Genomic DNA, 72,089 nt, shown 5'->3' on the forward strand with positions numbered 1-72,089 from the left:
CAGCAGCGACAAGCATGCATCTGTCTGTTAAAGGGTGGTGACACCCTCAAAGTGTGCTACACAAAGAATAAAAATATTCTTCTTCTTTTTTCTGTCTTTGTGAATTGTGTGGGCTGTAGCCGCACTTGCATCCTCAAAGCAGCAGCAACAAGCGTGCGTCTGTCTGTTAAAGGGTGGTGTAACCCTCAAAGTGCGCTCCACAAACAATAAAAATATTCTTCTTTTTTTTTCTGTCTTTGTGAATTGTGTGGGCTGTAGCCGCACTTGCATCCCCAAAGCAGCAGCGACAAGCGTGCGTCTGTCTGTTAAAGGATTACATCTGTGACAGCATCCAAGTAGGCATGTCAGACAGTCCGTACCTGTACTGGCAGGAAAAAGAAGCAATTTGGAGGTCCCTGTACAAACTGGCTCTATTTTACCTGAGTTGCCCCCCCTCCAGTGTGTACTCCGAAAGAGTGTTTAGTGCAGCCGGGAACCTTGTCAGCGAAAGGCGTAGGAGGTTGCTTCCACAAAATGTGGAGAAGATGATTTTCATAAAATTAATTATCAACTCTTCCAGGGAGACCAGCCTCCAGAACGTACAGAGGGACCTGTGGTTGTGGATTCCAGCGGGGACAAATTAATACTCTGTGAGGATGAGGATGTACACAACACTGAAGAGGGTGAGGAATCGGTGGATGAGGAGGATGAGGACGACATCTTGCCTCCGTAGAGCCAGTTTGTGCAGGGACAGATTAATTGCCAGCTTGTTTTGTGGGGGCCCAAACGAACCAATCATTTCAGCCACAGTCGCGTGGTAGACCCTGGCGCTGAAATGTTTGGTTTGTTAAAGTGTGCATGTCCTGTTTATACAACATAAGGGTAGGTGGGAGGGCCCAAGGACAATTCCATCTTGCACCTCTTTTTTTTCTTTGCATTATGTATAGTTTGGGGCCTAGTTTTTCAAACTGCCATCCTGTCTGCCACTGCAGTGTCACTCCTAGATGGACCACGTGTTTGTGCCGCCCACTCGTATCTCTTAGCATAGTCATCCAGCTACCTCGGTGCAACCTTTTGGACATAAAAACACTATTGTGAGGTGTGAGGTGTTCAGAATAGACTGGAAATGAGTGGAAATTAAGGTTATTGAGGTTAATAATAGCATAGGAGCAGAAAAACCCACAAATTCTGTGATTTTAGCTGTTTTTATGCTTTTTTTCAAAAAAATACAGATCCAAAACACAAAACCCAGAACCCAAAACACGGAAGGGTGGTTTTGGCAAAACCAATCCAGATCCAAAACACGAAGAAAGATCCAGATCCAAAACCAAAACACAAAACACGAAAAGTGGCCGGTGCACACCCCTAGTTTATATAGGCACTTTCTTTGAATGTTTGCCCACTGTTTTTAGTCTGACATAGAAACAGAAAAGATTATGAGAACACATCTGGCTTCAGTCTCGTTGTGGATGTGGTACAAACACATAGAGGCAGATTCAATTAGCCATGGGGTTTTGCCCGCGGCTAATTGCCGTGCCAGACCAATTCAATTGCCGGGGATTCCTTGCGCAAGAGCCCCCGAGACCCTGCGCTTGAGTCCCCGCAGTCAGATTTTACGTTGCAGCTCATGGAGGTGCGAGGTAAAATCCACGTTAAAACAACCAAATTGGCCTCGCGTGCAGGGAAAAAACACATTGATTCCACAGTTTACGTGGAATCAAAGTGTTTACGCGTGTGAGTCACGATTTTACGGTGCAGGAAAAAGGCTATTTGATTGAATATCTTTTTCCCGCGCCACAGGGATTTTGGATGGCAATTAGTCCCATTGAGAACCCTGCAGCTAATTGAATCTGCCCCATAAATATGTTTAAACTATTTACATAATTTACTTCAATTGTGTCCCAAGACAGTGAATCCCATTCACCTTTTTTTTTTTGTTATGTGATATTGGCCGAAATGTTTTTCTTACTGCATGTAATTTAACCCAAGCTGCTTAAAAAAAATATATAATTACATTATCATCATTGATTTGATATTGGTTTGTTATTAATGAAAAAAAAACTTTAATCAAAATTTTATATAATTTGTTATGAGTAAGTGGGTGGGTGGGGGGGGCACTGAAATAAATGTATGTAACCAAGGGGACGGTGGCCTGTAACAGATTGGGAATCACTGCTCTAAAGGAAGAAAGACCATGCTTAGGGAGGAAGAAAATAGAGTTATAAACATGAATGGCCTGGTATAACCCACCAAAAAAAAGCAAATTTCACTACAAAAAGATGTAAAAACAAACTACAATGTTCACAAGAGCTTTAATCATAGAAAAGAGCTTATAGTACTTTTCATGCCACCTCAGAATACAGAACAAGAACTACCATAGGACCACTTAGCTCCCTGATAATTATACACATAATGAATATCATTTATGTTGCACAATGTAAGAGCAGCTTTGGCATTGCCATGCACCTCACTTTGTGGGAGCAGGGCCGTAAGTAGCTATGGGCCACTAGTACCGCCCCATGGCCTTTGATTCTGGCTGGCAGGGTGCCTGAAACCCTGCAGCCAGGATTGCTGCTGCAGAACCCACATGGGCACCCTGCACAGTATATGCAGCCTGTTGAGCTCACTGGAGCTGTCAATCAAGGCCCATCTGCGTGACGTGATGACGTAATGTGCTCAATATCATGACATGGTGTGCTCAGGGGACAGGGGCTGGGACAAGGTGCAATTATGCCCTGTTATGTCTTTGTTTGAGAGTGCACCTAGATTTCCATCAAGGTTTAACTTTATCAAGCAAGGTGGCTGCATCTGCAGAGGAGCAGAAGAATATAAAGGCAAAGGGGAGGAGTTAGGAGGAGTGAAGGGGTATCTGTAGCTGCCTAGCCTAATATGTATGGTGTTGGCACATCACAGCTCCATGTCATACAGAGCAGAACTGGAACAAAATCTTGCACAGTGCACATCTGGAGATTGTTCTCTAGGTTGCAGAGGTGTTCCCTTAGAGCAGATAGCAGGCATACACCCAGACGTGCTCTGAGTGGACTATCTGTGCTCACTGGTCCAAACCCAAAGCATTTAGCATAGTGCTATTTTAGTAACCTTTGTGATTCTGTGGGTTCTCTCTGGGTGCTCTGATTTCCTCCAAAATCATATTGGCAGGTGAATTGGCAGCTGGCCAAAAAATGGACCCCTGTATGCAGGGGTGGCCATTTTCCAGTTGTTTTTACAGCGCCGGACCCCCACGCTGATGTGGGACTCCAGAGAGGTAAGTAATACTATGGGTAGAGGGTATGCGGTGTGGGGCCCCCACACCCTGCACCCATTATAGATACGCCCCTGCCTGAATGGGAGTGTGTGTATGTGTTCTAGAGAATTTTAATTGTAAGCTGCAATGGGCCAGGGACTGATGTGAATGACAAATATTCTCTCTGTAGAGTAGACAGTGATGACTAGTGGTAAAGCATGAACACTGCAACAAGACCGTAATTAACAATATTCACCTATTTGCAGGGCCGTATTTATAATGGGTGCAAGGTGTGCGGTGCACACGGGCCCACACTGCACACCCTGCACCAATATTTAGTTAATGCTTACCTTTCTGTAGTCTTTAGAGTATTGCAAAAATCACAGGGAAAATGGCGGTGACCATTTTCCCGGTAACTCGTGAATGTGCAGAAAAGATGTCCCTGGGAATAAGGCATGGGCGCCATTTTCCCGGAGACCAGCGCATGCGCAGTAGAGAGGAGGGGGTCCAAAACTGAGGCTGTACATGGGCCCCCTCCTCTCTTAAAATGCCCCTACCTCTTTGGCATTGCAAGGAGAAATACATATGATAATGATATGTAAAACACAATTGATACCTGGCATGCTCGCTCTGATCCTGCCAGGTCTACCATGTAAAGCTTGCTGGTGCACACTCCATCACTGCTCGTCTGCTTTACGGTGACTTGTAACACAGCATGGGAGTGGGATGAGTTCTTATTGACAGCTGTGGCTGCCTTAGAGCGGTGCTTGTTCCCTTTCATCAGTAAAGCTATGGCCTGAAAAAGAGAGAGTAATATAGATGCACCAACACTCTTGTGGTTATACAAAACAACTCATAAAGTTACACCCATGTGTTATGTGCTACAGCAGGGTCACTATACTAGCGATCACATAATCATGGGCCCTCTTATTAATTCACACATTAATCGGTTCTTTGCAGACAGCAAACCTGTTTGTATTAGTCTGTACTTATATAACATTGTTATTTGTACCCTGCTTGTTCAGTGCTGCAAAACCCTTAGGGTAACTTATAAATAAAATGTGGTAGTAATAATAATAATAATATAGACAGGGATGACTAGTGGTGATACATGGACGCTGCAGAAGGGTAGCACAGACTAATTATAGTCACCTCTTCAGGGCTGTTGGGGAAGAACTCAGCAATCCCTTCTATCCTGGTGTTGCCGTAGGGATCCTCTCTGAGGGTCAAACATACAGAAAACGGTCTTAGCAGATCCCGAATGGTTTCATTGTAGACCTGAAAATGTAATGAAGGAATAATCACTCTCTGCAATACAAGCACAAGTGTGTAATCCACATACGAGGCAGGGGCCCATCTAAGCTTTCAGTTCTGCACCAGTCCCCTTGAATTCTCAAAAAAACAGAGTAGTGGTCTCCCTGAAAATTTGCAAGGGGCCTGGTGAATGCTAGTTATGTTCCTGATTGCATATGTAGAGGGGTCATTTACATCATGTATAGTTGAATCCGGTCTTAGAGCACCGACAATAGACACACATCCCAAAACCTACCTATGCATCATGTATACATGTGCTGCAATATACTTGGCCTACGCATGTTTGCTGCTGCCTGTGCATGTGCAGTATATAAATGCATATCTTATGCAGAGTTCCATCCAACTCCAAATAAGACATAGAGAATATAAACCAAGCACATATTCCTCACATATTTACCTCAGCATAGGACAATGATACAGAGAATTTATTTGGCCCTCTCCGCTCCTCGATAGTCTTATATAGATCTTTCGAAGTGTTGAATATTAATGATAAATTGTTCTCATGCGCTATTTTACTCCCTTACAAGATGCAGCATGAGCAGCACTACCATATGTATAATGGGTGTAGGGTATGTGGTGCATGTGGGCACCTGAGTCCAGGGGGGCCCACACCGCACTCCATACACCTATTAAATGTACTTTCCATGCACCCACCTCAAAAGAAATCTACCTTGTGGCAGTATTTTCCTGGAGATATATGCATGCACAATAGGCTCTGGCACAGTACCAGAGACTACACCTTGCATACAATGGTTTGGGGGGGACCTTTTCAGAGACTGCACACAGGAACCCTCCTCTCATAAGATGTCCCTGAGTACTGTATTATATATACTATTAACTTTTTTTATTCATTGTAAATATCTCAGGTAGTGGTGTCCCTCCCCACGGTGTCACCCGGGGTGGGAAGGAATACTGTGCATGTGTTGCCAAAAAGAGGGCGTGGCCATAATGACAGAAGCATTGCCTTGTTGGCAGGGAGCATGGCCACCTGGACAGGGGGCATGGCCTAGCAGCCCGAACCCCCATGCCTATTACTTGGGGGGGGGAGTGGGGGGTGCAGGAGGTATCTGTGTGCAGTGCTGGCCTGCTCCTTCAGTGTTAGGAGCCGATTGCTGCACTTAATGCTACAGTGCAGCACCCGGCTCCTGTCAGTGAGGGGGAGTCTGCACCTTGGTGTCACCCCTCAGTGGGTGACACCTGGGTGCGGACCGCGCCCCCATTGTGATTCCACGGATCTCAGGATTACAATTACCTGGGTAGCTGCTTGATTAAACACCTCATTAAAGGTAAATGTCCTCTCTCTGGTTCTGCAGCAATGCAGGATATCATCAGGATCCTCGCCAGGGGCCTTCAGTATTACTGTCTGTAAGGAAAGAGAAGACACATGTTCAGTAGATGTCACCAGGTTCTACAAGCACTACTGCGGCTGGAGCAGAACATCTTAAGTCTAGTTTGTATTAATGGATGACGGCGAAGTCACACATAGGAATGTAATCCGGGAGTATAAAGTGATATTTGTCAGCATTTCAGCACAGTTTCCAGAAACATTTTGCTGATATCTATAAAAGCTCTATTAGTCACTGATTCTTAGGCCCTTAAGACACAGGATGGTCTACCTCATAAGCCTGGGGGTCGTTCCAATTGTAAGTGAGATATATTATAATAAATTATTGGATTGTGGCTCAAGTGTTTTGCTACCTATTGTGGAACTACAAGTCTCAGCATACCCTCCTTATTGGAGGGAAAAGCCATATATTACTGTCCATAAAATATATGCATGACAACTTTTTTCCCTACTGAACCGAGAGCCCTGGATTGGGCAGATGGAAGACGTTGTCTGGCCTCTCTGGAGTATAAACATAGATACATCTGCTATCACTAACTTCATAGGATATATCAATAGCTGGTGTGGTGCTGCATGTGCAGCCTAGGGGTGTGTGATCATGTAGACCAATAGGAAGCCACAAGCAGAGAGCACACCAATTCCTTCTAGTCTATGAGGAGCCCTGCAATGGTGTTTTGCAACAGGCCCAACATTTGCATAGTACAGCAATGGTCCATGATTTCCCCATTTCTTGTGCATAAAGAGACAAAACCTGGCACTATCTGAGCAGTAGGTCATTACTCTAATTTGCTTATGGGTATATGGGGACCTTGGATAGCGATCCACCTCTGATACACAAAGCAAAATATTTAGTTTATATCATACTTATTTATTTATAAACACAAATATATATACAATGTGAAAAATTAAACTAAATGTGCTATAACATAAAATAATGTCCTTTAAACAACAAATAAATCTAATAATAGTGTATTGATAAGAAAACTACAGTATTTTAAAATGAACTGTGTTAAATATTAAACTAATTCAATTATTTAAACTAAAATAATGTTGTTAGCATTTTCTTACCTGCTGCCCGAGCTGGTGTATAATGCATCGAGCGCTGCTCTTAGCCTCTGTCCTATTAAATGGACGGATGCGTAGAGCGACCTGTAAAATAATGAAACAGACTTAAGCACAATAAAGGATTTTTAATGCCAAGGTAATCTCCCAACCTAGCCAATTCTGTTAAAGGACAATTGTCTTGGTCTGACTTGTTTATTATGTGTAATAAATAAAGGACTATTTTACAGTTGGAGCCAGTTTTAATACCCCAATCAGCGAGATGAGTTAGTATCTCAGGAACATGGCAGCATCGGAAATCAGCAGAAATGATAACTGGCTGCAGGAATAAAGACATAGGGAGGAATACAATTACAGGCGATAAAACGTTAATGTGTATTAACTTAACGGGCTCATTGCCCTTTAATGTATATTGAATTGGCCAATTTTATTTTTAACACTCCAATTCAAATTGAAGCCCCACTATAGTGGCAAAAACAAAAAACACTAATATAAAGCAAACCAAACAGTGATATAGATGCACTCCCCTTGTATAACAGCATTTCACAATATTTTTGCTTTTATTTTAAATATTTTCACAACCTCAACATAATTATTAGAAAGTCTGGAAAGCTATTAAGCAAAACACAAAGACTCCATAGTAAATAGTATAAATATAGAGAAATGAGAGTATCTACAACTATTGTATCTAACTTTACCCTGAACTTATATGAAATCATATAACAGTGACCTATTATCATTAGCCATCAATAATACAATGAGTCCATGGCGGCTCTATAAGAGATACTTACAGTCATTTGATGGTTATTAGGTTGGTTATTTCCTGTCTTCTTCATCGTAAAATTATTTTATCCACTCAGAAATGAGAAGAAAAATATCTGTACTGTCACTAGTCCTGCAATATCAGATATGACACAGGAAACATCCAGCTGCCTTATTATACCTATCACACCTCCAATAGTGGCATCATCAGCTGCCACTATGACATCACTAGGTGCCCTGGCAGGGGGGCACTGCCATGTTTCTCAGGCAGGGCATTTGGGGTTAATAGTAAATACAATGTGATGACTACATGTCAGTAAATAAAACACCTAATTGGGATTAGCAGAAATGTAATCATGATTCATTACACACAGCAGTGATGTGTATTATCTGTGCACTGTGTGTGTCTGTGATATGTTTAGGCCCATACTATGCATCAGTGGAAACATACACAGAGGGGGGCTCATGTCATGTTGGACGTACATCTACATGAGTCAGTTATGCATTTTCATACTGCATCTACATACCATAAACAGTGCATAGACCTCCATATTCAAATATTGGTGCCTCCTACACTTACGATTTCTTTGGCCATGGGGCAGTGGCATGAGGAAAGGAAGGACAGGGGGCATGTTCTCATAATTATGACTGAATCAGACCTGAAGGCAGATACACCTGCCTGGAGATGTATCTCTTGTGATCGCTGGAGTGTTGGTGCAACCATACACAATGATGGTGACAACCAGCAGCACCAGCTGGTCACTTCTGATTGACTGATTGTGTACTAAGCTTTCCAGCTGATAGAGCTTTAGGGGTCTATTGTACTAAGCCTTGGATGGAGATAAAGTACCAACCAACCAGCTCCTAACTGTCATTTTTCAAACATAGCCTGTGACATGGCAGTTAGGAGCTGATTGGCTGGCACTTTATATCCGTTCACTTTATCTCCATCCAAGGCCTAGTAAATAGACCCCTTACTCATTAGCATTTCAGCTATGATTAGGTCATCAATTCGCAATACTTATGCTGGGCATACACTATGCAAACCTCCCAACATGACCCTCTCCAGGAGGGACACGATGCTCTGGTCCTGGACTTCCATGGTAAGAGGTGGGGCTGCAGGATAGTTCAAAATTCAAATAGGGGAGCCACACTAACTGTCATTTCACACACTGCCAAACATCACTGGCTGGGACTCACTGGCAGTTGGTGCGACTCCCCTATTCGAATTTGGACTGTACTGCAGCCTCACTTCTAGAGCCACCACCTATAATCATAAATTACCAGGGAAGTCCAGGCCCAGAAAAAGTCCAGGGCCAGAGCATTGTGTCCCTCCTGGAGAGGGTTATGTTGGGAGGTATGACTATGACTATATAATTATCTGTCAGATATTTGTCCAATCTGGCTGGTTGGAATGCAAATCAGGTAATGTATGGGAGAAAACATCAATCGACCATTGCTCACAAACACTGGAAAACAGACTAAAATGGTCATTCAGTCAAATTGGTTAAATCAAATTAATTTAACCAATTTGAACAATCGTTTGGTTTTTTTCCAGTGTTTGAGGCCATATGGTTGATTGTCATTTAATTCTGTGATAGGCATCCACATAGCAATACCGCTGCTGGCTAAATTATTGGCTGTGATCCATTTATGCTTATCATATCTGGGTTTATAATGTGGTTTGGCATGTGCAGAATGCGCTATATGGGATTGCAAACCTCAATACTTGGTATCCTGTTTCAGTTTTCGGCCTCCAAACTGCAGGATAGTAAATATTTTGGTTTAAGTCTTAAAACCTCATCTAATTTATACTGGTTGTCAAACCATACAATAAACTTCCGCTTAGTAAAATAATCCCTTGGTCTACTAAAATGCCATTTTCAGGGCCTTGACCAGCACTCTGTGTACATCATGACATTGCCATGTGTACAGGGATGTAGCCAAGGACATAACTAGGTATTTAAAGGCCCCATAGCAAAAGTTTGTAAGGACCCTTATGTACCACCCAATAATGAAAATGTATATAACACATGTAACTTTTACAAGGAAGATAGGCCCCATAGCAGCTGCACCCCTTGCACCTATGGTAGTTATGCCCATGGATGTAGCCAAAACTTTGAGGGCCCCATAGCAACATTGCGTGTCCCCGCCCGAATGCTCCAAGAGAGACACCTTTTTCTATATCAGGTAGTGCCCTATTTCATTTTATGCCTCGTAGTGCCCTAGAAAACTTATTATTATATTATAAAATTTTATATCCCATCCTATTGTCTATTATTATGAATAGTAATGCCCTAGTTCAATTTATGCCCCATAGTAGTGCCCAAGTTCACATTACACCTAAAGTACCTTCAATTCATGTTATGCAACATTGTACTGTCACCATTTAAAATATGCCACATCGTAGTGCTGCCAGTACAAATTATGCCAAATAATGCACCCAGTTCATATTATACCACACAGTGTCCCCAGTACATGTTATGGCATATTGAAGTGCTCCCAGTTTATGTTATGCCACATTGAAGTGTCCCCAGTTCATATTATAGCACACAGTGCCCCCAGTATATGTTATGGCATATTGAAGTGCTCCCAGTTTATGTTATGCCACATTGTATTGCCCAGTTCACATTATGCCACATTGAAGTGCCCCCAGTTCATCATTGTACTGCCTGCAGTTCATATTATGCCACATTGCTCACTACAGCCCCAGCTCACTCTACAAAGGCAGTATTCAAGAAGAAGCCTATAATCTAACAATGTTGAGCTCAATGATTAGCTCAGCTGCACCTGTGAGGGTAAAATGAGAGCATGAGAGATGGATCATATCAGTGTGGAGCTTTACTGAGAGGGAGAGACAGCGATCACCACCTATTTGAGCTCTGATGAGTTCCTATTATCAGGCTGGGCAACTGGTCAATTGCTTAGAGGGCAATTCCAGGAACTTGGTTAACAACTAAATTACTTATATCCAGGGCCACCCTAAGACTCTGGGCCCCATAACAATGGCACCCCCTGGACCCACTATAGCTACACCCATGGGTGCTTATAAAGGAAGAGCTGGAGAGAAAATATTTACCAATAGAAGAAAGAAAGAGAATTAGGAATCATGTTATCCAACAATATCGCTCCTCTAAGTACAACATAAAATGATGTATAAATGCTAGTGATAGATGCGCTAACTGTGCCACCCTGTCTGCTGAGTGAAGGTGGTTTTACTGAATGCTCTGGAGGTTCCCCTTACCATAAGTAACCTGCTATTATGGACCACTCCTACTGGTGTTCAGCAGCAATAATAGTAATACTCAAAACAGTTATTCATTAGTGAAAAAAGAACATACACATACACACACACACACACACACACGTGTATATATATGTATCTGACAGAATACATTTTTATGCCAGGTACTTAGATGATCTTTTTGTAATCTGGACGGGCACTGTCGATGAATTTGAATTATTTATTAAAAAACACAATGAGACTGAGTGTCCAATTAAGTTCACCTACAGTGCCAGTCCGGAGAAAGTCAGTTTTTTGCATGTCATGGTAACTATTTCAGGGGGTAAATTAGCAACAGCGCTATTTAGTAAACCTACAGATAGGAATACTATCTTACATGCATCCAGTTTTCATCTTAAGCCACTTAAATTTGGTCTACCGTACTCACAGTTTATACGCGCCTTGCGGATTTGCAGTGACCGGATGGATGCTATTGAACATATTGATCGGATGATCATTACATTTTTGCAACATGGGTACGAAAGACCTCTATTGGAAAATGCGAAGATCAAAGCATTACAAAAAACAAGAGATCAGTTATTGACCCCAGTTGTGAGAGAGCAGGCAGATATGAGAATGCCATGGGTCACCCACTTTAACGTTGAAAGCGGTAATATCCGCAGGATTTCTTAAAAATTGTGGCCTATTATTAGTTCGAATGATGATTTGAATTTAAAGGACACTTCAATTATGCCCTGTTTTTCTAGAGGGCCTAATATACTGGACTGGGTAGTAAAAACAGACATCAGTACCCATTATAGGGCTAAGGAGGATAATTTTTTTAAGAAGAAAATACGGGTGCTTTAAGTGCTTGAACTGCACCACTTGCAGCTATTTGATAACAGGTGATCATTTCTGTCACCCGTATAGTGGCAGGAGATTTTTCATTAACCACAGGTTGGGCTGTATGTCTAAATTTATAGTCTATTTAATTAAATGCCCGTGTGTATTGTATTATATTGGGAAGACCGAAAGGACACTGCGTAAACAGATAGCTTTACATCATTCTGCTATTAGGGCAGCCATTCAATCAGGACATAGTGACCAACCTGTGGCAACCCACTTTGCTCAAGCAGGCCATAGTCTTGCAACATTGAGGTGTATGGCCATTGACCATATACCTTTATCGATTAGAGGAGGTACTGTAATAGACAGAAGAGGCTTTTGTAATGTGAGTCCCGATGGATTCATAGACTGGGGTCTCTTGTGCCCAAGTGGCTCAATGATGGATTGGGCTTACATTGCTTTTTATAATCTGATATACTGTACGCCATCTGGCTTGAAACACTATCAATTTCAAAATTATATACCCGTATTGGTCTTTACAAATGGATTAGTTGATGGTAGTATAATTTTATATATTTGCATTTTTCAATTATGTGTTATATGTTTATGGAATGCTTTTGTCATGATGGATTCTATATCATAGGTTTGGCTTCTTATTGGAATTGCATCTGTATTTTTTTAGCACTTGAACACTTATTGGGAAACAAGGTACATTCAATTCAGGGGCATTTCTAGAGAGGAGGGGGCCCGTATGCAGTTTCTGCCACGGACCCCCTCCTCTCTGCCCGGTGGCCGGCAGCGCACTGAACTAGAGTGCATCCAGAGTCTATAGAGTATGCACAGGTCACCGTGGTGGCCATTTTCCCTGTACTGTGCATGCGCAAATGACGGGAAAATGGGAGTTGCGGCCATTTTCCAGTCGTTTTTACAGCGCCAGACCTCCAGGCCGACGTGGGACTCCGGAGAGGTAAGTAATACTATGGGTGCAGGGTGTGCGGTGCAGGGCCCCCCTGGACCCAGGGGCCCGTGTGCCCCGCACACCCTGCACCCATTATAGATACGCCCCTGATTCGATTATGTATAGTAACTTTTGATATCTATGACTTGCTGTAATTACATTGTTTGTTATCTTTGATAGTCGCGGCAATGGACGCACGATGTGGACGTCATCCATAGGATCTACATGCCTGCCGCCGTGGGTGTAGAAGGTGATGGTGACGGTATATAGGTAGGCTTAATTTTAGTTGTCTGTTATTACCCTGATGATGATGCAATAAAGTGGGGCATCAAAACATTGGTGATTTACCCTGCCTCCGTGACATTTATTGTGATCTGAGTGCTGCCGTAAAGAAGTTGTATATGGCCCCTTAAGAGGAGACCAACAGAGGGCACCGGTAATTAAAATTTCTATATATTGAAGTGCCGTCCACATGGCTTTTTATATATATAACAAAAGTATTGCATAACTGTCCACATTTCAGCCAAAGGCTGGCCTTCTCAGGACAATGTGCACACCAAACAGGGATCAGTTAAACCGCTCCCCAGTGTTTTACCCTCCTTTTAAACCTGTGCTTGCCAAAAGAGCTGTAGCTAGATTTTGTGGTATCCTGGGCCAGAGTGAGTATTGGTGCCACCCCACCATTTTTCAAATAGGGACATAAGATGCGTACCCAAAAAAGGGATATGGCCTCACGGGGAAGGGGCATGACAAATCCGAATTGTCCCGTACTATGATGAAGGGGTAAAATACAGTGTGAATCCAATGACTGCAGTGATGATACATAATAATATGTAGAATTCATTATGCAGTGTAACTTACCAGCTCTAAATGTATGAGAGTGCTGGTGAAGCTGCACCTGCAGCAAGATTTTTCCATCGGAACAGCCATGCACAAGCCTGGAGCCAGCAGTGTAGATCATCAACTGAAAGCATAGAAAGAATGCTGCTTGTAGTATATATGCAGCAAATATCAGCAGTGGGGTGATCTGTGTATGCATCCTGCACCGGTAGCTGAACTCACTGGTAAGGGTACTCGAGGTGTGCTGGTAACATCTGGGTCTGAAATAGATGGCTGTGTTCAGGGCTGCCATCAGAAATTGTGGGGCAGATAGCCCCATGTGTAAAGTGTCTGACTACCATGTGCGAGGTGATAGGTGTGAGTCCTAGGTATGGCAGTCATTTGAAATGTGTGTGTTAAATAAAAGAGGATATGACTAAAGGTGCTTCGCCTACCATTACCATTGCCCATGGGCTAAATTTCGTCTTTAGTCCTCTATAGTATAGGAGGCTTTAACAAGTAATTGTCCTTCGTCACTCAAGTAATGACTTGTAATACCACAATGAGACCCTGCAATCTGCATAGACCACACATGCTAACAATGCTGATGTTTGCATGCCACATATAGCCTTATTCTTGCATCATTTCTGGTCAGAGCATGCACTATTTACTACTCTGTAGTGTAGAACAAGGGGAACATGACATTGTGAGTGGAACAGGAGAGTAAGCTGCTTCATATAGTATAGCTCCATTATATATTCTCATGTGCTAGCAATGCTGATGTTAGCATATCACCTGTATCCCTATTCGGGCGTCACTTCCAGTTTGCGTTCCAACCTGGAGTTCAAAATCGGAGCGTTCGCTGGTCTAAGCATTAGTTGTTCACTACTCTGTAAAACAAGAGAGCCAAGTCATTGTGAGTGGAACAAGCAAGCAAACTGCTCCATTGAGTAGGGCCTCATTAGGAATAACATGATTGATGTCACTGCATGTGAGTCAGTTCCGGTCACGAACCAGAAGTAGATGTTGCTGACGTTACTTCTTTCGGTGGGTCATGCGATTTTTCCCAGATTGTTTGGCAGGCACTTGTACAAAAGGAGGTACACTGGGTAGATGTTTAACCGATCCCTGTTAGGTGTGTCTTGAGGAAGACCAGCCTTTGTCAACTGCATTGTGATGTAAACTATTGTGAGTAATAAATTATGTTTGGAAAAGACCCTGGTGAGTGCACTCTAACAGTCTTTTGTGGAATATAATTGTTAAATCATTTGGGGTTTCACTGGGTTTGCACCCTAGGCAGCTGAATACAAGTATAATTATTATTATTAATATCCTTTATTTATATGGCTCCACAAAGGATCCGCAGCGCCTTACACAGTACATAAATGAGCACATAGGAAAAACAGTTATTGGCAGTAAAAAACAATGTAGGACAACAACATGGTTTATAAACATTGCTGCAAAACATAAGCATCTGCAACCAAGAGCCGTATTCAATTTGAGCGGACCCGCTATACTTTTCCGCCTCCCGGACTTTTCGCCTACTTCGCCTGTTTTGGAGGCGGAAAAGTATCACGTGCGTGCCTGCGTATCCCCGTATTCAATTTGAAAGTACGTGAAAACGGAACCCGGCGAAACTTAAACAACTGGAAAGTAAAGTCAGATTTGGGGAAGTCAGCCTGACACCCCCCAAAACATGCCCTGACATGGGGGTTAGCTATGGTTACCCCCGATTTGGCTTGCTGGAAGGTATTTGGTGTTTTTAAACGGGCTCAATAGCTGCTAAATAGCGTTTTTGTACAAGTGGAGAAGAATAGTATTCAGGTGTTTTTTTTTGCAGAAAATAACATCTCAGTACATTTGGGGTACTTGAAAATGGGGCCAGCATAGTTTAAAGTTGCAAAAGTTAAGTTTAAAAAATCGTAAAAAATTCACCTACCGCAAGCACCTGCAATGAAAAAAAAAACACCTGGGGCATACTTGGGGACCCCCCTAAAGTGTAGTTCGCTAGTTTTTAACTTTGTACCCCAACTTTATTTTTTTTGCCCCCAAAATGGAAGAGATTTTTTGGGGTGTTCTTAAGTGTTTTTTTTTATTTTTTGACGCAGTTTACCTTTGGGGGACTGTGTGAAGGCTGCACGCGGTTTCCCGCAACGTAGCACCCCAAAACCCCAATTCTCCACATTTTTCCGCCTGCTATTCATAGGCAAAACTTTTTTGCCTATTACATTGCATTGACTTTCCGCCTAGGCGGAAAGTCTTTCAAATTGAATATGGCGATACTTTTCCGCCTGGCGAAATTACGTCATCGGCGAAACTTTTTCGCTGATTCCGGCTTTTCGCTCCAAATTGAATAAGGGCCCAAGTGTTAGGTGCCAATTGGGGAGTTAGGACTCCATGATAGTATAAATAGGGTAAGGAGAAGCACGTGAGGGACGAGGACTGTGCTCACGAGAGCTTACATTCTAAAGGGGAGGGGCAGACAGACAGGGGCGACACAGATGGGGCAGATAGTGAGGAAGGAGCATGGAGCAGTGGGTTAGGATAAAATGCTGCGGGATGTGTGTGTTTTAAGATTACCTTATGTTATGTCAAACTTAAGTTATTCGTTCACCTATCTCTAAAAACAAAAAATAGATTTTATTTATGTGATATTTACATGAGAAATGTACAAAATAATGTAGTTGCATTTACATTTTTGTCTGTTACATTGTAGCATCTAAATACTGTAAATCCAGCTAAATATGCAGATATTATGGGACTGTCCCACTATCCTAATAGTGAATACGATTGTCCCAGCTGTTGGGTGCTATACAAATTACTTTGTGTGTGCCAACCCACCATACAAACAAATTTTCATACTTGCATCATACTTGCCAACTTTAAGTATCTCCTCTCCAGGACAAGTCCTGAGAGGAGATGCAGATGACAGCATCGAGAGCAGGGCCGAGCTCTCCACATCATTAGGCGTTGCATCCGTCACGGCAACATCCCACGATTTGTGGGTCCCTGGGAAGGGGGATGGGCCAAATTAAGGAATTTGTATAATTTTAGCCCCACCTTTCTGTATGGACCCGAAAAATTGGGAGTCCCCTGCAACTTTCGGGAAAAGTAGGCAACTATTGCTTGCGTATGCCTGTGCTCTCCTTGTGGGCATGCACAGTGCAGATTTGCATATTTTATGCAAATTAATGCCATAGGGGTTGTAAAATTATTTTATATAACTATACAGTACATGTGTGACATTTGTTGATCCTTGATAACTGACTTCTTTACGCTCCATGAGCTTGTTGACAGGGCCGGATTAAGGTATGTGGGGGCCCCAGGGCAACAAACTTGTGGGGGCCCCAGTCTATAAAATCAAAGTGATTATATGGGCGATGTTATAAAAAAGTATAATGTATCAACCAGCATTGTTACACATACATATATATATATATGTATGTATGTGTGTGTATATATGTAAATAAATAAATATATATATATATATAAATATATATACATACATACACACACGGTATATATGTATATATAGATATATGACATCACACACATATAAAAGTACAAAATCCACTCACCTCAAAAATCAGATCAAAGTGTCTTGAAAAAGGTCTCCAGGAACCGAAACGTCAACATGACAATGTACAGTGTGGCTTCTTTGTGCAATAAACCTTGGTGTTGGTGATTGCCTTCTTCTTGCATTTATATATAAAGGACTTACAGTCTATATGGAAGCGCCCCATGGATGGATACTGTTTGGACCAAGTGTGCGGTCTATTGTATATATATGTATATATATATATATATATATATATACACACATACACACACACATTCAGACAGTATATGCGTGCGTATACAGTATATATATATTTACACACACATATATATATATAGACAGTTTATGTGTGTATGTATGTATGTATATATATATATATTAGGGGTGAGCGGGTTCGGATTTCTGAAATCCGAACCCCTCCGAGCCCCCCCGATCCGAGTCCGATCCGAGTCAGGCTCGACTTTTCCCGCCTGACTCGGATCTGAAATCGAGGCAAAACGTCATCATCCCGCCTTCCGAGTCTCGCGGGTTTTGGATCCTATATAAGGTACCCGCATCGGCGCCATTTTCTCACTCGGCTGTGGACAGTGAAGAGGGAGGGTGGGAGTTAGGGCTGGCTGGGCTGTGTAGTGTAGTGTAGTGTAGTGTAGTGCTGCTGTTGTCCACTACTTCTAAGTCCATAGGGGCTGGCTGTGTTGTGCTGTGCAGTCAGTTCTCCATAGGGGCTGTGTCCACTCCAAAGTCCTGTGCAGTGTCCCAGTCCTAAAGGGGTGCTGTAGTGCTGTCCAGGGGGTGCTCTGTCCATCAGGGGTGCTCCCCCCAAGTGCTAAAAAAATAATATATTTTCAGTGTTTGTGAATTGTGTGCGCAGTAGCCGCACGTGCATCAACAAAGTAGTGCCAATCGTGCGCCTGTGTCATAAGTAAAGGGCCGGCTGGCTTGACCGTTAAAGGGTGCCATAACCCCCAAAGTACACTCCAGTCCAAACCAAAAAAATAATTATTTTCTGTGTTTGTGAATTGTGTGCACAGTAGCCGCACGTGCATCAACAAAGTAGTGCCAAGCGTGCGCCTGTGTCAAGAGTAAAGGGCCGGCTGGCTTGACCGTTAAAGGGTGCTGTAACCCCCAAAGTACACTCCAGTCCAAACCAAAAAAAAAATTATTTTCTGTGTTTGTGAATTGTGTGCGCAGTAGCCGCATGTGCATCAACAAAGTAGTGCTAAGCGTGCGCCTGTGTCACAAGTAAAGGGCCGGCTGGCTTGACCGTTAAAGGGTGCTGTAACCCCCAAAGTACACTCCAGTCCAAACCAAAAAAAAAATTATTTTCTGTGTTTGTGAATTGTGTGCGCAGTAGCCGCACGTGCATCAACAAAGTAGTGCCAAGCGTGCGCCTGTGTCATAAGTAAAGAGCCGGCTTGCTTGACCGTTAAAGGGTGCTGTAACCCCCAAAGTACACTCCTGTCCAAACCCAAAAAAAATTATTTTCTGTGTTTGTGAATTGTGTGCGCAGTAGCCGCACGTGCATCAACAAAGTAGTGCCAAGCGTGCGCCTGTGTCATAAGTAAAGGGCCGGCTGGTTTGACCGTTAAAGGGTGCTGTAACCCCCAAAGTACACTCCAGTCCAAACCAAAAAAAAAATTATTTTCTGTGTTTGTGAATTGTGTGCGCAGTAGCCGCACGTGCATCAACAAAGTAGTGCCAAGCGTGCGCCTGTGTCATAAGTAAAGGGCCGGCTGGCTTGACTGTTAAAGGGTGCTGTAACCCCCAAAGTACACTCCAGTCCAAACCAAAAAAAAAATTATTTTCTGTGTTTGTGAATTGAGTGCGCGGTAGCCGCACGTGCATCAACAAAGTAGTGCCAAGCGTGCGCCTGTGTCATAAGTAAAGGGCCGGCTGGCTTGACCATTAAAGGGTGCTGTAACCCCCAAAGTACACTCCAGTCCAAACCAAAAAAAAAATTATTTTCTGTGTTTGTGAATTGTGTGCGCAGTAGCCGCACGTGCATCAACAAAGTAGTGCCAAGCGTGCGCCTGTGTCATAAGTAAAGGGCCGGCTGGCTTGACTGTTAAAGGGTGCTGTAACCCCCAAAGTACACTCCAGTCCAAACCAAAAAAAAAATTATTTTCTGTGTTTGTGAATTGAGTGCGCGGTAGCCGCACGTGCATCAACAAAGTAGTGCCAAGCGTGCGCCTGTGTCATAAGTAAAGGGCCGGCTGGCTTGACCATTAAAGGGTGCTGTAACCCCCAAAGTACACTCCAGTCCAAACCAAAAAAATATATATTTTCTCTGTTTGTGACTTGTGTGCACTGTGGCTGCACGTGCATCAACAAAGGAGCAGCGCCAAGCGTGCGCCTGTGTCCCATAAGTAAAGAGCCGGCTGGCTCATTTTTTAAAGGGTGTTGTAACCCACAAAGTGCACTACTCTCCAGCAAAAATAAATAAATATTTTCTGTGTTTGTGTGCGCTTTAGCCGCACGTATATATCAATATAACATAAATGGAGGACCAAACTTTCTCCGATAAAAATAAAATAGGGAAAGATCAAGAACCACTTCCTCCTAGTGCTGTTACTGCTGCTGGGAGTTGTTCATCATCCCAGAGAGGAAGTAGGAACATCACTACTTTTACTAAACAATTGACCCTCCAACAGTCCCTAGCGAAGAGGATGAAGTACGACAGCAGTCATCCTGAAGCAAAACGTATAACTGAGGCCTTGACTGCTAGGTTGGTGTTAGACGTGCGTCCGGTATCCGCCATTAGTGCAGTGGGATTTAGACAATTGATGGAGGTAGTGTGTCCCCGGTTCCAAATCCCGTCTAGATTCCACCTGCATCCACAAAGCAGCAGCGGCAAGCGTGCGTCTGTCCGTTAAAGGGTGGTGACACCCTCAAAGTGTGCTACACAAACAATAAAAATATTGTTCTTTTTTCTTCGGTCTTTGTGAAATGTGTGGGCTGTAGCCGCACCTGCATCCTTAAAGCAGCAGCGACAAGCGTGCGTCTGTCTGTTAAAGGGTGGTGACACCCTCAAAGTGTGCTACACAAACAATAAAAATATTGTTCTTTTTTTTTCGGTCTTTGTGAAATGTGTGGGCTGTAGCCGCACCTGCATCCTTAAAGCAGCAGCGACAAGCGTGCGTCTGTCTGTTAAAGGGTGGTGACACCCTCAAAGTGTGCTACACAAACAATAAAAATATTGTTCTTTTTTTTTCGGTCTTTGTGAATTGTGTGGGCTGTAGCCGCACTTGCATCCTCAAAGCAGCAGCGACAAGCGTGCGTCTGTCTGTTAAAGGGTGGTGACACCCTCAAAGTGTGCTACACAAACAATAAAAATATTCTTCTTTTTTCTGTCTTTGTGAATTGTGTGGGCTGTAGCTGCACTTGCATCCTCAAAGCAGCAGCGACAAGCTTGCATCTGTCTGTTAAAGGGTGGTGTAACCCTCAAAGTGCTCCAAAAAATAAAAAACTATTTTTTTAATGTGTTTGTGACTTGTGTGCGATGTAGCCGCACGTGCATCAACATAGTAGCAGCGCCAAGCGTGCGCCTGTGTCATAAGTCAAGGGCTGGTTTGGACATCTGGTCCGGACTGAAGGACGTGCCAACAATTTCTGACAAGTCTACTGTCACTGCATAAGATACTGTCCTCAAAGCAGCAGCGACAAGCGTGCGTCTGTCTGTTAAAGGGTGGTGACACTCTCAAAGTGTGCTACACAAACAATAAAAATATTGTTCTTTTTTTTCTGTCTTTGTGAATTGTGTGGGCTGTAGCCGCACTTGCATCCTCAAAGCAGCAGCGACAAGCGTGCGTCTGTCTGTTAAAGGGTGGTGTAACCCTCAGAGTGCGCTCCACAAACAATAAAAATATTCTTCTTTTTTTTTCTGTCTTTGTGAATTGTGTTGGCTGTAGCCGCATTTGCATCCTCAAAGCAGCAGCGACAAGCGTGCGTCTGTCTGTTAAAGGATTACATCGGTGACAGCATCCAAGTAGGCATGTCAGACAGTCCGTACCTGTACTGGCAGGAAAAAGAAGCAATTTGGAGGTCCCTGTACAAACTGGCTCTATTTTACCTGAGTTGTCCCCCCTCCAGTGTGTACTCCGAAAGAGTGTTTAGTGCAGCCGGGAACCTTGTCAGCGAAAGGCGTAGGAGGGTGCTTCCACAAAATGTGTAGAAGATGATGTTCATAAAATTAATTATCAACTCTTCCAGGGAGACCAGCCTCCAGAACGTACAGAGGGACCTGTGGTTGTGGATTCCAGCAGGGATGAATTAATACTCTGTGAGGATGAGGATGTACACACTGAAGAGGGTGAGGAATCGGTGGATGAGGAGGATGAGGATGACATCTTGCCTCCGTAGAGCCAGTTTCTGCAGGGACAGATTAATTGCCAGCTTATTTTGTGGGGGCCCAAACGAACCAATCATTTCAGCCACAGTTGTGTGGCATACCCTGGCGCTGAAATGATTGGTTTGTTAAAGTGTGCATATCCTGTTTATACAACATAAGGGTGGGTGGGAGGGCCCAAGGACAATTCCATCTTTGCATTATGTACAGTTTGGGGCCTAGTTTTTCAAACTGCCATCCTGTCTGCCACTGCAGTTTCACGCCTAGATGGGTCACGTGTTTGTGCCGCCCACTCGTGTCGCTTAGCATAGTCATCCAGCTACCTCGGTGCAACCTTTTGGACATAAAAACACTATTGTGAGGTGTGAGGTGTTCAGAATAGACTGGAAATGAGTGGAAATTAAGGTTATTGAGGTTAATAATAGCATAGGAGCAGAAAAACCTACAAATTCTGTGATTTTAGCTGTTTTTATGCTTTTTTTTTCAAAAAAATACAGATCCAAAACACAAAACCCAGAACCCAACACACGGAAGGGTGGTTTTGGCAAAACCAATCCAGATCCAAAACACGAAGAAAGATCCAGATCCAAAACCAAAACACGAAAAGTGGCCGGTGCACACCCCTAATATATATATATATATATATATATATATATATACACATGCACAGTATAAATCTATGTGTGTATATACAGTATATATATATATATATACATACACACATATTTATATACATACAGACAGTATATGTATGCATACAGTGTGTCTGTGTGTATATATATATATATATATATATATATATACATATACACATGCATACATACACTCATTTAATATATTTATAATAATGTGTCCGGTGGTGGGACAGCGGGCTACCTTTCCTTCAGCCCTCAGCTCCACGGCCCGCCGCCTGGGGAAACGCTGAAGCAGGGTGAATTGTTCCCTAAGTGCCCTACTAAGTTGCTATGCCCCGTACGCCACGCACTGCAGGGCAGGCAGTCCGGGCTCTTCCTTCTGAGACTGGTCAGCCACAGTCTTGCGAGATTTTACATAATAATCTCACGAGACTGTCACAGTGTAGAAAGTCTCCTCGGCAGCCGCAGCTGAGCTGCCGAGGACAGCAGCGGGGACAGTTAAATGTAAGTAGTAGCGGCCGGGGATTGGGAACAGTGTGTGGGGGCCCCCAATGTGTGGGGGCCCCCAATGTGTGGGGGCCCCAATGTGTGGGGGCCCCCAATTTGTGGGGGCCCCAGGACGACCGCCCCTGTTGCCCTGCCCTTAATCCGGCCCTGCTTGTTGATGCATTGATTCTCCAGAGCTATATTCTAATTCAGTCTGTGTATCACAAATGGAAAATAAAGGTAAAATTCTTTCCCCTAATAAATATCAACTTACAGTATACAGCCAAGAAAAAAAGGATAGCAACAATCACATCTAAAAGACAAGAAGGTAGCAATACTTTTATGCAGTCGGTTAATATTGAAAAATTGGGCTATTTCCACAGTAAAAAATTCCATGGAAATTAGGGTCACTTGGCAACTATAACATAGGACCACTCGCACACATGTACACACAGACACAAAAAAGTACTGTACGTATATTATTTTATATTACCTGCACCTTTAATTTATTCATGTCTGCATTTAATACATGACATTTACATAGTTCAAAGAAAGATGAGCTGATTTTAATTTAGTGAGGATGTATTTTTTTGATATGTCAAAAACAGCTACTGTATATGACTTATTTGAATTTTGTAACCTTTTCAAGTAGGTATTTTAGCTGACCCAAAGGTGACCCTCATAGGTTACTGTTTGGTTTAGTGCACAATTCCCTTGTGCTGTCTTTTCAGCTATTTCTATACTACTGTCATGCATCAATGCACAATTAAAGTGTCCATGCTGCCTTGTATTAATAATCTTATAAATGGCCTTTTTGATTATTTTTTTTTATTATTCTTGATTTAGATTTTTCCAACATATAACACACATGATATAACTAGAGATGAGCGGGTCCGGTAGAAAGAGCCGGGTGCTGGTTTTTGAAGATACGGGGGGACCCCTGTGTCTTTTGTCCCCCATATTTCTAAAACCAGGACCGGCTCATTGAGTCCAGTGCTGGTTGTGCAAAATACGTCTTTTGTCCCCCGTATTTGCACAATGGATCTCACTGGTCTGTGTATATGCGTCTGTGCAATTCATACCTGCTCATGCTAAAATCGTCAGCATGAAGCAGGGCTATTATTTTGGGGATTTGAAGTTCGATATTGAGTTCGATTTGGTGTTCGTTTTCAAATCAAATATTAGTAAATGTGGCATTTGTATGTTGTTCTATGTAAAAGTACAGATGTTTTGCAATGTTTGATTTTGAGGGGGATTTGAGTGGGATTTGGTTTTATGTTCGAGTTGACATACAGTTTTGCCTTAAGTAAATCTCCAAAGGCAAAATCGAATTAAAACCAAATGCAAATTGAATGTAATATCACACAAAATTCAAAATCGAACATCAGTAAATACAGTATACCCCTTAGTGTGGTCTGATATTATATGGGAAATCTGATTGGCACTTAAGGGCCATGTGGGGGTATTCTGATGGCATGGGGGAGGTTTGGTGCCACTTAATGGGCATATAATTATTTTTTTGGGGAGAGGTTTATTCTTGATGAAGGAATTATATTATGTGGACACAAAAATACTCTGTATTATATGACTGATTCTCTTTGAATTATAAGATAGTCATAACTACTCTCTGTATTAAGCCTTGGACACATTGCAAGGAAGCCATTGTTTGGGAGTGTTGTGGAAGTGCAGCCAGAATGTTTGCACTAATCCAAGTCATGTACATGGCAAGGGGACGCCGGTTCCAGACTGATCTCTTGCAGCCAGTATGGGCTAAATGTAAGTGTTGATTCTAATGATGACGACTGCTGCTGCAGACAAAAAAAAAGTGGGTGGTGCAGCAAAATGCATGAAGTTGCAGGATAGCCTCATTAGCATATGGTACATATGGTAGCATATATGTATCAAACCTTAGAGAGAGATAAAGTGGACAAGTTGCCTAAAGCAACCAATTAGTTTCTAATTGGTATTTATCAGTCACAGTCTATGAAATGACAGTTAAAAACTGATTGGTTGCTTTGAATTACTTCTCCACTTTATCTCACTCCAAGGCTTGATACATTCCTCCTCTGTATTTTATCTTTGTATAATAAGACACAGTGGCGTAACTATAAATTGTGCTCCCCCCTGCCAAAACGGTTTCAGGTGTCCTACACCCCCCCTGCCCGAGAAACAATCATACTTAAAGACGATGTTTAAGGTGTGTGGTTTTATGATACAGTAATGTCCCTTACACATTATGACACACTAAGTAGTGCCCCTTATAACACATTATGCCACACCGTAATACCCTTATAGCAAATTATGCCACACCTTAATGCCCCTGTATCACATTAATCCACACCATAATGCCCCTTACAACACATTATGCCACACAGTAATGCCCCTTACACATTATGCCACACAATAATGCCACATATAAAATAATGACACATGGTAATGCCCTTATAACAAATTATGCCACGCCATAATACCCCTATAACACATTATTCCACACTGTAATGCCCCTTACAACACATTATTCCACACAGTAATGTCCCTTACACATTATGCCCCTTATAACACATAATGCCACACAGTAATTTTATAACACATTATGCCACTTTAAGTGAGACCCCTATTAGTACATTGTGCCACACAGTAATACCCCTTACACATTATGCCACACAGAAATGCCCATTACATCCCACCCTGACAGATCTACTCCTGCCAGTCTGCACCTCAGCTCAAGACATGTTGCACAGTTTCTATGTTCATGTAGAACCAGATTATTGGGAACATAGCTTATAACCTGTAAACTGCATGTATCAAGTTAGTGCACCTTATACAGTGCCCTTTATAGTAGTCCCCCTGTAGTTGTGCCCCTTATGCAATGCCCCCTGTACTAGTGCCCCTATGCAATGCCCCCACATCACAACATACCTTGGAGTAGTGCAAGCAGGCTTGTTTTGTTTATAATTCTAGTCAAGGGACTGGCCTTTTTCCAGCCATGGATAGTGTATCCCCTGATGGTCTTGCTGAACTTGTGGTGCAACATGGGTGTTTCGGGAGATCTGGAGTTGGGGACTGTCGTGTCCTGGGCAGCTAAGCTTTTTGCCACGGTTACCACTGTTATCACTGCCACTAGCCGGGAAGTGGAGTCCTGTGCCCAGCTGCAGAAGAAATGCTGGGGGAGCAGTGGGGGCATCTGGAATATGCTGAGGTCAGTGACTGGGAATCAGAGTTTGAGGGGAGGCTCCGGCAGCCCAGACAACAAGTAAGTCCTTAGTTGACTCCCTGAAATCAGGTGCCCTGAGTGGTGTGGAAAAGGATGTGCACAACTATTGCCACGGATATGATTACAGACAGAGCAGTGGCGGTGAGCGGTGGAGGTATGGGAGATGCCTCTGGGCGACTGGCTTGGGGAGGAGTTGTTGTTAAAAAAGGGAAGTTCCTGCAGGGAGAGATGACAAAAGTGTGGAAAGAGAGCTGTTGTGGGGGTGAGACTCAAACTGTGCCCTTTGAACCAACCACTGCCAAGTTTGTTTCTGGCTAATGTACAGTCTCTTCCAAATAAGATGGATGCCATACAGGGGGAAGTGGCAAATAAACATAATTTGAGAAATTGTTCTATTTTTGTATTCATGGAGTCCTGGCTGAATAGCTTCATCCCAGACGCTGCTGTTGGGTTTGGTAATATGACTTTATTTAGGGCAGATAGGTGTGGTAGTGTTTGTATTTATGTGAATAACGTGGTATTTAGACGCCCCTGTCATTGAGTAATTTTGTTCCAAGGCTGTGGGATATGTATTGATTAAATGTAGACCCATTTATCTGCCCATAGAGTGTATGGCAGTAATAATGGCTGTGTTTATTCCCCCACAGGAATATGGGGGCTCTGCTCTGGATTTATTAAATGATGCCCTGGTTAAGCTGCAATCTGCCTACTTTGAAGGGTTAATTATTGTGGCTGGTGATTTTAGCGGAGTGGATTTAAAATTGTTCCTACCAAAATGTAATAAGAACATTGCGGTTCCAACTAAAGGAGGAAACATTTTGGATCAAGTGTATACAAATTGTAAAATGGGTTATGAGACTGTTGTACAGGTATGTGCCCATGTAGGGAAATCAGATCATGTTTCACTATTTATGTACCTTTAGTTAAGCAGACCAAACCTTAAAAGGAAATGTGTACAGGGGGGAGCAATAGAACAACTGCAAGATAGATTGGAATTTACTAACTGGGACTTGCTTATTGAGGAATCTGTGGGAAATGGATCCATAGATGTAGACCTCCTTACTCTTATGGTCCTAAGTTACAGTAATTGTTATGTGGCGAGTGATAAGGATGGTTATCGAGTAGCTAGGACTGAATTCAGGAGAGGAATTAGGTGGGCTAAAGCCAATCTTGAAAATGATTCGCCATTTTACAGGCAGCCAGTGGAGGGATTAGAGAATGAGTGTCAAGTGTCTGGAATGGGGCTGGTTGGTTAATAGCCTGGCAGCTGCATTTTGTACCATTTGCAAACGGTGCAATTCTTTTGCTGGGAGACCAAGGTAGAGTGCATTGCTGTAGTCTAGGCGTGATGATATATAAATGCATGTATGATTTTAGGCAGATCTTCTGAGGGAATTAAGTGCTTGCTGCTGGCTACTGTTTGTTCCTCAGTTGAAAGAATGAGGATTTGATAGTGGCCGATACCTGATGTTTATGTGTCAAGCCACTATCCAGGACAACACCAAGATTCCGCACATGTTCAGTATTTTATAGTTCTGAACCCGCAAGTGTAAGTCCTGATGGTTGGCTATGCTGCAGTGTTGTCCTGTGACTTATCATAAGGACTTCTGTTTTATCAGGGTTCAGTCGCAGCCAACTGGCACTCATCCACTCCTGGGTCGCAGATAGACAGCCATTTAGGGCTGTTATTGGGTTCTCAGTACCTGGAGTAAAGGACAGGTACAGTTGTGTATCATCTGCATACACAACTGTACCTGTCCTAGACCAGACCATGACATTTGATTTTTTTACCCACTGGTAGCATGTATACTGCAAAAAGCATTGGGAAATAGTATAGAACCCTGTGGGACACCACATTGAAGTGGCACTGGTGACAAAGAGTTTACTTCCAAAGAGACTCTCTGTGACCTGCCTCTGATAAATGATTTGAACCAGCTAAGGACTGTGCCATCGAATACACAAAAAATTTTCAGCCGCTCAAATAGAATCCCGTGGTCCATTGTTTCAAATGCTGCAGGTAGATGCAGAAGGATTAAGATTAAACAGTCACCTCTGTCTCTTGCCATCAGAAGATCATTAAGCATACATACCAGAGCTGTTTGAGTGCTATGTATCTTCTGAATCCTGACTGGAAAGGGGCATAAATATCATGGGTTGACAGGTGGGTTTCTAGTTGAGTTGTAACTTTTTCAATAACCTTTCCTAGGAAAAAGAAAGTTAGATACTAGTCTGTAGTGGGGCATGCAGTCAGGGTCTAAATTAGGTTTTTAGTTTTTTTTTCGATTTTAGTTCTACTTTCAACACTATTGTTACCAGTTGATTGAATAAGTGATTTTTTTGGGGGTTAAATAGTTTTATGTGTAGGCGGCTGTTGCACTACTTATCAGACATGCCCCAGGTGGTCAAGCTGGGTGGGACAGTTTAGAAGAAGTCAGTTTTAAATGTAGGGGTTCTGCAGAGGTGCGTTCTTAGCCAATACTGTATTCGCTGTTTTCCTGTGTTTGCGACTCAACTTCACAATACATTAAGATTAAATTTGCGCATGATACTGCTATTGTTGGCTTAATAAGCAACAAGGATGAGTGTGAATACATAAGTGAGAGTAGTAGATTGTTTGAGTGGAGCAAGGAGAACTGCTTACTTTTGAACACATCCAAAACTAAGGAGATGGTTATTTATTTTAGGAAGCGGAATACTGCTCCTATTGGGACCTGTTTAGATGGGTTGACCATTGAGTAGGTGGTATCTTTAAAATATATATTTTTTATTTCTAACATTTTAACTTGGACTGGGACCTTGCTAAACTTTTATTGCAGTATTGTGGAGAGTGTCCTGACTTACGGGATTTCCGCATGGTTTGGGAATTGCACTATTGCAGAACGTAAAGCTTTGGATCGCGTGGTTAGGACGGCTGGTAGATGTTGTGTTACCATGTTCTCAGGACCTCTAAGATAGGAGGGACCTGAAGAAATAGAAACAGGGGTGTATTTATAATGGGTGCAGGGTGTGCGGTGCACACAGGCCCAGGGGGGCCCACACCGCACACCCTGTACCCACATGTTTTAAAACTTTAAAACTTACCCCTCTGAAATCCCACGTTGGGCTGTAGCGCTAGACAAAACACCAGAAAAGTGTCCGCTGCTGCCATTTTTCCGGCATTGTGCGCATACACACTAGGGAAATTGCCAGGAAAATGGTGGCCGTGCCATTTTCTTGATGACCTGGGCATGCGCAGTAGACTCTGGGCACACTCTAGTGCCCAGAGTTTACTGCTGTGGTGACAAGGCCGGCCGGCGGGGAGATGCCTCTGAATAGAAATATATCTTAGAAGATTCCAGCCATCCAAACCACACAATCTTTGAAAGGCTACCGTCAAATAGACGTTTTAGAGCTGTTTGTTCGCGCACAAAACAGTTGCATAATAGCTTATTCCCTAATGCTGTGCGCATGTAAATTGATCATAATATTTCTGTTTGAATTTTATTGAGATGTCTTGCTGATTTTTATTGAAAAGTAACTGCTGCCTGCTCTGTTCTTTTGTAACGTTTAACATGGTTTTTGGTTGACATCACTTGCTTGTTGTTAATGACAATAAAGGTATTCGTACTGTATATACTTAGCTGCCAAATCTAAAGGATAGCGTCACACTGGAAACAGTTGAAACCAGCCCCTATCTCAGCGGTCAAGAACCACATCTGCCACATCACACGCATGGAAAAGATTACCTATTACTTACATGACAGACCTGACCTCTTCACCACAGTGTAGGCTCTCTGGCTTTTCAGAGAAACCCGCTCTCCCTTCCTCCATTCATAATGGTTCCTTACCCTTTCCTTACCCTTTCTTACCCTTTCAGTGAGATTAGCATCCCTCCCCTATCATTTACTACCTGTGATATGATTTCTACCTGCTTCTTTCCCCCACCTCCCTTACTCCAACTCCCGATATCACAAGGTTATTGGTTTTCCTGTTTGTATGTTTATACATTTTCGTTATGAAAACAGACTGTTCTCTTGATGTATTTTTTGTGTTTTGCTTGTATCTTTGCAAAATAAACAGTACAAAAAAAAATAAAATTCTTTGTCCCAGGAACCAGCATGGAGCAGTTAACAAATTGGGTGATACTTCAATCTGCCTTAAGCTTCCATTTCCACATGTTTTAAGGCCAGAATTACTTTGAAAAATAGGCCCCTTTGTCCTGTAATTTACACTTCATTACATTATTATGATGTGTACAAATAGGGTAATGCAATTAATATTTCTGCTAACACTGTTAAGTCACCCATTTGTTTTATTATTCCCTTTTGTTAACTTAACTTAAACCTAGAAATAACACACTGACACATGTATATGGAATTAAAAGAGGTCACAGCCAGAATTTATTGATCAAATTGAAATTTTAGATTAGGTGGCAAGAAGAAAGCAGTGCTCCGAGGCCACTGCCCAAAGGATACCAATACTAATAAAAGGGGCGGATCCCCGCCCTGCACAGACTGACCTGGGGCAGTACCATCCTCCCCTAATTGGCGCAGCATTGGTCTCTCCCTTGGAACAATGACTGTGTCCCCCCTTTAGGCGGTGACAAACTGGCCGCTCTCAAAGGAAGAATGCTACCACAGGCACTCCTGCGCTAATAATAGGCCGCCCATGAGCACTGCTTCCCGCCAAAGTCCGGTCGCAGAACCAGGCCCGCCACCAAAAACTGTGACCTTCTTCATTAAAGTGAAAACTGCAGATGTCACTGGTCAACCGATCTAGACGCGTACCCGTGAGGTGTACCCCATCGGGCCTATGAAAAACTCTCCACCCCGTAACATAAACTTTGGTATTCTATGACGTGTCCGCCAAACGCTAAATGACAAGCGTGCAAAGGCCATATCCGTTCACTACCCACGACACGCCCAAAACATTGCCTCCCAAGTCTGGCCCCAAAATTCTCCTCTGCTGCCCATGGGGCATCTAGCAGGCACTTTCGGTGCATTTCTCATAATCCTAAGCAATGCAACTTACCCACTCACAACAAAAAATTGGGCCTGTAACTCCAAAGGGTGCTGGCTAGCCCAGTAAAAATAGGAATTATCCCACACCTGGACAACCCTGTCCGAAAGTTCACCTAGACAGAATTGGCATTTATAACAGACAGATATTGGTATTTAATACAGACAGAAATTGGTACGGTATGTATAAAATCAACAACAATCTAACGCCAAGGAAAGGGAAACAAATAGTTGAAGATGAAAAACAGCAAAACCTCTTTGAGGGCAAAAAGCTGAAAATCCTTTCAGAATCCCTAGCGGCAGTAGGCATAAGGCCCCTGGGTTTCCCAACAAACTCGCAAGGAGCGCAACTACTTAAAGTCACTTGTTTTAAATACGACTTCCACCGCCCTAGCTATAATATAATTCTGAAACACCCTCGTAAACTACGATCTGGACAAAGGGGGTTAGATTAACATGGATAACCACTGCCTGCCACCTGGAGGGCGAACCTTATTAAAGTATCCCAAAGAGCTACTGGCCAAAATCACGGGATCTGCATGCATCTGAATAGAAATCCATCGCTCTCTGGCCAGTTAGTCTGTCTAAGACCCATGTATTCAGCATAAGATCAATACCGGCTTAATAACCACCTTATTTGAACATTAAACCTGATAGCGCAGAAATCTTAGTAGCAGCAACTAGCTCGCCCATTCTAAAAGCACTTAAGTAAGCTAATGAAAATGCTAATAAAGGGGGGGCGCCTCCCACTTGACCAAGGCAAACCCCTTTACTATCCCAATTAAATCTTGTAATATGCTGGGTTGATTGGGCTCCGCGCAATGCCTGTGCTAGGATGCTCCCTTGCCCACCCTATTAATACCTTGGTTAATACTCTCTTGCCCACCCTATTAAATGAATTGGTTAATACAAATAATTTGTCAGAATCCGCCAAACGTGCAACTTGGAAAATTATACTGGGTAACGCTGGAGACAAAGCCGCCTTGGAATGACCCCTGTCATAGCAGCTACAGACAAACTCTGCCATACAATCATCAACCGTCTGAAAACTCCCGCTCTTGGAAGCTAAAAACCTTGCCAATCGCACAAAACTAGCGTGTAGGTCTTAATGTACTTGGAGCCAATGACTTCAGTGTGAGGCCCTTGATGCCGGCGCGACGACCCGCCAGGCATGGAAGGGGAAGGATAAACCATGTAAATTAGCAGGAGGCGCGAGCGAATGAAACCTGTCCCACTGAACGATATAAGACGTCCGCTATCTCGTTAGCAATGCCCGAAACATGCCGTGCCCTAAACTCAATATTCCTTAAACACATAGCCGTGTAAATGCCTAACAACCGAGAGGCCGGATCTAAGTTCGTCCTTGATTAGTGCCTGCCTATACCGCTCCTAAGTTAACACCAAAGCAGGATTTGCCTATTGCCAAGTTTGCTGTACCGCAGTTCGACTGATACTACAATTGAAAAAATTCTCAATAAGGATGTTCCTGTCTAGGCCTTGAACCCCACAAGAAACCGGCCAAGGCTCCGCGCCACACTCCCCTTCAAATGCACCACTTAAGGAACAGGACGCATCTGTAACAGCCTAAATTCGAACTTGGCTACAGGTGACGCGTGCAGAATTGTACTCCGTTGAATTTGCGCATAACAACCAAACAAATGCGCAGCATCTCCACTCCGCTGCAGAGGGACGCATATGAGGTGACGAGGCTTCCTAACCCCTGCTGCGGCTCCTTCTAGCCATCTACTGAAAAACCGACCCCTATGTATGACTCTAAATGCCAAACTGAGGGGGCCCAACAGCGACTGCAACTGTACTAGCTAAACCTTTTTCCGCCAAAATTAAATGCTTCTAGCAACTCCCCAAAAATGCCATCTTTCGCCATAGGCAAGCGGCATAATCCTATCAAGGTATCGATTTCTATCCCCAATTAAGATATGCGCATAACTGAACCCTCCATCTTGCCATGAGCTACCGGGGCTCCCATAACGACGCAACACGTAAGGAAAGTAAATAAATACTCGCAAACTCGGGTATCTTCTTGCCCCTTAACATGAAAAAACTCCAGGTACCGGGACACAACAGTATATCCTATACCCACCTGGACACACCACTGCAAATAGTAACTAAAAACACTCAAAGAAAGTACACGAAATGGAAAGGCCCATCGGCCGGCATGTAAAACAGTCATCTTAACTACAAGGCCATAAGGGCTTTCTATCTGTCTAACGTAAATTGAGCCCTGCAACTCCAAACCCCATATATTTAAAGGACTCGGGGTGACATGGGCAGCAGTTGAATAGCAGATTTGATATTTGCCTTAGCTAGTAGAGCCCTCCCCCCGAAACCTCACACCATTTCCAGTGCATGTCTGCAAGACTGGAAAACGACGCAGTGATCTGACGGATATTTTGCATGGTTGCCCAACCCTTTCATTTGGGTAAGAGAGACCCTGTGTCAACCCAAATTTACCTAATTCCTTCCACGACGCCTCCTAGAAGGCGACGCCCCTAAACCCTCTAAAAAAGGGGGGGAGCAAAAGGGGGCGCACATGCGCCCCCACCTGACTTCCACCTCCACTTCACTCCTAACGACTTCTGGATGGTTATGTGCCGCTTTCAGATTCCACTTAGAAACCCCGGATAACTCCCGTGTCAAAGGTAAATGCAAACTCATGCCAAAAAACCCCCAAATTAATCAGTGACGGTGCTTTCTTGAATACCTCCGCGCTGCTCGTTTCAATATTCCCCTTGACCTGCCCCTGTGCCGCAGACCAGCGCGCACACCTTGGCTGGATGATCGCTGTACCTTCAGATGACGCATGCCTGTTCCATGTGTTTGTATTTTAGCACATTCATAATAATCCCCATGTCTGGGCTCAAGGTAGGGCTCTGCAAAACGTACCTACCTGCCGCTTAATTCAGGTACGAACTACGGGCATCCTCCGCAACTATCCCAGCTAGTAGCCTGATCTAAACCCTATTAACATCGGCCGAAATCGCCAACATATCCACAATTTTACCCTTCCTGATCCTCTCTAATTTAGATCTTAAGTCCCTAAGGATAGCCGTAATCACGCAGTGAACCATACCTCCCCCTGCATACGGCACCTTTAGTTGCCGAAACTACGATAGACCTCTTAGTGCTCCCCCGCTTCCCTTTAATTTTGCGTGCTAAGTAATGTATGCGCTTGCGCGGCCTTTCGGATGAGCTGGAAGCATCGTTAGAAACAGTGTATGCGGGAAGCGCACTGCATGATGGAGTAAGACCATGCTCACCGGATCCTGACATAGAAGAACCAGCCACATCCTCCTGTGTGTTCGCCAACAGCCCCTCGCTGCGCGGTGCGCCCACCACGACTTGAGTCGACGTCATCACCATACCATTCAACCACGGGACATCGACAATAAGCCTGGAATGCTCCGAAACTGTGACCTGGGGGCTCGAGACAATAACCGGTGAGTCCAATGCAACAGCAACACCTGCTGCAAGAGGAGGGGCCGGGGTTGCGGCGGGCGGCAGGGGTACGGGGGCAGGGGCTGGCGGGGGGGAGCAAGGCGGGGGAGAGGGTGTTGTGGCATGTGGGCGGTGTGGGAATATGCAGCTGTGGGGGCATGCGGCCGAGGAAGGGGCAGCCGCTGTGCCTGGTAGTGAGGCAAAAACCCCAGGCAAAGGGGGTCAGGGCTCGGGGGCTGCGGCGGGGGGGTGTAATGGACCATAGTGGGGGAGGGGGCAGGGGATGGTGGGGGGGGGAAAGGAGATTGTAACGGCAGTGTGTGCGGGGGCCTGATGGCAGGAAATTAAGGGGGCAACTGAGTGCTGCGCAATTAAAAGATAGTGCGGGCAAGAGTTATATGCTGCATGCCAGATGCCCCCCAAAGGCAAGGGGGGTGTAACCCCCCTCAATGGGGGCGGGTGAAATGGGGGGGCAAAAAGCTGGGTGGTGCACTTGGGGCCCCGGTGATGTGGAATCCCCAGCGAGTGCTGCACCAAGGAGGGGGGGCTCTGGGACTGTGGAGCAGCAGTGAGGTTATGCAGGGAGGGACCCCCCGGCTGCCAAAGCAGCGGGGTCGCAGGGGGCTGGGCAGGATGCCGTGCTGAGGCTGGTGCTACTTAAAATGGCCGCCGCGTCCCTGTGGGCGGGGCCAACAGCCGCTGCAGGGCGCGAGCTGGCCGCTTGCTGAGGAAGGGGGGCCGGGGAGTGGGAGCCACCTGGGCTGCTCGCGGCGCTGCTGCAGAGCCAGGCAGTCAGGACAGGAGGGAAACTGCAGAGGTTCCTGGTGCACTGGTGCTGGAAGCGGGGCCGCGAGGGGGTGTGGCATTGCGGCCTGCATCGGGCCACGGCCCCCGCGGCTGGGGGTGAATGCGCAGTGTTGCAGGCCTGTCGGCCTAATGAAGTAACGGGGGAGGGTGTCGGCGCCGGGGTCGGGGCATTCTGTCACTAGCTGGGAGGAAAAGGGGGGGGGAGATAACGGGGAATGGTGATGGCAGAAACATGGGGGGTGGGGGAGGAAAAAGGGGGAACAGGTGCCGAGAGGAAGGGGAGAGAGGGAAACATGGAAACAATGAAGGCAGGAAAGCAGGCTTAAAGGAGACAGAGAGGATGGAAGGAAAGATGGAATGATATGGGAATGAAACAAGATAAATACAGAGAGAGAAAAAACAAACAAACAAACAAAAAAAAAAAAAAAAAACTGTAATGTCTATGAACACTTAGCCAGCCTGGTTGAAATAAAACTGGAGAGGAAGATAGCTCCCTTCACCAGGCTATTTATATGGGACCTCTAAGCCCTCCCCTAAATCCTACCATAGGCTTATACTCCTCAAATGACCAATAACTAACCGCACCCCCCTCCAGCTTTTAACCCTTAACTTACCTAACAAAATTACATATCAAACAGGGTGCTTATCTATCCTCAAACTTATTCAAGTATTCGGATGCATTAAGTCACCCATTTGTTTTATTATTCCCTTTTGTTAACTTAACTTAAACCTAGAAATAACACACTGACACATGTATATGGAATTAAAAGAGGTCACAGCCAGAATTTATTGATCAAATTGAAATTTTAGAATAGGTGGCAAGAAGAAAGCAGTGCTCCGAGGCCACAGCCCAAAGGATACCAATACTTATCTATCATCAAACTTATTCAAGTATTCGGATGCATTAAACCGCATCTCTACAATGTCGCTCTTATTTTCTCACCTGGAGTTTTCAGTATGTACAGTATACAGTACAAGATTGCATACTTAAGGCAAATGCTACTTTATTCGAAATGGACAAATCCTGAAATGTTTATGATTTTTAAATTTTTTACATGCACCTTTTTATTATGCATGGTATAAGGAACATTGGGTTGATTCTGAGTCGCACGCAACGCTGATATTCACGCAAATGGTATTTTTTTTGTCTCCTTCACATGCACCTGAGTTGCATCGTGCATGTGTCCGGATTTAGTTACACATAGTCACAGAGCAAAATATGTGTGTGTGTGGGGAAGGCTGCAGGTGACAAGGAGGATGAGTAGGGAGAAGTCAACCATCAATTAAGCTGTCAGTAATTCATATTAGAGATGTCCGCAGATCTCCATGTTTTGTTTAGGTTTTGGCAAAGAAACACCCTCAAATGTTCTGGTTCGGTATCAGTTTTGGATTTCTTTAAAACAGGTAAAAACAGCTAAAATCATGTAATTTAGACATGTTTATATGCAATCCACAACAAAGATTCAGTTTTTAAATCCAAGTTCTGAACCTACAACAGACCAGAGCCAGTCTTGGTTCTACTCGGCCCCCCAAAGTGATCCAAACAGGGACTCAATTCGGCTCAGGACCTCTAAGTTTAGGTGTGTTCATTTTTCAGGAAGACTACACATCTCTAGTTCATATACTGTATCTCTTTTTTGAGGGTTTTGGTGGAGTTAATAGTGTAATGGTTTGATTAAGGTTGGTAAAGTGCAGAGTGTACATTACTATAAGTGGAATATTTGGGAGCAGTGTTTTGTTCTACGTGGTCATGTTGAAGGATCTTTGTCACTTTCCAACTACAGTACTTCTAAATGCCTAATATTCCCAGTTGCCAACATGTGAGAATGGTCTTCAGGCACACTTTACTGATCAGTAAATCTCATGTCACATGCAATGCACTCTAAGCAGACCTAGAACACTGCACAGTAACATCATTATAAGATCAATACAATTATTAATCACTGTTGTAAGTAGGATGGTATAGCCAGGGCCGTAGCTAGGGTAGTGCGGCCGGTGCCATTGCACAGGGCACCTCAGGTTAGGGGGCGCTGTTTGGGCCTGTCAAATTTCTATTTATTATCATTCTTGCTTGTAGCTTCTTCTTATTTCATCCCCAGCATCTCCTGGCCTCTCCTATCTCTTCCCTGGCCCTTCCCCATGAAGCAATGGCCCTTTTTTGGGTGTATTATGTCCCTTTAAAAAATGAGGGGGTGCCAATGCTCTTTCTGGCACAGGGCACCAAAAAGTCTAGTTACAGCTCTGGGTACAGCCTGTGCGCTCGCACAGAGCGCACAAGCCCTGTGGCCAAAACCGTCCACCTCCACCTGTGTGTGCGCCGCCGCCAACATCACTGACTGCACGATGACTGCAGCAATGTATAATAGTTGCGGTGCACCTGGCTCCTTCTCTGCCGGATGCACTGCTGCTAATACACAGGGGGCTCTATAAGTGTGGAAGCACACTTAGAAAATGGAAATGAGTAAGGAAATATTAATCCAGTGTCTACACATATGATATGGGAGTGGGGGAAAACTTTTTACGGTATGTCACCAGTATGGTGGCCATTTTGAAGTTGGTCATCTTGGATGCAACTCTATTCTTTTAATTGGGAAGATAGTCATGTGACATATCAAACAGATGCAGAATTTCATAAGAAAATCAATGGTATTCTTCGTTTTAATGTATCTTTTTTCATTCTTAAGTTTTAACATAAAGTTTATAGAATATGTTTGAAGCACTGCCCACCATGTTGCAGTGTTAAGGCTATTCTCTTTTCCCATTCCTGATGAACCTCGACCAACATGTCTAGCTGAATCTGGGCACAAGCATCAATTCATTGTACCAGATGATAATGATCTTGTATCCACAGCTGAATCTGGTGACATACCCTAAAAAGTTTTTCTCCATTCCCACTGGATTCATACTTCCTTACTCATTTCATTTTTCTAAGGGTGTTTCTACACTTATGGACCACCATGTACATACAGCGGGCAGTGCTGCAGTTGCCTGCACCATGTGCTCTGATCCCCCCTCCCCATCTCTTGCAGTGACCACAGGGACTGGACTTCCGCCAGACACAGTCAAGATCCTTTCTAAGGCAGCTGTTGGGAGGGGAGGAGGAGGAATGATCAGGATGTGGAATGATGAGAAGAAGGAATGATGAGGAGGAATGATGCAAAGGAGGAATGAGGAGGAGGAATGATGAGAAGAAGAAATTAGGAAGATGAATGATGAGAAGGATGAAGAGGAGAAGAAATGAGGTGGAGGGGCTCTACCATGGTATATGTATATAAAGGTCTCTACTATGGCATAAGAGTATAAGGGGCTCTATCATGGCATAATGTGTATAAGCAGCTCTACTGTGGTAAAAATGAAAAAACAACCTTTTACTTAACATGGTCCAGGAAAGATGATTCTTTACAACTGGCTTCTTGGTTTGGTGCTGGTGACAAGATGTGGTGTCATGACCTTGAAAAAAAGGGATTAGTTTAGTGGACATCACTTCTCATCCAAATCTCATCCAACCCTTGTTCAGCATATTTGTATTGTATTGTGTTATATATCGATTTAGGTATGTATATATGTATGCATGCATGTTATGTCTATTGTGCAATTCTTAAATATTACCTGGTGGTGTCTACTATTGTTTTTTATTTGTGTACTGTAATATGCATCCTGGCCATTGTCTGTATATGCATGCAACTGGGTCCCATTAAGTTGCATCTTACTTTCGCAGACGTGATGGAGCCACACATCACAAGGTATCTATAAGTATAAGTACTGAGGGTAATCCATGGGCAGTTCTTGGCAAGTGAGAAAATGGGAGTGTTTAAAAATATGCAGACACAGGGTAGAAGTTGTTTGTGGACAGGAATGGGTGCAGAGTGGTGGGGTTTTGACTGCGAGTGGATCATGAAAACTCAGTGGACTTTGCTACTGTGTGTCGCTGCAAAAGTTGGAGTGGAAATCATGGCTAAAGTGACTGGGTCAAAGATGTCAGTGAGGTATAGGTGTAAATATCAGTGTGACAAACCCACTGTTAGCTTCACATTTTTTATTTTACTATGTGGTTGCCTAGATCAGTGGTTGTCAAATTGGGTACTCGGGGCACTTGCATGAGTGCCACGGGTTGATAATCCAGGACCAAAAAAATGTATTTATGTTCAATGTGATAGGAAAAACCAGTGCTGTTTGCTGCCAATTATAAAATATGTAGACAAACAGACTGACCTATGGGCAGGACAGAGTTGGCTGGCTGGGCTAAAGCAGCTAAACATTTAAAGGTGTGCAATTGCAGCAATCTGCAGAAATGCTCCATCATCATAGGGCCTGATTCAGAGGTGTACATAAATGCCATCGCAGCTACAAATCTGTATGCTGTGACTATTCAAAGACATGCAAATATCGCAGCAGCCGGGATTTGTATTGAGATGCCCACTGGCAGCTTTGCAAATCCTAGCGCCGATGTACAAAGTTGCAGCATCGGTCGCAGATCAGTCGATTTTCAGACATCTGCATAAGCCTTTGGTAGAGTAGAATGGCTGCCAAAACTGAGATGCCAGAGCCATTTTGACTGTGTACTGGATTGCAGTCATATGCAGAGACACCCTAAAAATGTTTGCAACACACCTGAGTTTGAGTCACCAATCCCCTTTGTCACCCACGAACGGTCCCTGCCTGTCAATCACTTTGCAAATAAATCCTCCAAGCTGCTATATGCTGGGCTGCAGTAGGAGACTACTCTCAGTCTTAGCCTGTGGGGGGGAGCGATCACACTGATTGCACACCCCCCCATGGATTTTCGCCGGGCTGGGGAGCTCACAGCGCCGCCCACCCCAGCGTGCAGCAACTAGGATTTTTTCATGTTTTTTTTCTGAGGGAACGTGGCCACGCCTCCCGTGATTAGGCCACGCCCCTTCACCCGGGTCCGGCTCTGCTCTTAACGGCCCTGGCTAGGTGTAAAAGGTGTAAGTGTTGGATTCCTGGGTCAAGTGACCCGGAAATCAAACCCAGGTAACTTGCAGGGTTTAACACATAAAACGATCCGACCCGGGTCCCGTTTATAGCATAGGGACTTCCGGATTTCTTGGCATATGGAGATGATGTCATCTTCAAGCGCTGGGAGATGTGTTCCATTGCACCCATGTGCAGTGTGAATGGCGCAAATCTGGAAATAACCCGGATCGGCGCCGGAGTGGAAAAGAAGTCTGTCTTGGGTCTGATCCATTTTGGAACTGTGGGCTCGATTCAGACCCGTCCGCTAGATGTGTTTGCACACAAAGAAAGTATGCAAATCCGAGACCGCACGGCAAGGCATTAGCACGATCACTTGGAAGTACTTTTCATGAAAAAGATGCAGTTTGCAAATTTACTAAGATTCGAGATTTCAATCTCGGGTGAGATTAGAGTAAGCTCGCAGAGAAATTTCAAATACTCACCCTCCTGAGCTGCAAGTTTGCCAGAAACATACACAGATCAGTGTAATTTGTGTATGTTTCTGCATGTGTACTTAGGGCCTGATTCAGAGCTGCTCATAAGCGGCCGCTCGTTCGCTCTGAGCGATGTTCGCACAACTGCGCATACGTATGGGTCGTAATGTGCATGCGCAAACCAGTCATTGCGGTCAGAAATCGTGCGCTCGCAAAACAGCGAGGGACTGCTAATTTGAATGACAGAATGTACCGTTTGTGGATGGTAACAGGGGAAGGTGCTTGAAAATGCGGGAGTGGAGATCCGAACGCAGGAGTGCCTAACGGTAAAAAGGGCGTTTAATGGGAGTGCATAATTAGTAAAGGAGCGCCATCGACCACGTCACTTGGTTGTCTTTTAGCCTGAACTGCTGCAGTGATTGCGGTAGGAAAAACCTACCACAAGCACTGCGAGCAGTTCAGGTGCCTTTCGATGTACCTGATTAATCATATAAATGCCGGAGATGATGTGTGATGCGAACGGCAAAGGGGCGTCTTTACAAAATAGCGAGCGCATTTTTCGTTCGCCCGCTCAGACATAGAGGCGTCAACAAACCGCAATGAGCGAGCGCTCAATTTAAATAGCCGGCCCCTTTTTTGGAATGACCGTCCGCAAATAGCGTCCGGCTCTGAATCAGGCCCTTAATGTATAGTGTCTTTATTAAAAAAAAATTACGCTAACTGTAGAGCGGCCACTGATTGGCTCCGGTTCCTGACAGTTCTCACGTGGGCTGGTCAGTGAGTCAGGAGCTAGAGCCAATCAGTGGCCGCTCTACAGTTAGTGGCCGCTGACTGGATGGCAGCTCCTGACAGTTCACACTGATCAGTCAGGAGCCGGTTAGCGGTGTATGTGGTCACACACATACACCGCTAATGTAAGTATATGGATCGGGTGCTGGTATGTTTTTTTGCCAAGACCCCTGGATGCTACAAAGACCAGCGCGAGGATGGAGATCCTCGCGCTGTATAAGATCTTTTTTTTCAGGTACTCCAAACGGAATCTACGGGGACAAGTGGATGTGAACATCTGGCAGTAGGTAAGTATGTGTGAGGGAGGTAGGTATGTGATAAAGCTCTACTAAATATGGTGTCTGTGTTCTGTCTTTTTTTAACTATTTATTTTACAGTGGGGGTACGGGTTTTTGGAGGGGGACCCTAAGTAATTTTTTATAAGATTTAACCCTTTTTTAACAGGTATAAGAAACAAGCACCCTTCACATATCTCACTGATATGTGTAGGCTGCGAACTCGAGAGTTTTGCAGAGGGAAAACACTGCAATCTCGGGTGAGTAATCTCTTCTAAACTTGCAACTCGGGGAAGATATCTCGATCTGCATCACCATCGGAAAACTCACTTTCAGCTAAACTCACGTAGATTTGCGAGATGAAAAACTGGAAAATCACCCGAGATTCGGCGATGAAAATCCAGATTAAAAAAAAAATTGACCAATCTCGAATTAGTAAATTTACCTCCTGGAGTCTTTTATTAGCAGCAAAAAACAGTTAATGAGCTCATTAAGATGGACACTGATTTCTGCACTTAACCAAATGCCTGAATTAAAAAGTCAAATTACATATGGAATGACTTATGGGTCCCATCCATCTGCGATGGATTGCCGCGATCCCGCGATGCTGCAACCCTGCATCGCGGGATCGCAGAAATCCATCATGTTGGATTTTGACGATTTGACGATTGCAATCAAAAAATTAACGCGATCGCGATCGTCAAATCGCCGACATTTAACATGGCAAATGTCTGCGAACCGGCAACGGATCGCAGAACATCGATGGTGGGCAATTGAAAGTTTCTGATGGGCGATTGGAAATCTCCGATCGCATCCCTGCATCATGACGATCCGTCGCAGATGTATGACCACCTTTACTCTTTTGCAATCTATTAAAATACCAGTGTTTTGTAGGCATTGATAGATAAAAGGGAGCCCACTCTCACCTGTAAATCACTTCCACATGTGTTTCTTATGAGAAAGCTGTCACTGACATGTTGTATGATGTTTGACACGAAGCACATTTTCCACTCTTTAATTGTATGAAGTTAATGAAAGCCTTACATTTCTTTTAATTTTGACATATTTTATTATGTGAATAACTTAATAAATGGGAAGGCGGTTAACATTTACTGGTATTTATTTTTTACTGGTTATTTTTGTTATTTTGATAGGCCAAAGATTAGGTTAAAAAAAAAATCAGGAACAAGCTCAAAACAGTAATATTAACCCTTTCGTTGTCAAGGAATAGTTCTTTCTGTGCATGCATAAGCAAATACTGGCAACTAAAGTCTTTGATGTATCAATGCTCTATCATCAGTCACTTGATTAACGAAGAGTATTGGATATAACTATTCATATTAACACATTATAAAACTAAATCAGGAATGGGCAATAAGCAGCCCTCCAGCTGCTGTGGGACTACACATCCCAGCATGTCCTGCCACAGTTTTGCTATTAGGGCATGCTGGAATGTGTAGTTCAACAGCAGCTGGAGGGATGCTCTTTGCCCACCCCAGATCTAAATGCATTAGGGCAGAGGTTCCCAAACTTTGAGGACTACGTTTGGGAACTTCTGCATTAAGTGACTAAAATTAATTGTGAAGAGCAAGATTAATACAATATACAGAATCTATATACAATGATGAATTGCAATTCAGGTTGACACCACGGAGCGTAGCTGCAAAGGAGGCCTAAAGCCGTTGTCTGTGATCATCTGCATCCTTTCTGCTTGCCCCTTGGCCATGTGGTTGAGGTTTGCCTGAGGTTAAGCCAGAAGCCAGACAAGCAGTGTAATAACCTATGCATAAATTCTGAACCAGTAATCATAATGTTTGTTCCCTGGGATAGGAACTGTGGGCCCGATTCAGACCCGCTCGCTAGGAAGCGCTCGCACGCAGCCACCCATTTTTTGCATTGTGTGCATGCGTACACATGGCAATGCACGTGCGCGAACCAGTGCGTGCGATCGGGAAGTGTACGCTCGCCACTCATAGACTGCCCAGTACAATGAGTGACAGGAGAAACCGTTTGTGGGTGGTGACAGGGGCAGGCCACTAGAAATGGGGGAGTGCAGGTGCGAACCCAGTCGTGCCTGAGGGTCTTAACGCCATTTCAGAGGAGTGCATAATTAACAGGCAGCGTCATAGTGCACGTCACTTTGTTGAATTTCACACTGAAGTGCTCGTAGTGCTTGCGGTAGGGTATAGTCAACCACAAGCGCTGCATTTGCTTCTGATGGTACTCGATGTACCGATGGTTGCATACACATCCTGGAGATGATGTGCGCAAGTGGGGGTCTTAAGACAGGCTTGTGGTCGTCTGCATACACAAAGCGATTGGACGCCATGACATAGTAGCCATGCTTATGTCTTGCTGTGTGATCGCCTGCCTTGCTGGGTGTGTTAGGGATTTGCATACGTATGGTGCGTGCAATCGCATCTAGCGAGCGGGTCTGAATCGAGCCCTATGTGACCTATGAATGATATTTATGATGACCTATGCATAGAAGAGATAGAAAGTGTTCACCAGTGAGACTGCAAGGCAGGGACAGGACAGTCTTCCTATGCCAGTGATTGTTGATATACAGTATGTTGTATTTATGAATAAGCCTGTCTCTAAAATCATTCATTTAGGGCCTAATTCAGAGATGTACACAAATCCAATGGGTTACATACATCTCCGATGCTTGTGGATGTGCGCATGCACAGTATCAGTACTGCACATGGGCAGATTTCTGTCTGCGACGACGGTCACAGTGCCCCATTATGGGGAGAGGAAGGGGAAGGGACAACGACAGCCAGCATCCAGGTCAGCCCCGTTTCGTGAACGTGCTAAGGCCATGAAAACACCAGCCATTCTGAGTAACCCCTTTCATATGGTTTACCTTTAATACCAGAACTTTTAATTAATACACAATATATATTAACTAAATACATGCATGAATTAAGATTAAAATAAGGATAAATGTTAATGTATATAGCGACACCAAACATTATATTGCTTGTATGTTTATATAACAATACTGTATTGTCAGAAGGTACTTAATGTATTGTGGGGCTGTGCTGGACACATATAAACTATAAATGTGGCCCCTGAGTAAGGTGCAAGAAACTTCTGGACTCTGCTCGCTGCTAGGAGACACAAGGAGATGCGACCCAGTGGTTGGAAAGATATAAATAACTGTCAGTCTGGGCGGGAAAGGGTTTTACCTGTGAGGAGAGCCCAGTCTGGGAGGTTGCGAAAGAGTGTGCCTGAGAGGAAAGGTCCGACGGCACTGATCCAGGAAGTGTGATCGGCAGATAAGGCTGAGTGTCAGAGCCACCGGTTGGAGCTCCCAGGGAGGTCAGTAAAGCAGTAGGCAGTGAGAGGCAGCTGTACAGGGTCCCGAATTAAAGCAGGCGCCAGAGAGGTTTGTGACACTAGCCCTCAGAGATGCAGCACAGTATATCAATGAGGGTAATAGCTATAAAGCTTATTTAGGGCTACTTTTACCTCATTAAGGGGCCTATTCATTATGATAATTATCAAGGCCCGAACAGACCAGATATTTAACATTCCATCTCACTGCGAGCGCCGGAACATTTCATCATTGCTCTGGTGCGGAGACAACTAATCGGAAAATCAGCTGGCTCCCCGAAATGTTTCACTGTTCTGAAAAGACCCTAAAGGTCACGCATGCGCACAAGAGCCCCGACGTCCGGCGGAAGGAGCTGGACAGGGGCGGAGGGAACTAAAAGGATCCCTCTTCGTAACCCGGACCTCCTTACAATAAAGAAGGAGCAGGTTGCTATACACAAACGGGAGCAGATGCCATCTGATGATGGCGAATGCTCCTGCAGTCATGCTCCGAAAGTATTGTATATTGAATTTTGTCCCCTTACTAGTGTATGGGGACAGCAGGCCATTCTGCAAAAGGAAGGTAAGCATAACTACAGTACCTTCTTGATGAATGGCCTGATAACATAATTTCTACAATTGAAGGTGAAAATGTTCATTTTCACCTGGTTTTGTAGAAATTAAGTGATGATGACTAAGGGGGTCATTCAGACCCGCTCGCAAGCAGCAGTACGCTCGCAAGCGGGTCGATGTTCCCCACTGCACATGCGCACGACGGAGGGAGCTCCGTCGTGCGCATGCGCGAGACCCGGGGAGCGACGGGCTCTCCATCGCTCCGGGTCTCGCACCAAAGGGGGCGTGCTGTCGATGTTGATTGACAGCACGCCCCCTTTGGTGGGCGTGCCGGGGGCGTGCCTGCCAGATGGAGGCGTTCCCATGGGAACGCCTACCGTCTGAAGCCGGCCCCACTGACATCACTAGTGATGTCAATGGGAGTGATTTTGGCTCTGATAGAGCCAAAATCACTCCAGGGCTTGTGGCAGGGAGACCCTACCGCAGGGTCTCCGTCGCAAGTCTGATGGTCGCGATGGTCAAGACCATCGCGACCATCTTTTTGTCCGCTCGCATATGCTGTGGGTGGTCACCCACAGCTATACGAGCGGCCAGGAGGCCACTCCATTTTCATGGAGGAGGGCCCTGATTCAGAGCGAGCGCTCTGGTCAGAGCGTTCAGCTCTGAATCAGGCCCTAAGCCCCTAAGGGCTATATTTATCACAATCCGCATCTCAGATGCGGATGGGTTGTGATAATATAGCCCAAATTCACATTTTCGCAATATTTTATTAAACTGCCATCCTGTCTGCCACTGCTGTGTGACAATTTTTCATAGATGTGCTATATTCTTTTAAACTGTTGTGTTTGGTCCACTGCTCTGTCGCTGAGTTTAGCTAGCCAGCACGATGCAGTCTTTGGCCTACCGTATATTGGTGAAAAGTGAAAACAATATTGTGAGCAGTGAGGTGGTCAAAATTGACTGGAAATGACTGGAAATTAATGTTATAGAGAAATTAAAATTATAGAGAATAATAATACTGTAGGAACAAAAACAGGGCAAAATGATGTGATTTCAGCAGTTTTTATAATTTAAAAAAAAAATACAGATCCAAAACACAAACACGACAATGAATTAGAAGTGAACTAGAGATAGATCTCTGAGAACCGGACCCACCCAAACTTTCAGATCCGAGATGAGAACTGAGCTAGGCTCTAGGTTTCCCACGTGACTTGGACCTCAAAACGAGGCAAAACGTCATCCTCCCACTGTCGGTTTCTCGAGAGTTTTGGATTATATAAAGGTACACCCCGATCGGCACCATTATCACTCCTGCTGTAGAGAGAGAAGCTAGCACACGTAGTCAGTCACTGTCAGTCACTCGGTGTGTATGTCCAGTTGGGGTCTTGGCCTGAAGGCTGCTGCTGTGTTGTCCATAAAGGAGCTTAGGCTGCAGTATATAAAGGGGGCTTCCTTCAGTGGGTGCTGCAGCTGCTGTGTCACTTGTCCTGTCAATTAACTGTGGCTGCTGCTGTATTTTTGTCCTGTCCATCAGGCTAGGGCTGCAGTCCATAAAGGGGTGCCGTGTTTTCTGGGGGTGGGGGGGGGTGTTCTGTCAATTAGTGGTGCTCTGCCCCAGTTTAAAAGAAAATAAAAGTACTTTTTTTGTGTTTGTGTGTGTGTGTGTGTGTGTGTGTGTTTGCGTTAGCAACTTAGCTGCGCTATTATTGTTCGGTGACACTGCCGCAGTTTATCATCAACGTATGTGTGACTCTGCAGGTGGTCTGTACACACTCAGCAGGGGTGCTTTGTTGTCCATCAAAAAGGGGTGCGGTCTGTGTTGTTCATCAAGGGGCTGCTGCCTCATTCAGGGGTGCTCTTCCCCAGTGTAAAAAAAATAAAAGTGAAATTACATTTTTTATATCAATATCAATCCACGAAAAAAAAAAGGATTTTTTTTGTGTATGCGCATTAGCAACTTAGCTGCGCTATTATTGTTTGATGACACTGCCGGCCAGACCGCAGTTTATCATCCACGTATTGTGATACTATAAGTTGTAGCACAGTGTGTTATCTTATTCATAAATAATTAATTTTGTGACACTAAGCAGGAGGCAATAGTTCTGAGGATTATTATAGTGATGGATAGTGATGGGATCAAGCTAAGGATAGTGAAGTTGTAACCCAAGGCCGTAGATGCTAGACAAAGGTGGAGGTCTGGCAGTCACAGAGCAGCCTTGAGGGCTGGAGATACTTGGCAAAGGTGGTGACCTGATGATCGCAGAGCAGCCTTGGGGGCTGGAGATTCTTGGCAAGATGATGACCTGATGGTCACGGAGCTGCCTGAATGGCTGGAGATGTTCCGAGATACAGAGCAGCGGCGATCACCTTGGTGTACAATAAAGTCCACTCAGATGCTGCACTGCTGTTAATGCCACCATAATGGTGTGGCAATTGTGAAGAAGCAGAGCAACAGAGATTGCCGTGATGTTTAGGCTTAGTCCACTCAGATGCTGCAGTGGGCTTAATTCCACCGGGAAGTGATGTGGCAACTGGGAGATGATGTGTACACACACTGCAGAGGTAGTTGCGGTGTAAAGCTGGAGACCCTCGGATGCTACAGTGCACACTGTGCCACCGGAATATGACACAGCACTTGGAACACTGGAAGCACTTGGCAGTGGAGATTGCTGCAATGTTATGCTTAAACCTCAGATGCTACAGTGTGGTTAATGCCACCAGGAAGTGATGTGGCAACTGGGAGATGATCTGTACACCGACTGCGGAGGTAGTTGCGGTGTAAGGCTGGAGACCCTTGGATACAGCAGTGCGCACTGTGCTGCCAGAATATGACACAGCAATGGAAGGTTGGAGGCACTCTGCAGCAGAGATAGCCGCGATGTTATGCTGGAACCTCAGATGCTGCAGTGTGGTTAATGCCGCTGGGATGTTATACAACAGGAGACACGACAGACACAGGACTGGAGATGCTGACAATCACAATGAGAGATACCAACTCTATGGAACTGGAAACATGTGTAAGACGCTATCAGCGGCATCCGAGCAATGCACCAGCAGGGCAGAAAAAAGGAGGAAGAACCAATCCAGTCCCAGCAGGGATAACGTACAGCCGGATGGGAGGGCTTCATGAGTTGACAGCGTGGCATCTCCGTCTCCCGACAACAGGCCTAAGAGAATTGCCAGGAGCACTGTTGTCCAACAAGATACAGCCGCGACTTGTGACAGTAGCGCAGTGTGTTATTCTTATTCATAAATAATCTTGTGACACTGTAAGTGGCAGTGCTGCGTGTTATTCTTTTCTTCATAAAAAATCTTGTGACACTGTAGGTCATTGATACCACAGTGTTTGCTGTACCCCACTTTATTCGTGTTTGTTGATATGGAGAACGATCAGTTGAGACTTGAGACTTGAGAGGAGAGCAGGAACCACATACTAGTGCTGGAGCTGCTGCCAGTGCCACCAGTCATGATGATACTAGTCCATCTACAATATCTACTAAAGCCAATGCCCAAGGGCATACGGGGCTTAAGTCAGGGCATCTAAAATAGAGAAACCAATCTTTTAGAGTGGTAAAGAAGAAAACATCAAAGGGAAAGTTAACTGCAGAAAGATATACAATTGGCATTATGCCAGTTTCACCACATGAAGTGACATGGAAAGGCTAAGGCCTTGGCCTTTATTTATGACTGGTGGTTCTGCCTCTTAATATGATGTAAGCACAAGTGAACATGCTGACATAGAAATTGAGGATGCTTCTGTGGAAGTGCACCAGGATGAGCTGGATATTTGTATAGCTGACGCTAATAAGGATGTTGATGATGAGGATGTTGATGAGGAGGATGTTGATTGGGATGCTGTTTGTGTAAATTAGGCACCAGTGGATGAAACAGTTGTTGCCCAAGATAAGGAAAAACCCATTGTCATGCCTGGGCACATTTAGTTTTTTCTCAGCAGATGCACTTGCTGGAGAAACTGAAGGTGAAACCACCACTGCATCTCGTGCCACTTGACCGGACAATTTGCTTACCAACAGGTCTGGGATAAAAAGCCACTCCCAGCAGCAGCAGGCATAGTGCTCAAGGATTCTCAAGAAAGACACAACGTAAGACTTAAACCTTAAATCTTGTATTTGCTCTGTTTGGCTTGTCCACATATTTGTGGTTAAGTGGACAGTGGGTACAATGGCATTTTGGAGGCCACTAATTACGTATTTTTTAATGGCCTTGTACATGTTGGGAAATGTTTTTCTAGTGAAGTGGAATCTTTGCAAAGGATTGTTTAACAGTCAATTGTTTTTTAAAGCACTACTAGTAGTCTTCCTGGTCCCCTTCTTGGATGAAAATCCACTCCCAGCAGTGGCAGGCATAGCGCTCAAGGATTCTTCTGGGGAAAGGACTGATGTGAATGAGATAAATATTTTTTGTAAATGCCTCTCCTCCTCCCCTCCCCTCCTCCCTCATAAATTTATTTCAGATTTAAAAAATTCTATTAAATTTACTATTTAATCAACCCTTCCTGTCCCTTCCTGCAACTACATGCATACTCCAACTCAGGCCTCTTGAATAATAAAAACATTTGTTTCCTAATGTGCCATGTTGGAAGTTGAACTGCCACATGTTTGTGCCACCCATGGCTGCCACTTAGATTAGTCAGCCAGAAAAAAACACAGCAGCGCTTGGTATTCAAGTTTTATACAATATTGGAGGTTAATAGGTAATAACTGAACTAATAACCACAGGTGTATAGAGAAAATTAAATCAAGCATCGTTTAATAATTACACATACAAAAACACATATAAAAACATATATAAAAGACACATATAAAGATTGCATATAAAAACTGAATAAATTCAACCAGCGGTGTCAATGGTTAGACTTGGTACATATTAGACTGTATATAGATACAATTGTTCCTCATATATGGACTGCCTGTGATAATAGATCAAACTGTGTGATGGTATAAGGATTTTTTATTCCCACAATGAGAGTAATGAGTCCTGCAATGTGCAACAATGTTTGCTGATGTAAAAATGATACAAGTATCTTCAGATTAGTTGCAGCTTATTTGTATCTTTATAGAACTCTATTTAAAACAGCACCTGTTATCTCATGTACAGAGGCCACCTATACAGAGAAAAAATGTGGACCATTATCAGAATTATCCACCATTTGCACCTGCCCACTGATCCCTACAAATAATAGGCCTTATTCCCAGCGTGCTTCTGTTTGCAATTCCTCTGAGTATCATAGCCCCTGCTCTGCTTTTCTCAGTTCATGAAAGCCCAAACACAATATGTAGAGATTTTCTAAAATTGTAAATGTAAAATCTTTTAAGAAAACACAGCTTACCATTACAAATAAGCAGTAGAACATTAATCTACAAAACCATAAATGTGCTTGAAAAATGAATGGAAGAAATACTACTGTATGCACAGTGGTATGGATCAATTTATGTTTACTAATAAGGAGCTATATCAAAGAGCTATCATGTAACAAACAACTCATTACAATATGAAACATATTTAGTGAAACAACAAGAAGCAAAGTATAGATTTTCTCACTTCAGAAGAAAAAGAACAGTACATCATATGTGAGGACAGGCACTATCATTTCCTCACTTGGCACAATCCATTAATCAGCTTATGCAGGACATTAGGACAGAACACAAGAAATAAGCTGTACCATTCATCATTTGTGGATCCACTCATTCTGCAAAGAGTGAAGTGGATGATCAGCTCCCACCATGTGCTAAGCTGACATACAGACTTGGGAAACATTTACAGAAACAGTACCATTGGGCCTCATTCAGAGCAGTATGCTATGCCAATCTTTTCTCTGTTGAGTGTTTATTGGCTATCTGCGCATGCATCAAAGTCCATTACTGTAGTCTCTTTGCTCGCAGAGTGATTGGCCATTTGGGGGAGGCTATGGGGTGTGCTGCCAGCAATATAGGCGTGTTGTGACCATTTTTGGGGCCATTTTACTGCCTGTGTCTGTGATCTCGTGCGTATAAAACATGGCTCCAGTGCCTCAGTTCAGGCGACCATTCTGAGTGACCATAGAGTGACTCTATCGAAAGGCTTTCAGTCGATGCTGCGTCTTTCTACACATATTCTTGGGCTTGCAAAGTTGCAGGTGGTGGCGCCTCACTACATCTCTTGGTGACTGCGACATTTGCCTATTTCCTCATCGCAGCAGCATACACATTTGCAGCAGCAGCAACATTAGCGTACAACTCTGAATCAGGGCCACTGTAAGAAATTACTGCTTGCCAAAACACAATATCATCGGACTTAAAAGATGTATCATATTCCTTACTACATTGTAAAAATGCTACACATCTCCTTTCAGAAACATACAAAATAGAAAACTAGTCTGCTTACCTAATGCCGGGACTGTATTGTGAAGATTCATGTTCTTATTTTGTAATTTTGTATAAAACAAAAACAGCTGTGCGAATGTCCTAGTCACATGCACACGACAGAGATGGTCATTTTCTGGTGACTGCACTAAAATATAGCCATTCACTAGAACATAATTGCCTACTTTTGAAAAATCATTTCAGGGAGATGCATTGTGCTTGGCATGCTGTCGTGGAGCTGTCCTGCTCTGTGGAAGGGCATACTTGAGGACTTTCTCAGAGCCCTTTTCAGGAGACCCCCAAAGAAGACAGCCAGGTTCACTTGGTGGGAGTATGGTGCCAGAATTATGTCATTGTGGCCCTGCACCGTGCTATTCAAAGCCACTATTTGCTTCATTTTACAGAAGGGTGAAGGGCTATGTGCACCAAAATCATGATTTGCATTTTTTTACTTTTGGGGTGGGGCTAAAATGACACACAGTTCAATGCAAATTGCATCATTCAACCCAGTTGGGAAGTGAACAACATGCAGGGGACAGGCCAGCTCTATTGGGAGGCAGCGAGAGCCCTACTAAATTTTTTACTCTAATGGATGTTCTACAGTAGTTGAGTTGGCGAATTTACCCAAGGCACATGTTAGCTTCACCCATATGGTCAGGGGCGTTTCTAGTGAGGAGGGGGCCCGTGTGCAGTCTCCATCACGGGCCCCCTCCTCTCCGTTCGGCAGCCGGCAGCGCACTGTACTTAGGGATGGACATCGATAGTCGATATTTGCAGACCGTCAATGTTTTTCTTGCGATGTTAGTGTTTTCACCATTTGATGGCAGCATTCCAATGTTTGCTGCCATCGAATGGTAATCATTCAATGGTGTTTCGATGGTGGCTTCTTTTCTTTAAATACTAAAAGCTATGCCTCCACTGGCTGCTGTGTGCTTTGTCTTTGCATGTAATGATGATCTCCATGGCTCATGCTGTTGGGATCATTGGAGGCTCTCTCACAGGCTGGCTCAGCACAGTTCTTAAATATTACTTGGCTGTCTCAATAGTAAAATCATCTTTTAATAGTGCTTTTTTTTGGTGTTATTGTTTTTTTTTTATTAGTTCCAGAAACAAGAAGAAATCAGTGAAATAATTTCAGAAATGAATAAAATAAGCATCTGGACACTTATACAGAGTGTGTAAGCTCTTGTATCAACTTGTAACTCTAGGTGCCTTTTTGTCATAGAAAAAGACCACTGCCATTTAACAATTCAATGAGAGCTTTCTGGAGACAGTACTTGAACATTTACAAGAGGGTGCTTAAGAAGCAACAAAGTTATTTTCAGTATGCAGTGCTGTTTATACAATGTATTTCTAACAAGGTACCATTTAAATCTTCAATATTGTAGTACATTTTCCCTCTCAGCACTATCACCCTGTTAGGAACTGCAGTTTCCAGCCTGAGGAACAGCATTAATTACTGCCTGTCTGTGTGCTGCATCAGGTGCACACTGATTGATTCTCCTGTCTGAACACAGCTCAGGTGCTCAATAATCTGTCATTATGGAGACTTGCTTTATTTGGGCCTTGTTTCTGTTAAATTCCAGCCAGCCCTTTACTCCTTGCCGGTGATAGAGTGTTTCCAACTTCCGGTTTCCAGTCTCCTGCTTGTCAGTCGAGCTCCTGAGTCAGTCTAGCTGTGTTTCGTGTGTGCCGTTTAATCCATCCAGGCGGTTCCACCTACATCTCATCCATGCATGCTGCTTGTACCATCTGGGCAGCACAGAGCGCTTCCTACCCCAGAAGCTTCTGTCACCATCCGGCGCCAGCATCACCCCGGCAACACTAGTAGCAGCTCTGCGTTCCTGGTGCGCAACTTAGCACACCGTTATCAGTGTCATCCCAGCAGCACTGGTAGCAACTCTGTGTTCCAGGTGCACAATCTAGCACACCATTGCCAGTGTCATCTGGTAGCAGCTCTGCATTCCATGTGCACGTTCTAGCACACCTTTGCCAGTGTCATCCTGGCGACACTGGTAGCAGCTATGTGTTCCAGGTGCACAAATTAGCATACCGTTGCCAGTGTCATCCTGGCAGCACTGGTAGCAGCTCTGCGTTCCAGGTGTGTTATTAAGCACACCATCGCCAGTGTCATCTCAGCAGCACTGATAGCAGCCCCATGTTCTTGTTGCATACCTCACCTGAGTATCATCAGCCCAAAGGCTGCAATGGTCCTGGGGCCCCAGGTCACTATCAGCCCTCAAAGCTGCTGCAACAGCCAAAAGGCTGCTTCACACCATTAGTCTCTTGGCCACAACTATAAAGGCCACAATCAGCCCCCCAAGGCTGCTCCAACAGCCCAAAGGCTGCTTCACATCACCAGTCCCTTGGCCACAACTATGAAGGCTGTTCCTACAGCCCACAGGCTGCATCTCACCTCCAGGTCTCTAGCCATTATTTTCACCAAAGCTCACCAGCTCTCAAGGCTGCCTCCACAGCCCAAAGGCTGCATCTCACCTCCAGGTCTCTGGCCACAATGAGCCAAAACTCGCCTCCACAGCACAAAAAACTGTACCACCTCTGAAAGCCTTGTGGCCACAATTAGTCCAAGCAAAATCCAACATCAAGACTGGCACTATATCTGACCAGACTACCATCCATTTCTAAAACACCCTTCCCTGGAATATGATCTTACTACCTTCCATCTAATTCATCAGCCCCTCCCATCATCCCTTTTTATTATTCCCCAAATTTAATCATCACCTCCCCACCCCTATTTTATTTATCACACTCACCCATTCTTCTTCATCACCCTCGTCTCATACAACACCACACCCTTCATTGCATTTCAGAACTTTATGCCCTGATCTCTTTTCACCAACATCACATGATGCCGTGCGTAATCAGGTCACTGCATTACCAAAATCCTATCCCAGTGGTTCCCAAACTTGGTTCTCAAGGCACCCTAACAGCCCAAGTTCTAAGGATATCAATGCTTGAGCACAGGTGACCTAATCAGTACCTCAGTCAATTTGATTTAACCAACGCTCAACCATAGCTATCTTTAAAACCTGTACTATTAGGGTGCCTTGAGCACCGAGTATGGGATCTTCTGTCTGAGCCTATTAGTGACTGGGAGCTACTGCATCACCTGATCAGATGTAGTCACCCAAGCTTTTTAACTGTGTGTGGATGGTAGGAGTAGCATCGAGGAAAAGACCTGAAACATAGTCCATGGGGAAAAACAAATGGCACGGTGGTTCTTCCCCATGTGTGCAGGGTAAAACCTTAAGTAAAGCGGCTTACAGGGGGCCCCATTGACTTATGTGCCCATTTGCACAGCATGCCTTGCTACCATGATGAAAACATACAGGATGTCTTATCACAGTTTACCACATGTGGATATTTGTATTAGAGATGTGCGGTTTTGTTCTCCAGAAATCCAAATCCACCCAAATTTCATGAATACAGACAGATCCGAGTCACAGTTCTGATCTTCCTGTGGTTTGGAATTCAGATTTTATATCTGAATTTTGGGTTTTGGACTGCAAATATTACATCAATTTGGCTGTTTTTAAAATCTTTTATAATTTTTTTATTTTATTTAAAACCCAGATTCAAAACCAAAACACTTGAGAGTGGTTATGCAAAACTAAAAATATGAAGATGAATCCAGATCCAAAACCAAAACACGGGGGTCAGCGCACATCTCTAATTTGTATAGATGGTTTTCAAAGTAGAAACAAACATAGAATAAGAACAATTAAAACCTGTTCACCAGGGTCTTCACTTTAAGAGTGCAGGTTTTACTAACACCACAATATCTCCCAAGGGAGAATGTCTAAGTTCCTATTAACTGCAAAGAATAAATGAGTTTCATATGATGTAAGTCACAGAGCTCTGACTCCCACAGAGATGTAACTTTCCCCACTGACTCCACACCTGTGACTTCTCTTACAATCAATGAAACATGTTTGCAGTACACTTCATTATTGCCTAAATACAGTAATGCTCAGTAATCCTCTCTGAAACTCCCAAGATACAGTAACCTGTGCTCAAATTAATTAAGTATAAAAATAACTTTGATTGATTTAATTATGTCCAGGATTGTACTAAAAGTGTATAAAACAGGAGCAGCCTATTGTTTATTTGGTAGGACTACCAAAGTGTATCTTTAAATCAGAGATGTGCGCGGACCCCACTGTTTTGGTTTTGGTGCTAATTCAGCATTGTGTTTTGGTTTTTGTTTTGGCAAAACCACCCTCACGTGTTTTGGTTTTATGTTTTTTTTTCAAAAATTTATAAAAAACAGCTAAAATCATGTAATTTAGACCTGTTTTGACCTACAGTATTATTAACCATTATAACATTAATTTCCAGTAATTTTTTTGACCACCTCACAGCTAACAATATTGTTCACTAATATTGGCCAATGTCTGGCTTGTTAAACTAAGCAACAGAGCAGCGGAACAAACACAAGCATTGCCACATAGCAGCGGCAGACATGATGGCAGTTTAATAAACTATACGACCCACTAGAAACCTAGAATGTTTTCATTAATCAAGTAGATCAGAGACCCAAGAGCAATACAGGGAATGGAGGTGGAGTATGTATGTAGTGGAAGGCAGGTAAAATAAGGAAGACTTAATTAGTTAGTAAATTTAATTGTTTGATTGATTAAGAAAATTGAAGATAATAAATACAAAACTTTTTTAGCGAATTATATAGCATATTTGGTATTATTCAGTAATATGCACTAGATAAATTATTTACAGCAATCAACAGCAATGCTTGCAAGCTTGTAAATCATGGATAAGATGAAAATCTCTCTGCTTGTGGACTAGATTTAGGAGGAAAAACATGGTATTATCCCTCATACTCAGACACTCTGGTGCACCTTATCAATGTACTACAGGGGTGTGTTACCCAATTAGGAAGGGGGGTGGGACAATATTGCCAGCAGGTCAGCCTCCTAATATTTGTTAGTGTAAGTTGATTTGGAGTTTGCAGCTCTGCAGTGCAACCATTCATTTTATTGGCTTCTTGTTTCAATCCTTGTCAGAAATCCTTGGCTATTAACATTGTATTATTTTCTGGTTAAAAATGTGTTGGAAATAAGTAATGTATTAGAGCAATAATCAATAAAAATGTTTGTCTATGCAAAAAATACCATCCCCAATGCCCAACAAAAATATAGCCCATAATGAAAAAAAAAGTGGTGCAAGAAAGAATTATCCTTAGGAAAATGTTGTATATTAAAAAGGGGGTTGGGTATGAAATACCGACAGCTTAAAAGCCGTCAGTTCAAATTCAGACCATGGAAGCCCAACACATCATAATCCCAATGCCGGCTGGTAAGTATATTTAACCCTCCCCTCTCCCCCCCTAACCCTTCCTTGGGGTGCCTAACCCTAAGACTCGATGGGTGGTGCCTAACCATAAGTCCCCCCCATGGTGCCTAACCCTAAACCCCCCTCCCTGCACACTAAACCTAACGCTCCCGGGGGGTGTCTAACCCTAAATCCCCTTGGGAGTGCCTAAACCTAACCCTCCCCCCTGCGGCTAACGTTGCGACACCCGGCTAACCTACATTCGGTATGCCGGGCATCGGGACTTCGGCATGGGGCTGATAGTCATCGGTATTTAGACGCCTATTTTTAGTCCCATGCTGGGCTTCCAGTGTTGGGATTCTGGAGGTCTGGATTTCGGCCGCCAGCATCCTGACTACATCTTAGAAAGGACATGCACAGTTTAACAAACAAAGCAGTTTAGTGACAGGGACTGCCACTTTGTGGCTGAAGTGCTTGGTCTGTTTGGGTCCCCAAAAAACAAGCTACCAATAAGTTTAAGGCAGCTAATAATCTCTATACTGGGAAGATGCCATTATCACCCTCATCCTCCTCACCTTTATCAGCGTTAACATCATCATCATGACACAATATTAGCTCATCACCACTACAGAAGTCTCTGCACTTTGGTGCAATTGGCAGCAAAGGTCTTCCTCATAGAATTTGTAGTAAATTTTTCTGAAAATGAATTTCTCCACATTTTGAGGAATTAAACGTCCTACGCCGATCGGTCAAAAGGTTCCCGGCTGTGATAAAATCTCTTTCCGAGTACACACTGGAGGGTAGTCAGCTTAAGTATTTACGAATTTGTGACATTTCTGAACATGCAGTTTTCTGAACTGACTTGCCTGTTTTACATTTGACACCTCTTCTAGACTCTAGAGTGAGAAGGTGTTGCATCACCATGCAACGTTACTGAATAAGATACCTGACTGACAGCAGTTCTAGAACCACCACTCTGAAATAAAGGCCAAGGCCTGAGCCTTTTCTTGCCACTGCAAGTTGTGTATGACATACTGGCAATTTTATGTTTTTTCATCAGAAAGCTTTACTTTTATTATTAAAGGTTATGTGTTTTTCTTTAACATTGCAAAATATAATGATTTCAGGTTCCCTGTCTTAAACCCTCTATGCCTTTGAGCACTGGCTTCAGCAGATGTTGAAGTACTAGTATAATCTTGTCTGGCATCAGCTGCAGCACTAGTACTTGGCAGCTGCTCCTGCTCTTCTATCAACTGATCGTGATCCATATCGACTTCACAGCACTTCTGTAACGGCGGCACTGCCTGCACCGTCTGAATGTTATTGTTTAACACAGTGCACTGCCTAAACACAGAAATGTTTAGAACACAAAAATTTAAACCATTTTACCAGTAGGTCATGGACCAGAAGTTCAACATTGTGACTTCCGGTCGCAGCACACAATGTTCCTTTAAGGACCACGGACCGGAAGTGAAACACTGCGTCTTCAGATTGTGACATGTATTCCATTTGCCACTCGCTGATATGGATTAGATGACCCATGTTATTCCATTTCATCCAATTGGACTACAGCATTTTTCCGGAGGATTATAGGAACAACATATATCTCGCCATTTTAAGGGACTAAGCAAATATGGAAATGGAACCTATACAGAGTTTAGCATCATTTATGGACCTTCAGTGTTTGTTTTATGACATGGAAGTGACATGGAGGTATAAATTGTATTACTGCTCAGAAAAAGACCCCACGTGGGTTGAAATGCGTTAGTAAGCACCGTTACTGACATCTGCGATACAAAGAATTCCACTCCACTATCCTGGAGAATCAACATCTCCCCACTGTTAAGCATATTGTGTATCCGGGTACTAGCTGACACCTGATCAAGGGACCCAGAAGCACCCAGGAAACTGGGAAGACGACTACGATCAACATAAGCCGGCGAGGGGCAGAAGCGACATACTGCGCCAGTGAGGGCAAGGTGAGTATCTCCAATCGGGTTAGGGTGCGAGGTCTTTGGTTTCCCTGAAACCTTAACCAGCACATCTTTCCCTTAGACTATAGCGACCTGCACCGGCGCACGCACACGGAGGCAGTCTGTTAAATCAGGCGGCCAGCCAGCGTGTGCACTCGGCGCAGGTCCCCCAGTCGGGAGAACACTGTCCCTTCACTTCAGGGCCGTACTCTCTACCCCAAGAAGACCTCCCCGGGTATCAACCATATACACCATACCTCATCCTGGACACACAAAACAAGTGGAACACCGCATGTGAGTGTGACCCCAATTACCATATGACACACTAACAAATGGACTAATCTACCTTTACCACCCATCGTCAGTGCCTACACTGAAGGATTACATGACAACCTGTGCATATCCTGCTTTCTAAGACTGGGAAGCACACCAACACTACAAGAGACTAAATACATCACGGTGGATAACATCTGCTACTGCACAGTGGATGTTCACTTCCATGACTGTGCAAAGAGACATTGACTTGATTCCTTATTATCATTTTACCTGACATCCAGAAATAAATACTACATTTTTGAGATTTAATAACCTTGTATTCCATTTCATATATACACAAAGGGGTTTTCTTGAGCGCATTTATTATTTTGTTTTGTATTATTGTTAGAAGGATAGACACCCTTCTCCATAAATGCAGCCCACAACACCCACTTATTTACCTTATAGTACTCAGTTCAGTGCGCAACAGACAAATCTGTTTATCTAAATTGCCGACATGGTTTGCTGCACGGCACACCACGAGGAAGGATTTTATCCGAAACACGTACTTGATTGGAGACAAAGGAAGAACAGTCTTTAACTGCCTCCACTGATTTTTGGTATACCATATGTATGTATTTTTCCATCTTTGTTTTTGTTCCATCTTTACCTGCGTCTTTTATCCAGACACATATGTGATTGTTACTATTATTTTCCTGAAGTGGAGCAAACCATCAAGTTTGGAGTGTCGCTGCTTTTTTAGAGTGCTGGGTTTTATTTTTAAATGTTGTATGAACTATTTTGTGAAGTTTTGTGAACATTGAGACCCCAAATTGGAAGACATCCCCTGTTTTTATTTATTTTGGAGTTCTATATTGGATGATTCCATACCTTCTAATAGATGATGAATACTTCGCAATAAAGATACCTTTAAGTGAACATACTTTCGATGTATTAGGTGAGTGTTTTTCCCATGTGGGGTTTGGACAGCACTACTGAATATTAAAGGAATGTGTGACCATAAAAGAAACCTTTTGATGAACGCATTCTTTTATAACTGGGTTAGTCCAAAGGTTTCTACAAGGTTATGTGAAGAAGTCTGACACTTTGACACCTTTGGCGTGATCTCTTTTTCGATTCTCTAAGAAATTTAGAATTTCATCGCATGAATTATTGGGGAAAGAATAACCATGTTTTTTTTTACTAACGGCACTTGTGGACCACTCTACCTTCAAATTAAGTGGGCAGGAACAAGACTTCTTGCCACAGTGATTGCATCACCCAACAACTCCAAAAATCATTAAAGATATCCCCCGACTGTGAGCAATTCTGCCAGCAATATTGTGACTGGGAAGGCCACATCTTAAGGAGCTTGGTCAGAGTAAAATATAACCTATGAGGTAACTTAAAATGGTATGCAGTTGGGATGCCGATGGTCTAAATGATAACTAATCCCTGCAAGGGTCTAAAGACAGACCTCATTTTACCTATGCCGGGAGCCCGATGCTCGGCATCCCGTTCGAAAGTAAGCCAGGCACCGGGCTTGGACAGCCACTGGTGGGCTTAGGTTAGGGGCTCCCGGGGGGGACTTAGGGTTAGGCACCTCCCTGGCAGGGTATGGTTAGGCTAGGGGAAGGGAGGGTTAGGGTTAGGCACTTAGGCACCCCCGGAGGGTTACTTAGGCACCCTCCCCCGTGACTTAGGTTTAGGCAGCAGGGAAGGGGGGTTAGATTCAGGCACTTAGAGGGGGGTTAGGGTTAGGCACTTGGGGGGAGGTTAGGGTTAGGCACCCCTAAGGGAGGTTAGGGTTAGGTGGGAGTAAGGTTAGCTTGTACTAACCATAGCTGTTGTCGAGATCTTTACTGGTGCCAGTCTTCCATGCATCCGGCGGTACATCATAGTGATCCCACTTAAAATGCATCTCCAAGTGATTATAACATTTAGAGGAACATTGAGCCATAATACATAGCGACTCCCATTGCTGGGGTGTAAATGTCACTTAGCTGTGCATAGGTTTTATCAATAGCCAGGTCAAAGGAAGAAAGTACCAAAAATCTAATGGCACCTCTGGAATTGCCTGTCAACATTTTAGATAAAATGGCTGGTGGGGTAGGTCATGACCATTTTGTTATCAACTCTCACTCGAAATCTAGGTGTGTTCCTGATTCTTCTACTTTCTTACTAGTATTTTTTGATTGATTGTGACACATTAGCTAATGTTAATGTTCATGAGTCTACCATCAGAAGGACACTGAATAACAATGGTGTGCATGGCAGGATTGCAAGGAGAAAGCCACTGCTCTCCACAAAGAACATTGCTGCCCGTCTGCAGTTTGCTAAAGATCATCTGGACCAGCCAGAAGACTTTTGGAACAATGTTTTATGGACAGATGAGTCCAAAATAGAGCTTTTTGGTTTAAATGAGAAGCATTATGTTTGGAGAATTGAGAACACTTCATTCCAGCATAAAAACCTCATACCATTTGTTAAACACAGTGGTGGTATTGGACCTGTTTTGCTGCATCTGGTCCAGGACGACTTGCCATCATTGATGGGACAATGAATTCTGAATTATACCAGAATATTCTAAAGGAAAATGTCAGGACATCTGTCCATGAGCTGCATCTCAAGAGATCGTGGGTCATGCAGCAAGACAACAACCCAGAGCACACAAGTCATTCGACCAAAGAATGGTTAAAGGAGAATAAATTTATAGTTTTGGAATGGCCAAGTCAAAGTTTTGACCTTAATCCAATCGAAATATTGTGGGAGGACCTGAAGCGAGCAGTTCATGTGAGGAAACCCACCAAAATAACAGAGTCGAAGCTGTTTTGTACACAGGAATGGGTTAAAATTAATACAAGCCGATGTTCGGGACTAAACAACAATTACTGTACCAGAAATGTTTAGAAGCAGTTATTGCTGCATATGGGGGTTACTGTATACCAGATACTGAAAGCAAAGGTAAACATACTTTTACTTTTACATACATTAATTTCCGCAATAAAAAAATTATCACATCTAATTTTTTTTGTCTCATTTGTTTGATTTGGTTCTCTTTATTTACTTTTAGGACTTGTGTGAAAATCTGAGGTAGTTTTAGGCCAAATTTCATCAGAACTATAGAAAATTCTGAAGGCTTCACAAACTTTCAAGTACCACTGTAGAATGACCGGGAGCTAACATAGTACCAGTGCACTGAGTATATTAGTATAAAGAAAGAGGAAGCCATTTTGGGAGAAAGAATGATATAAGAGCTGATTTAGAGTTCATATGTGACTGAGCTACTCATACTATTGGGTGCTGAAGATAACTGCTACTAAGGTGGAACTGTATTCATTTGTTGTGCTTTATAGTTGGAATGTGGGCTGAGTAGTGCATAATTATTAGAAGTGCATAATTATTAGTAGTGCATAATTTGTAAAAGTGCATTTCTTACCAAATTCGGTATTATACCGGCATTATTAGATGACATCTTCAGCTGATATTAACTGAGAACTGACACAGATTTCTTCTTAATTGGCAGGTAACCTCATCATTGCTGCAGATCATCTAATTTTTAATTATTTGAAAAGTGTACTGCAAACTAGGTAACCTCATCATTGCTGCAGATCATCTAATTTTAATTATTTGAAAAGTGTACTGCAAACTAGGTAACCTCATCATTGCTGAAGATCATCTATTTTTTAATTATTTGTAAAGTGTACTGCAAACTAGGTAACCTCATCATTGCTGCAGATCATCTAATTTTTAATTATTTAAAAAGTGTACTGCAAACTAGGTAACCTCATCATTGCTGCAGATCATCTAATTTTTAATTATTTGAAACATGAATAGATTACTAGACCTAGTTCTTCTTAGCTTTGTGGCATTCACTGTTTGTTTATGTTAGGACATTTATTGCTAGCCATATTAGTGCGAAGGTATTGGGGGATGATTGGATTCATTGCATACACATGCAAGCACTGACTATTTAAGTTCATAGGAAGGCTGAAGGCCCCTGGGTAGGGCATAATTATTAGAAGTGCATAATTTGTAAAAGTGCATTTCTTATCAAATTCGGCATTATACCGGCATTAAACCGAAGTTAAGAAACCTTGATGTGTTTAAATCCCACACTTTTTGAGTGAGTGGGGTACGCTCTTTTGCTTCTTATGGTTATGTGAATACGATTTGGTATGGTTGTCACATTTATCTATACACGGAGGTGATAGGGGGAAGAAGGGAAAAAAAAAAAAAGAAACCTTTTGATGCATGAGGTCACATCACTGAGTGTGAGTTAGGGTATGCCTGCACCCACTTGAATGAATCACGCTTGTTTCTACATATTTTCTTCAACTAATTGGAGACTTAAAAACTGTGTTACACATTGTTTGTTTTTTTATGTTTTTTTGTAATCATAAATACATTGAAGGATAAAAGAGGAGAAGAATCACTTCATGTCTACACTGAATCCATTTAATAGGATACCACATTTTTCAAGGGAAGTGATTATAAATACACATTTTTTGTTTTTATTTTTATATATTTTTATTTATTTTTTTAGCGCCCTTTGTTATTCACGCAAAACCTGTTTATGTATTTATATGTTTCAAATATTGGTGAGATTTCACTTGTTTGAAGTACAATAGGCTGCTCTTTTGCACCATTAACATAGGATTCATTTTTTGTATTCACTGTGCTATTCTACTCATCTATTCTTGAAATCCGGTGAGAAGGCAGCACTTTTTGTTGTTGTTTTTTAATTTATATCACTAAACCTTTAAAAATGTTTCTCTTTCGAGAACAGCGACTTAATCACATTGATAGAGTTTTCAATGATGATGTAGCTTCTGTTGAACTTGTAAATGAAGATTTGGAGGGAATAATGGGTAAACTTGAACACATTTTGCTGAGAGAGAGTAAAATATGGTGGGAAGTGGCAACCATGGAAAAATATTTAACACAAAATTTGATACCAAGAGGTTTAAAAATTAACAAACAATCCACTTTTTCTACATCAGGAAAGGAATTTAAAATTCAATGGGATAAAATTTTCAAGAGTTGCTCTTTTTCTCTTATGGGTTTAATTATTCAAGAGAGAAAAAGAGATCTAAATAAATTGGATGAAGAAATAAAAATTCTCAAATCTTTGGCTCAACCTTTCTCCAGTTCGACTAATTTTAGAGAATTGGAGGAAGCTATAGAGTCTAGATTAAAAAAATCTGAGAGGATTTTAATACAGAAAAAAGTAAAAAAATTCAACCGAGATAAGGAAGAATCTTTAAATCCCAGAACTGAAAGTGAAGAAATAATGGTAGAATCAGTACGAACAGATTTTAGACCCATGTTTAAAAATCTAAAATATGAAATGAGGAACTATAATAGGGATATTCAGGATAGGAGACCTCTTAAAAAAGATCTTTTTCTTATGCGAGATCACAAGCAAAAGATGACAAGAAGGGAGAGAACCCCAGATAGAAATCATACTAGAAATTGGTATAATGAGAGAAGAAACGAGAAAATAACCCCAGAATGGAGAATTGTAAATAAAAGGGGTAGTTTCATAAATAGATACCCCTCTGATGAGGATCTAGGGAGAGGTATAACATCTACAAATTGTTTTCTCCCTTTAGGAGAAAACAATGATTTTTTTTGTTTCTGATGAGAGGAGGCCCGATTTTTTAGGAAAGGAGAGAATTATAACACCATATCGATAGGAGGATGATACCGAAAAAGGGGAGGAAGGAAAAAAAAGAATCCAAGTAAAGCTCCTAGAAATAAAAATAAAAAATTGGGAATACCTATTTTGAATGATCTTCAAAGTAACAACGCTGAAATAGGACAGAGTGAGGATAAAAATAGATCTCTTGTTAAGATCTTTAATTTAAGCTCTCATTTTCTCTCAAGAAAACAAATGTCACTTCTACAAAGAGGTCTTAATTATGCCCCAACCAATCATATTGATTCATTTAATGTATTGTGGATATACAGAAATGTATTCACAAACTAACTCTAAAAAATTTTTTTGTTGGTCAGGAAACTGTTCTGAGGAAGTAGAAGCAGAGGTGAGAATCTCTACACCTTTCTGGACAAAATCAATCTTTTTCCCACAATATTTAAAAGGACCATATATTGAAACCTTTTCTTCGTTGGTATTGGAAGATCTTAAAAAAATAAAGAAAGAGAAACATTCCAATATGACTAATAGGGAAAGAAAAGCTCTGAAAGAACCTCACAATAATAAAGAACTGGTCATAAAACCAGCCGATAAGGGGGGGATTGTACTTATGAATAATACAGACTATGAGATGGAAATCATGAGACAGTTAGAAGACACTAAAACTTATAAAAAGTTGAGGGGCGATCCCTCAGATCGTATCCAGTTAAAGTTTAATCAGATGACAGAGAAAGCAATTAATAAAAAGATTATAACAGATAAAGAAGCAAAATTTGTTAAAATTGATGATCCTTTGGTTCCAGTAATTTACATACTGCCCAAGGTTCATAAAAGTTTGGAGAAACCACCCGGTAGGCCAATCATATGGATGTGGACTTGCTAACATCTAACTTGTCTAGTTTTATTGACTTCTTTCTCCAACCCCTGGTGACTCTTAATAAGTCACACCTTAAGGACACTAGAGACTTTCTTTTACTACTGGATACTATTGTATGGGAAGACGATTTTCTTCTAGTGACAGCGGATGTCGGTTCCCTCTACACCATCATTGAACACAGTGAAGGTGTAGAGGCAACACGTCATTTTTTAGGTCTTTCAAATTTACCCCAGAAGTTGCAGGATTTCTTGATTGAAGGAATTGAGTTCATTTTGTTTAATAATTTTTTTCTATTTAAAAATGATTTTTTTCTGCAAAAAACGGGGACTGCAATGGGCACCAGGTTCGCTCCAAGCTATGCAAACCTTTTTATGGGTTTGTGGGAGCTTAATTGTGTATGGAATAACAACCCATTTGGAGCTAACCTGGTGTCCTATGCACGTTATATTGACGATATTTTCTTTGCATGGAGGGGAGAAAGAGAAAATTTGGAGAAATTTTGCAATTTCCTCAATATGAATGATAAAAATATTATACTTACCTTTGATGTACAGGAGGATAAAATTAATTTCCTTGATATCACTGTTTACATCGAGGATGGAAAAATAAATACTAAAACTTTCACAAAACCAACTGATTCTGGGGCATATCTTTCGGTTACCAGCTGCCACCATTCAAGTTGTATTAATTCCATCCCTGGTGGACAACTGAAAAGATTGAAAAGGAACTGTACAAGTGAAAAAATATTTGTAGAACAGGCAGGGAAGATGGGAGAAAGATTGAAAGCATGTGGATATAACAAAGTTAAGGTTGACAACAAAATTAATTCTATAAAGAAGATAGATCGTCAGCAGTTGCTCTCTAAAGCTAAGGTTTCAGATAGAGAAAAAAATGTTGAATTTGCATTTATAACAGAATTTACTAGTGAACATAAATTGATCGAAAAGATTTTTAAAAAACACTGGTTTTTATTAAAACGGGATCCAATAATAGGATCCATTCTTCCAGACAGACCTCAACATATTTATAGAAGAGCACCTAATCTCAAATCAAAATTGGTGTCTAGTACTCTTCCACTCCCACAGCCCTTATCCCATATTGTTTCAACAGGATTTTATCGTTGTGAGAATTGTATGGGTTGTAAAAACATTAAGAGTGGAGGTACTAAGAAGATTAAATTAACCAATATCAATGGTAAAGAGATAAAAATTAGGGAATTTATGACCTGTAACACCAAAAATGTTATATATGCTATACGTTGTACATGCGATAAAGTGTATATTGGTAGAACTTCTCGGCCCCTCAAGGTTCGGTTAGGTGAACATATACGAAACATAAAGAGGGGTCTTGAGACCCATTCCCTTTCAGCACATTTTAAGAAATGTCATAATAGTGCAATTTCAGATATATTATCCTTTTGTGCGTTAAAAGCAGTTAAGGGGAATCTATGCCATCAGGATTGTTCTAAAACCCTGGCTAAAACTGAGATGAATTACATTTTTGAATGTAAAATGTTGATACCAGGGGGTTTGAACAGTGATTTAGAAATTAAGTGGTTTCTGTAATATGTCGGATATTTTGAATTTTCGATTTTCTTGTGTTCTTTTTGATTTTTATGCTATATGTGTGTTGCCGACTATATCCTAATTCTTTTTTCTCAGTTTTTTCCAGATTTTATTTGGACATTTGGGGGATCTATAAATTATTGTGAAAATTGAGATTTAAACATCAAAATGTGAAATACATACTGCACATGATGTAATACATTAATGTTTTGTCTTAATTGTTATCCATATTTCATTATTTATATACAATATCTCATATAATATTTATTATGCTATTTGTTTATTTGTATGTTATGTGGATTGGTTCTTTCCCTTTAGTGGTATGGCCGCCCCAGGATTTCCGTTTTTTTTCGTTCGTTTTTTCATGTTGCACTTCAGCGTCTGAAGGGCGATGGCTAATGCACCTCCTCACCTAACCGGAAGTGATGTGTGCGTTCCACACTTGGTAAGGAGACTGTGTGATGTGGAGCGCAACATCACTTCCGGCATTTTGTTGTTTTGATTGCCGGGTGTCTCCCTTCCTGTGCGGGTGGTGTCGGCTGTCGCGCTTTCTCTCCGTCATTCGGAAGTATTGTGTGCGTTTCACCCCATGTTGGATGAACCGCAACATAGCTTTATTAGGAGATCGAGGAGCACACTTGTCACATTGAGCAGTGTTACATTATAAACTCCGGCGATTTGTGCCGTTACGTCACTTCCGGTCATTGTATTTCAGGATTATAAATCTTGTTTTCCTTTAACAGGTAGACAATTGTTTATCAAGAAGGAGAATAAATGTCTCCTTTCTGGTCTATACGTATTGGATTTCATTATCTTAGCTTGATCTGATCCCTATAAGTCTCTACCATCAAAATATAGACACTTCCTGTAACACATGACAAGTTACCATGGCAACCAATGGGATAATATATTTGTTTTGATAAATATTGGTTCAGTTATGATTGTATAACTATTGTGGGAGGTTGTATTATATCTACATGTATTTATATTTGGAAAAATAATATTTTATCTGGAATTAATTACTCCTTCCTGTTTGATACAATTTCCTGTAACTTTTTGATTGGCTGTTCATGGTTTAAATACCGGGCTCATTCACACTCTGGACATGTCTTGATAAAGGCCTATTATAGGCTGAAACGCATCGACAGTACCACGAACAGCCTTTTTTCCTGAATCATCAGGTTTGCATTTTTCTATACTTTTACTTTAAAAAAATTTTGGTTTTATTTTTTATGGACCTGTTCATGTGTTTTTATGGTTTTTTTGTATACATGACTGACCATTTGGAGGCTATTATACATATGTTTTTTATCTAATGATCACTGGCTGCTACATCTTTCCATGAGTGATCTGGTAAAATAATAAAAATTTGGATTTTATATATATTTATTTTTGTTTCCTTTTTTGGGATAAAATCTATTATGGAGGAAATATATATATTTTTTGAGGAATAAGTACCAAGGGAATCCAGGAGAGAAAAAGAAAGAAACCTTTATATACCTGAAATCTTCCTTATATACCGTGAGTGGGGTACGCTTTCCTATCCATGAGGTCTATCTAAAAAAACCTTGATGTGTTTAAATCCCACACTTTTTGAGTGAGTGGGGTATGCCCTTTTGCTTCTTATGGTTATGTGAATATGATTTGGTATGGTTGTCACATTTATCTATACACGGAGGTGATAGGGGGAAGAAGGAAAAAAAAGAAAATAAATCTTTTGATGCATGAGATGACATCACTGAGTGTGAGTCAGGGTACGCCTGCACCCACTTGAATGAATCACGCTTGTTTCTACATATTTTTTTCAACTAATTGGAGACTTAAAAACTGTGTTACACATTGTTTGTTTTTTTATGTTTTTTTGTAATAATACATACATTGGAGGATAAAAGAGGAGAAGAATTACTTCAAGTCTACACTGAATCCATTTCATAGGATACCACGTTTTTCAAGGGAAGTAATGTGATTATAAATACACATTTTTTGTTTTTATTTTTATATATATATTTTTTTTTAGCGCCCTTTGTTATTCACGCAAAACCTGTTTATGTATTAAACTGAAGGAGACCACTCTAACCTTAAACTATTCTTTAACAAGAACATATGGACAAAGTATAATCAAGAAATGTAAGTTCACAATATCTACACTACAAGCAACTGCTGTCTTCATCACCTCGGCAATCTTCACTGGCCTCTGTTTGCTCACTATAAGAACTTACACTTGCTATTATTTGTACTGACTCACTCGTTTCACAAACAACTCATAGCTTACTGTATTCAGTGCCAATTTTAGTATATGTCTTAGAAATAATATCTTCCCATCTCTTCTTTTCCTAGCCTGTCATCTGTCTTCTAATTCAGTTTACTTTAATATTCCATTTCTCCACTTTTCCTCTGCTCAATAATAGTTTGGAAATTTTACAGGCACATTTTCCTCCATTGTACTGTTACTTGCTTCTCTGCACTCATACTTTATTCCCACATCTAGTTGTCCTCCCCCTACCCAACTCTTCCACACCATTATCATGTGTACCTCCCCCTCCACTCACTGTCTACCTAATACTCTGCTCTACCCCCTTTTTCCACCTGTATCATTTCCCCCTTGTCTCCTCCACCTCCTCCTTCCTTTATCTCCCCTCCTCTGTCTGCCGTCCTCCCTCTCCTCTCCCACTACTACACTTTCATTCTCTTCTACCCCTCCTATGTCCTACTACCCCACTGATAATCCTTCCTCCAAACCTCCTCTCCATGTCACCCCATACCACCCTCATCATATTAAACTCCCTCCCTGCCAACCATCTACAGGTTCCCTTCCCAGCACTGGTCCCCGCATAATCTCTCCACTACATTCATCTCGGCCACCCATATTAAACTCACCTTCTCACTACAGCAACCCAAATAATCTAATTCACATCTCTCAGACATACACTGTCCCTCTATCCTGTGCCCTCTGGAATGCCAGATTAGTATGTAACAAACTCGTACCCACCCATGACCTTTTCATCTCTAAAATCTTGCATCTATTAGACATTACTGAAACCTGGATTTCACCCTCTGACACCACTTCCCCTGCTGCTCTCTCCTCTGGGGGCCTCATCTTCTTTCATACCCCTCGGCCTGGTCGCCGTGGTGGTGGGGTAGGGGTCCTTCAATCCGCTGGTTACTCCTACCAACTCCTACCCTCTGAACCATCTCTTACTTTCTTGACATTTGAGGTTCATGCTATATGCCTCTTCCAACCAGTTCACCTTAGAGTAGCTGTCATTTACCATCCCCCTGGCCCTCCTTCCAAATTCATTGACAACTTCACTTCCTGGCTTCCTCACTTTCTCTCCTCTGACCTTCCCTCTATTATCCTAGGTGACTTCAATATTCCTATTGATATCCCCACAGAAGCCTCTGCCTCCAAACTCCTCACCCTCATGTCTTCATTTGGTCTCTCCCAATGGACCTCCTCACCCTCCCATGTGAGTGGGCATTCGCTTGACCTGGTCTTTGCTCACCGTTGTGATATTTCTGATTACTCCAATTCCCCATTCCCCCTCTTAGACCATCACCTTCTCTCTTTTAACCTATCTCTCTCTCCTTCCCTTCCTCTACCTCCTAAGGCCACTATCACTATCTCTCTCCTGCCCCGAACAAGCCATTTCTCTATACAATACCTCACTTACGTCTGCTCTGGAGTCTGTTGCACCGGCGATCACTATTCACCCTCACAGATTTACACCTCAACTCTGGCATTCCAAATGCACCAAATACCTGCAAAAGTGTTCGTGAACTGCTGAACGACAGTGGAGAAGATCACGCTCTAAGGCTGATTTTCTCCATTTCAAATTTATGCTCTCATCACACAGTGCTGCCCTTTCCCTCTCTAAACAGTCATATTTCAAGAACCTCATCTCCTCTCAGTCCTCAAATCCCCAACGTCTATTCACCACCTTCAACTACCTCCTCCGCCCACCCCCTCCTCGCCTCCCCTCCTCGCTCTCTGCCCTTGATTTTGCTACCTACTTTACATCTAAAATTGACTCCATAAGTCAGGTCATCATATCCCACCAGTCCTCCAGCTATCCACCTCCTCTCTTCCCATATCACCCCTCTCCTTCAATTTTACCGACTCTAACTTTCTTCTCCCCTGTATCTGGAGAAGAAGTCATGTCCCTCATCCAGTCCTCCCCCCTTGACTCTATCCCTTCACGTCTCCTCCGCTACCTCTCTCCTTCTGCATGCTCCCATCTTGCCCACCTCTTTAATCTCTCCCTATCATCAGGCACTGTCCTGTCTGCATTCAAACATGCCCTTGTCTCCCCATACTAAAAAAAACAACCCTTGATTCTAACACTCTCTCCAACTACCATCCTATCTCTCTCCTCCCTTTTGCTTCCAAGCTCCTTGAGCATGTTGTTTTCAAGTGCCTTACCATCTTTCTTTCCTCTCATTCCCTCCTTGACCCTTTTCAGTCTGGCTTCCATTCTCTCCACTCCACTGAAACTGCCCTCACAAAAGTCAGCAATGACCTCCTTGCTGCTAAATCCAAGGGCCACTACTCTCTGCTCATTCTCCTTGACCTTTCTGCTGCTTTTGACACTGTGGACCACCCTCTCCTTCTGCAAATCCTTCACTCCCTTGGTCTGCGTGACACTGCCCTCTCCTGGCTATCCTCCTACCTCT

This window comes from Taudactylus pleione, unplaced genomic scaffold (assembly GCF_031769625.1).
Source record: "Taudactylus pleione unplaced genomic scaffold, aTauple2 ptg000398l, whole genome shotgun sequence".
In the NCBI taxonomy this organism is placed as follows: Eukaryota; Metazoa; Chordata; class Amphibia; order Anura; family Myobatrachidae; genus Taudactylus; species Taudactylus pleione.